Below are 65258 nucleotides of genomic sequence, written 5' to 3' on the forward strand. Positions count from 1 at the left end.
GCTGAGCCTGCGCGTCCGGAGCCTGTGCTCCGCAACGGGAGAGGCCGCAGCAGAGGGAGGCCCGCATACCACAAAAAAAAAAAAAAAAAAAATCAGTGTGTTTGTGCGTGTGTAGTGTTGGGAGGTGAGGATTAAACAGGATACACCGACGGATACACCGACGGCAGAGAAGAAAACTAGCAAGAAGGAGACAGACGATGGAGCCCTTCAGTTATCGTTAATGGTGGCCTTCACTGGGTGTCTGCTCTGCGCCAGCATCACCAAACAACACTTCTTGGGTACATAGTCCTTTAATCCTCACAACTACTTTGTGGAGGGACAAACCCATCTTAACAGAGGAAACTGGCCAGGGGAGGTCAATGCCAAGGCCATGCCAATTGTAAAACGTGGAGCCGGAACGTAAACCCACGTTATGTTTGACAGAAAAGCCACGCAAGCACTTAACTTTACTATCAGTGAAGCCCCCAACTCAGCTGAAGCCGGGACTCAGTACAGAGGGGGCTGTTCCCCAATTCTCTGTACTTTACTTAGTTTTAATAATAAAAGACAAAAGCACATTTGTGGAAACCTCTGGGATGGAGCATGTGTTTGTGCAGAGGTTGTTGAGGTGAGGGGCGCTGAACATGTATAGCCAGTGAGAAAAGGCTAAGTACAGAAAAATGTAAATGGGTGAGCATGTATCAGTTTATCTACAGAATACGGCATCGCTGCTCAGAAAGTGAAACTGCAAGTTCTTAAGGCTGAGATAACCAAGTTATCACATAGGACAGTTCACATACAGTCAACAGTCCAGTGGTTCTTCAGTTTATACATTACACTCACCTGGGAAGCTTTCCTGATGCCCAGGTCCCATCAGGATCGGGGGGGGGGTGGGGGTGGTATTTTTTTAAAAGCCCCTGAGAAATGCTAAAATGCAGCCAGTGTTGTGAATCATTGTTTCTAATCCAGCGCTCAAAGAGAAGCCAAGCTTGTTTCTTATTTTTTAAATGAACAATTGCAACTGTCTAACGAAAGCATCAAGAAATAATACCTCACCTGCTTCTGATGCACTGTTTTACTCTCTTTCTGTTTTTAAAGAAAAATAGTGGTCTTGACCAGGTTTGAAAACACTGGATTAAGAATCCGTATTTGGTAAAGAAAAGCTTTGGTGTTTCGTATAAGCATGGGGGTTAGAAAACTGGTTACAGCCTGGTGAAAACACCCCAAATCCTACCAGGATGGAACTTTATGGATAATTTCAGAGAACAGATTTTGAGTCCTCCCATTAAGAGTTTTCAGTGAGGATGAAAGTGTATTTTGACAGTGCTGATCAACTTCTACTTACCCATGCCTGGGCAAGCGCATGCTGTGGTCACTTTACTACCACAGGGGGAACACGGGCTTTGGAGTCCGATCGAAGTTCTGATTAACCTTTTAACTTGGTCAGATGGTCTTTCACCTCATCTTGCCATCTATAAAACAGTGAGGGGATTATTGTGAGCCTAAGAGCACAGAGCACAGCCAAGCTCACTAGAAGGCATTCAGTTAAGCGCCGGTTTAACTTCTCTCTCTTTGAAGTTCAAAGTCACTTTTCCTACAGCAGAAGTCCTCAAGGGGCAGGGCTCATTTCTGGTTGTCACAACAAGGCCTTCCAGTGGGTAGAGGTCAGGGATGCTGGTAAACATTCTTCAGTGTACAGGGTGGTCCACCACAATTACCCAGCCCAAACTACTATGTATAAAATAAATAAGCCACAAGGATACCTTGTACAGCACAGGGAATACAGCCAAAATGTTAAAATAACTTTAAATGGAGTATAAGCTATAAAATTTTTGAATCACTATGTTGTACACCTGAAACTAATATAATATTGTAATCAACTATACTTTAATTAAAAAATTCAAGTAGGGACTTCCCTGGCGGTCCAGCGGTCGGGACTCTGCGCTTCCACTGCAGGCGGCACAGGTTTGATTCCTGGTCGGGGAACTAAGATCGGCATGGCATGTCGCACAGACAAAAAAAAAAATTCAAGTAAAAAATCCATGATGAACAAAATATCCAATTTTTACATAGAAACAATCTGTGTTAAATTAAAAAAAAAGTATCCAGCCCCAAATGTCAATAGAACTAAGGTTGAGAAACCCTGCCTTAGAGGAATCCACAACATCGGAGACAGACTCGGTCAGTTATGTTCTATAGATTTGGACAAGGAAATGGAGATTAGAAAAGTTAGGTGATGAGCCTAAAAACCACAGTGCTGGGGCGGAGTGGCGGGGCGCACAGTTTGGACCCTTGGGTAAGAAACCAGATCTTTTCCTACCCCAAAATGTGCTCTTTCCACTATACCGTACTGCCACCGGTCCTTAAGCAGAACAATTCTGGGAAAGTAAAACCGCTAGTTACTAGAAAAGCTAAATTTATCCTAAAGTTTTCAGTTATGCTACACATGCTTATATTGTTTAAAAACTATATGCAAATAGACTCAAAAATAACTAATTTTGACTGGTTGTCTTTCAGGAAGTACCCAGAGCTAGCCAAGTTAGACCACTACCACAGAACCATCGCACATCTGCCGCAGCCCAAGTAGCAACAGCATAGGGAAACTTCCTCATCTTCCTGCCCACCAGGAGAGCTTAACCAAACCAAACCTACTCAACACTTTGAGAAAAGGAATCTTTCTCCAAATATCAAGACTCAGTCTCCCCCATAAAAGTATGACACAACTGTTCTGAGGGAAAGGGTGAGGGAGAAACAGAGGAAGATGCGACCACAAGCCCAGGAATGCCTGGAGCTACCAGGAGCTGGAAGAGGCAAGGGAGGATTCTCCCTGAGAGCCCTCAGAGGGGGCCCGGCCCTGCCAACAACTTGATTTCAGACTTTTGGCCTCCAGACCTATAAGAGAATAAATTTCTGTTGTTTTAAGCCCCCCAGTTTATGTTTACTAGTTACACCAGCCTCAGGAAATGAATACAGACACTATGGTTTCTAGAATGGGGCATGGTTTTCCTTCTCAAGAATGTGGGATCTGGGACTTCCCTGGTGGTCCAGTGGGTAAGACTCCGGTCTCCCAATGCAGGGGGCCTGGGTTGGGGCCCGGGTTTGATCCCTGGTCGGGGAACTAGAACCCGCATGCCACAACTAAAGATCCCATGTGCCACAACTAAGACCGGGGCAGCCTAAATAAATAATAAATAAATAAACAGATGTTTTTAATTAAAAAGAAAAAAGAAAGTGGGATCTGGCCAGCAACTGTCCATTAATTATTTCATTTATTCATTTAGTTAACATTTCATCTATGTATCAGACTCTACGCTAAGCTCTGGGGACACAGATGGGATTAAGAAACTGATACTGTCCTCAAGGAGTACACAGTCCAGTGGGAGAAAGAAATATAAAGAGATCACTATAAATGCTTTAAATACCACAGGAGAGACAAAAAGGGAGCTCCCCAGGGGGAGCTAATGGATGTTGTCAGGAAGTTTGGCCAAGATTCCTGGGGAGGCCTGGGCAGGGAAAATACAGGGCAGGGCCATGGAGGCGCGGCGGGCAGTGGTGGTGGTGTGGGGGGCGGTGGTGGCGGTGGCGGTGGTGGTGGTGTTGTGTGTGTGTGTGTGTGTGTGTGTGTGTGTACTCTTCTGGGAGCTGCAGGCCCCTGTTCTGAGAAATGCCCCTCCCTCCACTCTACCCATGGCTTGAATGGAAGTGGCCAAGCTCTTCCAGAGCTCACTCCTGGGCATATTTTTGTCCCTAGGAGGGCACCCATCACAAGTTTTCTCCGGACTCTTTGACACAGGGAGATGTGTGTCAGCACATCTGCTGGGGGCTTCCCGCCCTGCCCAGGAAGCAAGACGTCAGCAAGGACGGTGGGGAAGGGCATGGGGCTTTGTGTTCTGTGTCCTGCCAACTCTTTAATCACACGCCATCAACTGGGAGGCCTGGTTAGTGCTGTGAAGCCGTTGCTCCCTCCTGAGGACCCAGGGCTGCTGCACAGAGGAATTCCAGCCAGACAACCACTCCTGGTGGGCGTGACCGGAACTCATCAGCTGTGTGTGGAAAGCGTACAGACCAATTATGTGCAGGACACACACTTACGTTCCATTAAAACAGAGCAACTGTAAAGTGGGGATCTCCTAATCTAGTTTTTTTTAAATAATTAAAAAAATTTTTCATTTTATATTGGAGTATAGTTGATCAACAATGTTGTGTTAGTTTCAGGTGTACAGCAAGAGATTCAGTTATACGTATGCATGTATCTATTCTTTTTCAAATTCTTTTCCCATGTAGGTTATTACAGAAAATTGAGCAGAGTTCCCTGTGCTGTACAGTAAGTCCTTGTCGGTCTAGATTTTATTTTCGTGGCTGTTAAGCACAGGGACTGCTTACGCCTGGACGTGTGTTGCATACAAATGGAAGAAAGTTTATGACTCTATCACTAGATCACTGCAGTAGCTTTTATAAAGATGTAGTTTAATAAGTACATTCTACAAAATTTATATAAACCTTTTGGCTGACGAGCCACATTTAATGCTGCTTTGTGTGTGTGTGTAAGTGGACACAAGTACACTGTCTAACAAAAATTACTTGGCTGCCAAGGAGCCATCTTCCAATTCCTCTAAAAAAGCTATCCTTTAGGCAAAACGCTTATGTATAGTATTGCTGTAAAGTGCCCAAAATTCTCAAACAAAACTTGTACCATTTAAAAAGTGTTGGGCATATTATGACAACCAAATGAAGCAAATAATCCTTGATTGTATCTTGAATCCGAAGAATAGCCGTAAAGGGCATTTGGGGGACATTGGACCTGATAATACTATCGTGCCCACGGGAGGGTTCTTGGATGTGATGACGGACTTCCCGCTGGGAAGAGGAGGTCCCTGTGCTGAGAAGCCTCGTGGTGAAGATGTAGGGGGTGAGTGTTGCAGCGATTGGTCCTGTGTTCATTGCACTATGCTTTCAACTTTTCTAAATTAAAAGGAGGGGCATTAAAAAAAAAAAAAAAAAGAACGCTACTCCGGGATTGTTGTCGTTTGAAGGGAAAAGGGTATTATTAAAACGACTCTTGCAGAGAGGCTTTCTACGTTAGTAAACAAGACAATTCACCAATTCTGACAATCACCACATCTTTGGAACTGGGAAGATAGTGTTCTCTGCTTATGAAAAAAAAAAAAAAAAGAACGCTACTCCGGGATTGTTGTCGTTTGAAGGGAAAAGGGTATTATTAAAACGACTCTTGCAGAGAGGCTTTCTACGTTAGTAAACAAGACAATTCACCAATTCTGACAATCACCACATCTTTGGAACTGGGAAGATAGTGTTCTCTGCTTATGGACTGTCAAGTCAAGATTCTCCAGAGATGTTTCTGGCCCCATCTGGCTTTCAGAACATTCCCCGGCCTGGAAGTGGTTAGCAAAGAGGTAGCCCTGGGCAATAAAAGCAGACGCTGAGTTTCCACTAAACCCATAGTGGCTGGTGCATTCACCGAGCTGGAAGAAAGGCATGATCTGACTTCCTGTGTCTATTTAAAAAGCCACACTTTGCACAGAAAACATGAAAGGGAAGACATTTTTTTTAAAAATCAGTGTGTTGGGGCTTCCCTGGTGGCGCAGTGGTTGCGCGTCCGCCTGCCGATGCAGGGGAACCGGGTTCGCGCCCCGGTCCGGGAGGATCCCACATGCCGCGGAGCGGCTGGGCCCGTGAGCCGTGGCCGCTGAGCCTGCGCGTCCGGAGCCTGTGCTCCGCAACGGGAGAGGCCGCAGCAGAGGGAGGCCCGCATACCACAAAAAAAAAAAAAAAAAAAAAAAAAAAAAAATCAGTGTGTTTGTGCGTGTGTAGTGTTGGGAGGTGAGGATTAAACAGGATACACCGACGGATACACCGACGGCAGAGAAGAAAACTAGCAAGAAGGAGACAGACGATGGAGCCCTTCAGTTATCGTTAATGGTGGCCTTCACTGGGTGTCTGCTCTGCGCCAGCATCACCAAACAACACTTCTTGGGTACATAGTCCTTTAATCCTCACAACTACTTTGTGGAGGGACAAACCCATCTTAACAGAGGAAACTGGCCAGGGGAGGTCAATGCCAAGGCCATGCCAATTGTAAAACGTGGAGCCGGAACGTAAACCCACGTTATGTTTGACAGAAAAGCCACGCAAGCACTTAACTTTACTATCAGTGAAGCCCCCAACTCAGCTGAAGCCGGGACTCAGTACAGAGGGGGCTGTTCCCCAATTCTCTGTACTTTACTTAGTTTTAATAATAAAAGACAAAAGCACATTTGTGGAAACCTCTGGGATGGAGCATGTGTTTGTGCAGAGGTTGTTGAGGTGAGGGGCGCTGAACATGTATAGCCAGTGAGAAAAGGCTAAGTACAGAAAAATGTAAATGGGTGAGCATGTATCAGTTTATCTACAGAATACGGCATCGCTGCTCAGAAAGTGAAACTGCAAGTTCTTAAGGCTGAGATAACCAAGTTATCACATAGGACAGTTCACATACAGTCAACAGTCCAGTGGTTCTTCAGTTTATACATTACACTCACCTGGGAAGCTTTCCTGATGCCCAGGTCCCATCAGGATCGGGGGGGGGGTGGGGGTGGTATTTTTTTAAAAGCCCCTGAGAAATGCTAAAATGCAGCCAGTGTTGTGAATCATTGTTTCTAATCCAGCGCTCAAAGAGAAGCCAAGCTTGTTTCTTATTTTTTAAATGAACAATTGCAACTGTCTAACGAAAGCATCAAGAAATAATACCTCACCTGCTTCTGATGCACTGTTTTACTCTCTTTCTGTTTTTAAAGAAAAATAGTGGTCTTGACCAGGTTTGAAAACACTGGATTAAGAATCCGTATTTGGTAAAGAAAAGCTTTGGTGTTTCGTATAAGCATGGGGGTTAGAAAACTGGTTACAGCCTGGTGAAAACACCCCAAATCCTACCAGGATGGAACTTTATGGATAATTTCAGAGAACAGATTTTGAGTCCTCCCATTAAGAGTTTTCAGTGAGGATGAAAGTGTATTTTGACAGTGCTGATCAACTTCTACTTACCCATGCCTGGGCAAGCGCATGCTGTGGTCACTTTACTACCACAGGGGGAACACGGGCTTTGGAGTCCGATCGAAGTTCTGATTAACCTTTTAACTTGGTCAGATGGTCTTTCACCTCATCTTGCCATCTATAAAACAGTGAGGGGATTATTGTGAGCCTAAGAGCACAGAGCACAGCCAAGCTCACTAGAAGGCATTCAGTTAAGCGCCGGTTTAACTTCTCTCTCTTTGAAGTTCAAAGTCACTTTTCCTACAGCAGAAGTCCTCAAGGGGCAGGGCTCATTTCTGGTTGTCACAACAAGGCCTTCCAGTGGGTAGAGGTCAGGGATGCTGGTAAACATTCTTCAGTGTACAGGGTGGTCCACCACAATTACCCAGCCCAAACTACTATGTATAAAATAAATAAGCCACAAGGATACCTTGTACAGCACAGGGAATACAGCCAAAATGTTAAAATAACTTTAAATGGAGTATAAGCTATAAAATTTTTGAATCACTATGTTGTACACCTGAAACTAATATAATATTGTAATCAACTATACTTTAATTAAAAAATTCAAGTAGGGACTTCCCTGGCGGTCCAGCGGTCGGGACTCTGCGCTTCCACTGCAGGCGGCACAGGTTTGATTCCTGGTCGGGGAACTAAGATCGGCATGGCATGTCGCACAGACAAAAAAAAAAATTCAAGTAAAAAATCCATGATGAACAAAATATCCAATTTTTACATAGAAACAATCTGTGTTAAATTAAAAAAAAAGTATCCAGCCCCAAATGTCAATAGAACTAAGGTTGAGAAACCCTGCCTTAGAGGAATCCACAACATCGGAGACAGACTCGGTCAGTTATGTTCTATAGATTTGGACAAGGAAATGGAGATTAGAAAAGTTAGGTGATGAGCCTAAAAACCACAGTGCTGGGGCGGAGTGGCGGGGCGCACAGTTTGGACCCTTGGGTAAGAAACCAGATCTTTTCCTACCCCAAAATGTGCTCTTTCCACTATACCGTACTGCCACCGGTCCTTAAGCAGAACAATTCTGGGAAAGTAAAACCGCTAGTTACTAGAAAAGCTAAATTTATCCTAAAGTTTTCAGTTATGCTACACATGCTTATATTGTTTAAAAACTATATGCAAATAGACTCAAAAATAACTAATTTTGACTGGTTGTCTTTCAGGAAGTACCCAGAGCTAGCCAAGTTAGACCACTACCACAGAACCATCGCACATCTGCCGCAGCCCAAGTAGCAACAGCATAGGGAAACTTCCTCATCTTCCTGCCCACCAGGAGAGCTTAACCAAACCAAACCTACTCAACACTTTGAGAAAAGGAATCTTTCTCCAAATATCAAGACTCAGTCTCCCCCATAAAAGTATGACACAACTGTTCTGTGCTATGGCTACAGACAGTGAGACATTCCTCCACAGCAAATACCACAGGCAAGACAGAAGTCTGGATATACATAAATTGACAAGTGGTAACAGGGGAAAATACCTTGAAAGCTGCTGATAAAAGTGTGTGGTCATTGGTCACATTAACTGAATGTGAAGTTTATTTTTTGGCCTTTCAGAAAGTTAACTCTCCATAGGTTATTTTGGAGACGGGCATATTACACTGCTTTCTGATGAGGAATCAAGGACAAAGAGAAATCAAGTCAACTTTGGGGATTTTACCCAAGAAATTAACTGTTGCTCAGGCTTTACCAATGTTCATGATGAACTAGAATAAAGGTTTAATTTTCAATTACTAAAATGACTAGACATTTTTGGAAATATTGTCATAACGTGACAATCTAAGGGAAAATTACATACAAAATTCAGTCTTTTGTGAAACAGCATTTATCCAAACCGGTCCATGTCCTGAGGATTCTACGTGATTACTAGGCATGATATTAAAACGTATTATAGAACAGTCAACATGACAATGTGTTCTCCCATATCCAAAATGCAATTCTGAGGGCTGCAAACTATAGTCAGTTGAGCCATTTTTTGAAATTCTACTTCACCTTTACAGAAAAGTGATGCTATCGAAAATTTCTAACCCTGAAGAGGAAACAAACTGATTTAGGCCAGATTGATACTTCCCCCATTATCATCAGGTGCTATTTTGGGGTAGAAGTAAAAAAAAATTTTTTCCCATTCATTAATTTTTAAAAATCTTTGGGTTTTATGAGCTTCCTGATTGTAAACGGAACACTGTCTTCTCCTCTCTATGGGTAAACGTATACCCATTGAATATAGTGTGCATTGAGAACATAAGAAAAACCATAAAAACCCAGAGATAGATTACATTTAAATGTAAGGCTTCCAGATGGCAGAAGGTCAAAGATATTACAAAGTGGGAAAATGCTGACCACCTGGCAAATGGTTAAGGTCCTTATAAGAACGTTTTACACAAAAACCAGTATTCAAACATTACAAACGAGAATTAATAAAATACTCAATTCATGAAACACTAACAGGCAAATTTAAAGTGTTGAAGTACGCACCACACAAATGAAGACACGTTACCGAACGCAGAACGGCTGTCTGGACTGTGGGCTTTACACGCTGAGTGACTGGAGCGCGCAGGTTTGCTCCCAACTGATACATTCCTGTGCGATCTTGTAGATTACTTAACCTCGTGGGTGGTTTTGAGAATCAAACTATGTGAAGTACCTGGTACAGAGTAGCTCAACAGTAGTTATTATAATAGACTGGCAACAGGGAAAAGATGAACCCCCCCCCACCGCTGGTGAGGGAGACAACTGCTGCACATTGGTGGGTAGTAACTGTTCCTCATTACCCACCCTACGTATGCAGGCCTTCTCCCCAACACTGCTTCAGTTTTGTCCCGAGACAAGATTCATTGCAGCATTATTTAGAATATGAGAAACACCTAAAGCCCACCAACGTTGGGACTGGCTAAAGTATTTTTATGTATTAATATGTATGTCTTTATAATGGGACTCAGTACAGCAGTGAAGTTATAAAACCTGATCATATTTACTGATTTCCCTGATACACAGAGCTTTCATAAACAGCCTACACTGGACTAACACACACCCCCGTGCTGACACACACACACCACCTTCAGGAGAGAAAGGTTGGAAGAGTTGTTTTTTTCTGGGTGGTAGATAAGTTACATTTAACTTTGTAGTTTTAAAAAATTGTAATGTAATCAACATATGCTACTCTTCTACCAGGAGAAAGTCATTCTCATTTAGAACAGTGACAGCATATATAAGAAACAGCAAAGAAGGAAAGTCGGATTTTCACACTTTACACCATGCTGCTCCAATACCATTTTTTAAATTAGTGACAAAAGTGTTTAGAAATGACACCATAAGCTGAACTTTATTTTAAAGCTCATAAGAGGCTTCACAATGTCAGTTACAAACAGAATCAACGTTTCTTCCATATTACACCTTCACATGACAATGCACTGTATGAGAGAGAAATTTTTAAAGGTTTTGTTCTGCATGCTGCTAACACATTTCACTAGCTTTTGCTTTTAGTCACTGGATTTTTAATAATATCAAAGCAAAAAGTGATATCCTATTGGACAGAATTTTAGAAAGCCCTTATGAAATCAGACTGAGTCTTGTTTATAAACATCCACACCCACACGCATGCTGAAACGGAGAGCAAAATGCAAGAAAACTACCTTGGCAGGAACAAATGCTTAAAGAGTTTAATCACAGCCCTCTTGAATACACTTTATTTTCTCCAAAGACAAAAGTCAGTTTCATCCTCAGTGATGCAAATGGTAATACTGCACAGAAGCTTAGTATGAATTCACAATTCCACAGGAATCTGAAGTTACCAAGGCAATTTTCCCTTTTAGGATCATAAAGACTACAGACGGAAGCTTTTTCTTTTTCCATATAATACACAAAATTTCTAAACATCCTTAAAAAAGAAAATATAAATAGTCTCAGTATGTCATGTAGCATCACATACTATGGCAAAAATATTTTATTCATCGAAGGACTAAGCCAGTTTAATGCCATCTAGTCCAGGTCCATATTAATGGAACTCTTCTCATTAGGGTAACACTCTCCATTCTGGTGTGGAGGCCCAGCACTGAAATTGTTTTTGCCTTCTAAGTCCTCTTCCTTTTTATCCCTACTCGGCCCGTCTGGAGTTCTTTCCAGTTTGGGTGATTCAATTTTTGGTTTGGGTTGTGTTACAACAGGTTCACAAGTGTTATTCAACTCCTAAGAAAGGAAAACAAAACTAATAATCAGACTAACTCCAGTTCATTTTCAATCACTTTCCTACATACCCGAAGCAGTATTTTTCTACCAACTCCAATTATACACAGCTCAAAGAACTCCACTTGCTCAACACATCCGCCCCAAACTGCAGCTTGAAGCCTGATCACGAGAGACGTGAATATTCTTCTTCGGTAACGCCAGGGACTTTCTAACTACTCACATATCATTAACCCGTTTAACCTCACAGCCATTATTAAAAGGAAGGACTTACCATCCCCGCCTGTGGAGGAGAGGTTAAGTAACTTAACCTCAGGAACAGAAAACGTAGTGAGCAAAGAGCTGGAATTCAAGCTTATAGCCCATGACCTCAAAGGCTCATGCTAACCTTCACTGAGTTTGAATATTCTTCCAGGCAGAAAGCAGTTCCTTGGTTTTCTTCCCAACTTCCTTCAAGCCTCATGCCCTCAGCAAGGCCTTCCCTGATAAATACTGACCCGAGTCCCTCTCCACCGCCCCAAGTTTCCTAATCCCTTTTGACTATTTTCCCCTCGGCACTTAACACAATCTGATAGCCTTCCGTGCTTGTTTATCATCAAGCCCTCCTCACACCGGCAGGTGACTCCCACAGGGGCGGTGACTTTCTTTGTACACTGACAGTTTAACTCCTAGAACAGTAACTGGCACATGGTAGGGGCTCAACAAATGTATGTGTTGAACTAAATGAACAAATGAAGAAATATAAATTTAACAAACTTACAAGGTATTCCACGTTTTGTAATATCAATAACAAACTCAGAATCTGGTCTTGGGATGAGGCAAAAAGATTTAAGCAAAAATGGCTGTGTTCAAGGTTCAAAGGATGGCAACCAGAATCCCTACGAAAACACAGCAGTCCACACTAGACAATGACACTCACCTTAATTTTCGCCCTAATTTCCTGAGCACGTACGACGGGATCCTGATCAAGACTCTTTTTAGCCTGAGCATTCATGAGATTATTCATCCACTCCATCACTTCATTAACAGACTTCTCAACCTTTTTCATTTCAGACTCATCAATATGGTTATATTTCTCATCCTAAATGGAAAAACTTGGTCATTCTGTAGAACTAAGTGTATTTAACAGTAACATCTAACTTGACCCAATTTTCCATGAAGTTCACGTGTACCTCTGGTCTCACACACCAAAACCCAATTTCTCATTTAGGAACGAACATTTGTTCACAATGAAGGTTCCTCAACTTGAATACGAGCTTATAAATCTAGGGTAGCTTCCTCGCTCTTTACAGACTTACATTATTCCTAAAGTCAGCTGCTATCTTGGCATAGTGCTGCAGCCTCTGTCCTAGTTCTTCAAACACTTTTGGCCGTTCTTCAGCTTCTTGAAACCGGACTTTAATTGGAGTGCCAATTTTCTAAAACCGAATGTAATAAATTAGTATTTGTCATCATTATATTTTAAAAGTCTATCATCTAACAAACACAAGTACTGCTTTCTAGGGGGAGAGAAGGGCCTACCATTAATTCCTCCAACTTGTCAACATACGCCTGCTTAGCCTGGTCCTCTCCTTCTTCATAGAGCCAGTTCTCAGTCTCTGTGAGCAGCCTCAAAAAATTTTGATGATCCTACATACAGAACGCAAGAATCAGTATTAGTGGCAATCTTACTTTAAAACAGTCAAAACAGTCGTCCTCAGAAGTGTTAAACATCAAGTAGCTCATTTCATTTCTAGGAAGGCACTGATTAGCTGGATTCTCTTCACTGAAAAATATCGGGGAGGAACAAACACTCCACTATTAGCGCCACACAATATTTTCCAAGAGGGACTGACAGTTATTCTTAGGCTATTCTCTCTTTTACACAGGGATATTTGAAACTTTGTGGTAAAATGCTCTTATTGACTTATAATATTGTATTTCAGTAGTCCGATTTTGGACAATTTATACACTGAAATGTGGTTATAGAATCACGGGGACTTCCCTGGTGGTCCAGCGGTTAAGACTCCACGCCTCCACTGCAGGGGGCGTGGGTTCCATCCCTGGTCAGGGAACTAAGATGCCACGGGCCTCGCAGTGCAGCCAAAAAGTTAAAAAAAAAAAAAAAAAAAAAAGAATCATCTTCCTACTCTCCAAAACAATTAGGTCTCAATTAGTAACTTTCTACTCACTTCCACAACTACCAAATACTGAAAGGAAAACTAAACAAGTTGACAATTCAATCACTGAACACACAAAAAAGCCATTCCTAACAAACTCACATAAAGTATGCAGTTATACTCTAGCTTTAGGAGATCTAGCTGGTTTGGGTCATCTCTACTTCAGAATCCCAACCATAAGAAATCCAGCTTCAGAGCTGAGAAAGAAATATATTACAAAGTAGCCTCAGGATCTTAGGACTAAAATAGACTCCCGAGTTTAAATTCTCTTAAGTTCAGAATTAATTCCAAAACCACTCGAGATTTCTAACTAGCCAATTTTTCTCCAAGGCCCATCTTTCACAAAGGAGCTTCAGGGATCTGCTTAGAGCCATACTGCTTCCGGGAGCTGACAAAAGCCTAAGGGGAATACCGGTGCCTGGTAAACTTTGGAATGACTGGATGAACAAGCCTTATGGGATAAAGCAATGACAGAGAGCAACCAAGGCACCAGAGTCATAAAAAAAAGTCTGAGGCTTTTGAAAGCAAGGATTTTCTCTCACTTATGTTTCTAGGCCACAGTAACTGTGATGTCACAGACTATGAATAAAAGTGCCGACGGGTTCTTTCTTTGATGGTAAAAACTCAACTCATTGGGATAAACTAGAATAAAATGGCACATCACTAGTGAGCCTCTCCCTCCATGACTTTGTTTATACAACTTCTATTTCAAGCTGTTTTGTTTTCAAAAAGTTCAAGCTACATAATCTAGTAGAGGTTTAAACACTTCATAATGAGATTATCTGAATAAAAACAGAGCCCTAAACATACCTGCTCACATATAAACTTTTCATACGGTCCACACAGCTTGTCCCTGAACTCATACACATATTCCTCCACTGCATTTTTAGCATCATTTCTCTCCTTTTCCAATTTATCCTGCATTATCATCTTACCCTGTCAGGAAACAGAAAAGGTTAATTCCAATCTTCTGCTACCTGTAACTATATTTTAACTATTTAGATTCTGGAGTTAACAAAATCAAGGATTATATCAAAAAAAAAAAATCAGTCTTAACAGTTCTAATTTATACCTTATAAAATTCTTCCAACAATTCCTACAAAGTTCTTCATTTTCTAAATACACAGAATGAGTTTTTTTTTTAAACATTATATAATAAATTACGTAACTTTCACATTTCAGATTTAATACTAAGGAAAAAACCAATCTGTTGCTTTTATACAATTTTGTTTTCTTTTATGTAGTTACCTGGTTGTCTCCTACTGGGATTAATACTGACCAATGTATATAACAGCCACAATTCTGCCACCACATTTCAAAATCCAGGATAAATAAATGTACTTAGAGTCTATTTATTTACCAAATATAATATAAACAGAATAGAAATTATTATTAAATTTCTAAATACAATGTTCCCATCTCAGTAAAGAAAAAATGAATCTCAATTATTTCATATATGTAGACTACAAAGAATCATAATGTATTTTAACAGAAACATTTAGTGTGGCCTGAGATACCAGTTGTATTGCTCTCTGGGCTAGAAGATATCAGCACCCGATTTCTTCACAAGAACGTGGGCTATCAATTCTATACCAAGCAGGATGATCTAAGGTACAGATTTCTTTAATAAGGTTACACAAATATAAACAAAACTTGCTAAAAAAAAATTTAACTGAAAAAACCATTAGTTTTGGCTTCATCCTATCCCTAAAAATTGTATAAACTTATGAGATATGAGAAGGAATCATAGCCATTTATCTATTAGAAATATGTGTAAAAGGGCCAAACAAAACACATTCCAAAATAAAAATACGTAAATGAAGTACTTACCTCTGTTTCAATATACATGTTAAGAAGGTCTTTCCCTAACTGCCAGACCAAGTTGGCTTCAATTGGCAGCTCAACATTCACCACCTTTATTTTGGGTTTTTTAGCTTCTGGAGGCTGGTCAACTTTCTTTTCATTAGCCTTGGGAAAAGGGGTTAAATAAAAAAAATAAAAATAAAAAAAAAAAAGGAGAAATTCTTAAATAGTCCTTGAATAACAAAAATCTCCCTATCATGCTTACTGAGGACTCAGGAAAAATTAAAATCCCTAAAATCATAAAGTTGGAAGAATGTATAAGAGATCATCTAATTTTCCACCCACGCATTTTAAATCAGGGCTGCAATTACACTTAAACATGCCACACTTCCCTTCGAGAATTCACCAGGATATTTTTCATTCCATATTAAATTTAATCTCTCCTGCTAAAGCTTTCCTTCATCAGTCCTTGCTTTCTAATCCCTTTAAGCAATGTTTGCGACTCCAAAAAGGCAAAAATATTATTATTAAATGACCACATCTTTAAATTATAGCCTACAATCTAATGGTAACACCAGATGGACTTTGACCAACCGCTAAGCATGTCAGGATCAACTCTATTCCTGTAATATATATATCTGAGGCCCTATATCCCAGCATTAAATGTGCTTTAATTACAATTATCTCTACACTGATGAGTGCCTTTTAGAGTTTCCTGAACTTGGAAATGAGGTACACACACCGGGTGTCTGTGTATTTCTCCCTATTTCTACTACCTGCCCTTGAGTCCTACCGCTCCTCATTAGCAACTCTGCAAGGTCAAAAGGTTTTTAAAAGTCTTAAAGTGGAAGCAAATGGAATGATGTAGCAAATGCTAAGTTTATTGTAAGTTTTTCCAAAATACGTAAATACAGGGCTAAAGAAGTATCTCCTATGGCCTTTAATTTTCCAAGCCTTTCATGGTATTTTCATTTCTGCAGGTTCCTATAAGCGCAAATGACAAAGAACGCAATTTAGGAAACTCAGCTGTAGGACAGATTAGAAGATAACCGAGGGTTATGTAACACGTACCCTGATTGGCTGAGACGGTAAAACAGGGACAAGCCCACGAGGCGCAACAAGCACCGACACTGGGGAATTTCGGGGAGTTATGAAGGATGTTACAATTCTAGGCTCTTTATATAAGAAACTGGGACTTGAAAGAGGTTCAATGGCTTGGCTAAAATTATAAGGACAGAGACGGGACTAGACCGCGTGTTCCCCAGACTTCTGTTTCAGCGTTCCTTAGAAATCACACGTCTGTGAAGTGCTGTGAGCTGCATCCCTAGCAATGATCTGGTCAGTCAGCCTGCAATGTCCATGTCTTCTTCTGCCCTCTAGTGCAGGAGAACCCCCCAATATTTTGTGCATGCTCTGGGGGCATGAAACACAGAAAGAAAAATGACACCTACACCTGGCAAAACACAGGAGTGCAACAGATATTTGGGAATCAAACGGATGACAGTCACATGTATGCAGGTTAAGTCAGGATAAGACTATCTAGCCGAACAAAATTAAACCAACTACTGACAAAACCAACGTATCACAAAACGGCATTCGACGTGGCATGGACGAGGAATCCTCCAAGGGGGTCTGTGGTAATGTTCCAAAGGGTTTGACACTAGTGGCCCCACTGACAACTAAGAACATAAGATGCTACCCAGTGTCATGTTCTAGACAGGTACTGAGACCACTGGCCTAAGTCAGTTAACGCTCAACACTAAGTGGTGAAGGGGAGGGATGCTGAAATTAAGGAGCCAATCATTGCAAAGAAAGCAACGCTGCTACACCATCAACACACACCTCTTTAACAGGAGAAAAAGAAGGTTTCCAGAAATCAGAATCAGGACCTGCAGCTCCTATCAGGGCCCCCAAAGGATCAATCAGGGCATGGGAGATTAAAAACCAGAACCTTGTACCAAGTGCAACATGCATCTGGACCCCAAGGGACAATTCTGTAATTCATGTGAGGGTAAAGAATTCTGTCCTCAGAATGAGAGAAAACCAAACTACTAATGAAAGTTAACGATTTACATCCAACCTGCACAAAGAATGAAGTTCTGCAAAGTGCCGATCTGGGATAACAATGGAAACTTATTACCAGATCATCATAATTAATTTATATAAATTTGACAGGTAATTTGAGAGGAGAAAAAAGTTTACTAGACTACTACAGCCGCGTATTTATCATTGGATGGATTCAAGTGAAAACTAACCACACAGCACCAGGATGTATCTGTTTCAGGTGCTCGCAATTGCAGATACCTCTAGCGCTAGAGAAAAGACAACAAAAGGTATGCATTCACCTCCCGTTGCTTGGAGTGGCAGTTATTGAAGAGAAGCTTTCAGGTCTAAAAAGCAGGATACTCAATTCCCTCATTTGAGCTGGAGTACCTCTAACTGGTTTTAGTTGGAAAATATAGAAAATTATCAGGAGAAAAACCCTACACGGAACATGATAACTTGGCGCTTGCTCTTGAAACTGCGGATTGAATGATACCATTAATGATCACATGTTGCAACACTGTCTGATGGAATGAACTGGAAGAGTCACTCACTTTGTCAGCATCTGGGGTTTTGTTTTCTTCTGAGGGAAGTTCAGGTGAAGGGGGAGACTGTGAGGTCTGACGACCATCAGTTTGTACCTGGGGCTGTGTTCCAGCTTCACTGTTGTCTTGCTGGATATTTTTCTGAAATGAAAGCCCAGGCACAAAGGATGTAGAAAGCAGGTGTACTTGTATAAATTTAAAAGGTTATAGGGCACCAAAGACAGTACACTCAATTTCTGAAATCTTAATAGCTGGGGGGAAAAGATACTGATAAAAGCATACAAACACAAAAGTATTTGAAAACCTCTTAGATACTGGAAACCTGTAAGAAATTCTTTGAATGGTAACAGTTAATGTAGTTAAACAACACAAGTAGTAAGCCTTTTGATTGATGTGATGACAATCAAGAACTCTCCTTCAAGAAGCTTCCATCTAGCCTTGTACAGATATTAACTCTCAAAAGCATAGGAAGCAGATTTACTGTAGGCCTCTCTCCCAGTAACAAGCTCCCCAAAACCTAATTTCACAGCAGCCATCACACATCTCAACACATCTCCATTTCAGTGAACTGAACAATTACATAAAACAGCCAACGATCAGTTACCTGGGGGTTCATCACCTCAGTTTAGAGAGACGCAAGACCCTCTCTGTCCCCACTTTCTTTTTCGTGATCCAACTATTTACACCTCAAAAACTCCCAGCATAAAGAACAAATGCTACATGTTAATAGACACCTCAATCCCCAGTAAATCAGTGCTTGCTATGATCTTTTCCCATCTTTGGGAGAAGCCTGAAACATTCGAATTTAACTACTTGCTGCCCACCTGGAAGTCTCTCATATTTTTCTTTCAGAGCTTTAAGATCCTAAGGCAGACACTGAAGTATCCAGAAGCAAGGCACTCCTGGTGTATACACAGCCGAAAGGTACTAAGAGATTGGATACAACAGGCATTAGAATAACGGTGTCTGTAGCCTAATGAGAAAGTATGTGGCCCTGGTCATTTAATTCATTACACTGAAGTTCTTCTTGATGAGAACAAAGCAAAGGCTCAAATGCTAATGTTCCTTAAATGTTCTAGGAACGATCATAGTTATAATACCTTCTTCACACCTGAACTGAAACACTGTAACTGCCTACACCTCTTCATTTAAACTATTTCTGATTATTACCCAGAAGTGAACTATAACAGCTCATCTACTTGAAAGTTTCCTAGAATTCTTCTGTAGACCACGTAAAAGCAGCACTCACGCTAACGCAGTCTACATTAACATCGTGGACAGTAACAACTTCTGTACTCCAGGCGGACACTTCACCTCCTCCCTCCCTAACACAGCAAACCGTGTAAATAAAAGCAAGTAGGTTCTAGAACGCCAAAGCCAAATTTTGCCATACGATCAAAAAATAAAACCAAAAAACCACAGCATTAATATTTGCTATGTATTTCACTAAATAGTTCTTGTATTTAGTCTTTTTTTTTTTAATCATCAGTCGGCATTTGATTTCTCAAACGGCCTATGTCTTTAAAAAAAACAATTCAGAGAAACTTTACCCACTCTAAATTATCACATGCCAGTTCAAATAAAGCTACACAGAATTTAGTCACAGTTCAAACTCCACGCTGTGTGTTACTGTCATCTAGCAACCGCTTGTCATCATTAACCAAAATTTTCATCACAATTAAGAAAAATCTATTTTAACCCTTCCCTACCCTCTCTTAGGGCTTAGAATTAAGTCAACTATATATTCAAACTCAAAGGCTTACCCACAAACTTACCTCGGCGTCTGGGTTTTCTGATGGCCTCTGATTCTGACACTCCATGTCTGCTTCGACAGAAGACACTTCGTTCTCCTCGGCTGGGATTTTCTCCACCATAGACGCCGTAGATATGGTGAAAATGCCGTGCGTATTGACTCGCACTTTGACTTTCACTCTAGATTTTTCTCCATCCTTCTGTGCCGAAACATTCTGAACTATGAAGCGGCCTAGAACAAAAAAATTGACAATTTCAGAACTGAATCTAAATCTATCAAGCAAAGGCTAAGAAGTATTGCTATTCCAAAATCTCCATTTTCTCTACCAACTGAGTTACATTTAAGCCCTTTAACGTATACTATAAACATAACCTCTTAAAATAGACTCATAAGTACACAGTCTATTTATCATGCTTGGGATCAGTCTTAATACGTCATAAAACCTTCAAAGGCAAGGGCACTCTTGTGACTTTCTGCGGAACACTCCGACACAGACACTGTGTGAAGGCTGATGACAAGCTGTCCCCACTGCCTCCTGCCCTATTTGTCCAGGGGAGCGAAATCTCAAGTGTAAGGCAGATGACACCAAGCGCTTCCCGCATTTTGATTCTGTAGGGTCTTTCCCAGGAACACTGTTTTTCTGACTGAATGATCTAAACATTTTCCTATGTTTCAAATAGGAGGGGTGAGCTAAAACCTGTATCAAAGCCTGAAATTATCATGCATTATAGAGCAGTTCCAGAGCATTCCTGAGTAGGGGTTCAGAGTGCTGAGTCTGACCCAGACTCTCTGGGCTTGAATCCTGGCCGTGTGACCTGCCGTAAGCTACTTTATCTGTGCTTTTGTAGTTTGAGTTGACAAGTGTTTTACACTGAGCACTTAAAACTATGGAACCAAGGGCTAAGTGTTAGTTATCACCTCCACCAATAGTACTGTGACTACAGAAACTGGTAAACAAAATTAAGTAGTTTGAACCTGGTATGTGCAGAGCATTATATGGGATTTAATAGCCTTGTAGTTAAAGTGCTGTCTACACAAACACACAGAAAGTTAGATTTATTTAGGAGGTTGGTGAAATATGTTGGAATAGGCCTTCACTAATAATCAAATCACTAGGTTCAGGAAATAATTGCCATAAGATCCAGTTAAAGAAACAGCATTTACTAAAGGGTATCCAAGAAGTCTCACAGGAGAGAGATGCAAGATGGCTCTTTAAGTCTGTGCAAGCTTCTCAGTTTTGGTGATAAAGCGAAAAATCTGATGCCATGCTAAAGAGCTCAGATTTTATCCTCTGCACAATGGGGACTAGAATCCAGCCCGTCAAAATTTTAGTCTATAGTCAATGATTTCCTTAAATTATCTATAAATAAATTCAGAAGAGCTGTTTTAAAAAATAAAAACTCCCCTGTGTCAGAACACTTTTAGTTTTAAGTAGTAAGAAAGAAAACACAACTGGTCAGGTTAGACTCCTGCAAACAACTTCATTATGAAATGGTGTGGGGCAAAGGCGAGCCCTGAAGCGATCTAGCAATATTGGCAAATTTTACCAGTAGCCTGGGAGAGAGACACGGCCATTGAAGAAGACGCCTGTAGCTCTCCCAGATTTTCAGAGTTAACTATGGGTCAAAATAGATGGATAGTGTCAAACCTCTCCAGGAAAAATGTAGCAATAAAGATGTATTTTTATTAGAAAGATTACAGTACAAAGGTACATTTGAGAAGTAGCTTCAATGGTTTCCAAGCCAGGTTTTAAGCAATATTCTGCAAGTAACATTTCACTCAGAGAAAAGGTTAATAGTAAAAGTAGGTGATAATCCTTTCAGTATAGACTGTATCAGAAAAGGAAAAATACTCAAATGCTCCTATATATACACACTTGGAAGCAATAGCAACACCAGCAAGTCATTGCATCTCTACAGGCCAGTTTATTTACCAATAAAACAAAGAGATTTCCCCATCACCATTATTCCAAAAGGAAAATGTCTTCTTCACAGGGCATCGTTCCACTCAACAATGCTAAGAACAGAAAAAATGTTTAAGTTTGCACACTGACTAAGTCAAGTCTTCAAAAGAGTAATTACAATGAATTGCTTACCTATTTTTGCTTCTGGATATGGAACTCCTTGAGGATCAGAATAGAAAGCTTCCAGCTCAAAAGGCCCACTTCTCAGGAAGGTGAGAACTTTGGAGAAAGGAGCAGCATGGTTTCTGCTGAACACTTCATGGACGCTAAGAGGAAACGAAGGCATTCAGCTCAAGTGTTCAAGCTCACTGTGCTATGCGAACAGAATAAACACATTCTAAGAGCTATATCAATCCCATCTCACCATTCGTAACTCAAAATGAGAGAAATATTTTGGTAAGTCTGGCTGTTGAAAGAGCCCAGTTAATCAAATACTCTACCATGAAACTCATCTGTTAATTTTTCTTTATATTAAAATAAAGTATCTGAAAGTTATTTTCTCCTACATACCCTTCGGCATCTTCTGAATCGTGACTCCAGACCAGAGATATTGGAAAAGGAACCGCATCAGTGACGGAAAATTCTCTAACTTTAAATGCTGGGGAAAGGATTGCACACTTCAAAAAAAAAAAAAGAAGATAGAAAAAAATTATCATGAGCACATGAAAAATTTCACTCAGCTTTTAATATAAAAATCAATTCAAGCCCGCCTGTCACAACTAAGGAGCTGGCGAGGCACAACTAAGGAGCCCGCCAGCCGCGACCAACACCCGGCGCGACCAAATAAATAGATAAATATTAAAAAAGAAAAAAATTAATTCAAACAGAACGGGTAGGTTTAAATTCAAATTCGAAATTGCTTACAGTGTATGTGTCTTAAGCATAAGTGATTTATCATCTAAATACTATGGAAATCACTAGATATAAAGATAAACAGTACAATGAATCTTAGGCTAGCAACTGTTCATTAGTAACAAGTTTCACAGGGGCTGAGGAAAAACAACGGTCTTTCCAGAAATGCCCTGTTGATAGCAATTTTAATTACAAGCTGTATCACTTTTGAATGTGTATATACATCCAAACAGCTCTGTCCACATTGCCTTTCAAATGTCTAAGACTGAAAAAGGGTAAAACCAAAATGTTCCTATTTTCAAGTAACTTTAGGAATGAAGGAAGCGATGGTCAATTCAAATTTAGGGTAGACAACACCCAACAGACCAACCGGTGGATTCAGACTTGTCACATAAAAATGACTAAATAGATGACTAAACTAAAAGTCAATAAGTCTCTGACTCTGTCAATGGCACAGGATTCTTCACGAGAGAAGCCAAGATAAGCTCTACTTCTAACGAAACTATAAACTTCCAAAGCTCTGGGGAATTAGAGTTAGTGAAGGAGGCACACTCCATGGTCAAGGAAGAAGCAAAAAACAAAACCCCCACAAAACATGAAGAATCTTGATGATGCAATGGATTACAGGCCAGTCAGCATCTGTATGTTCTTTTCTAAAAGTTTTACACCATAGTCAGTCTAAATACTTTTCTGTAAAGAATCTACTGCTTTATATTTTAAAAAAAACTGTGCTAACTAGATCAAATTTACACAAATTAACTTAAAACTTTAGTTAAAACCACTCCGAATTGACTATAATATCCTAAGTATAAACCAATACTAATTTTTTTTTATGAGTAACTTCTAGATTTTGTGCTTTTACTTTGCCAAACTTCATGCCTCTGAGCTGCCTCCCTATTTGATAAGCTACAATCAGTCTGGAGGGGGAACAGCTATTTCATCAAACCACCTGTTAGCTAACACTCTTAACCCCGCGCCAGACTGCCGTTCAACCTTCCCTGCTCGGTGCCCTGCAACACCGTCCCCACCACACAGCTGCTCTGCGCTCTGCGGCTGTGTTTTCGACGATCCCCTCAGAATCATGCCCGGCCCTAATCCCCGGCTTGAGAAACACTAGCTCTGTGGTTCTTTCAATCTTAAACTTCGTAAACCTTCCAATACTTGAAGCAGATCCTGTGTCCCCACGGCCTCACCGATTTATGGAAATGTAAGCAACCCCCTTGTGGTGTCTAGCTGGGCACTGGGCTCTGCCTTCTCTGTGACCCCACCTCGATGAAGTAAAGCAGAAACGGTTCAAGGAACGAGCCCCCAGAGGCAGAAGGGCTGAGACGGCAGTACCTGCAGCGCACACCCTCTGGCCACTGCTTCATCCGCGTTGAGCGTCGTGCTCGTATCTTTTCCAAAGAATTTGGCAATTTTTTCTTTCACGGCTGGGATTCGTGTAGTGCCTCCAACTACCTCCACAGCGCTCACGTCTTCTACCTTGAGCTGAGTTTGTTCCAGCAATGAATAAAGGGGAACTTCTATCTTTTGCAGGAGCTCAGCACAGAGCTCTTCAAACTGTGCCCTTGGCAATTAAGAGGACAACTTTAGAAATCTTTAGAAAACTTATCTTAAGGCCAATATCCTGTCCCATTTTTTAAAAAATAAGTCTTATCGACCCAACATTTTTTTTTCCCTCAGACACCCTGAATTCCACATGGGCCAAGTTCAACCCTACTGTAATTTGTAACTCTTCTTTTTCCAAAAAAATACAAAACAGATGCAGAAAGGGCATAAGGAGAAAATCAATTCGACAGGTATTACTAGAAGAAATCACTTCTATATTAAGATTTCCCTTTTATTCCTTAATGTTTTAGGTGCTCCTGTTTTCATTACTTTGAATATTTCCATTCTCTTCAAAATATTTCTGCAAAATATTCTGTGAAACCATTATTGAATTACTGGCCCAGAAATACTAAAAAGTGAAAAATACCCAAAAGACTTCACTACGAGGGCAATGAGCACAGATCTTCCTAAAAACTCTCTTTGCAGAAACAACCCTAGTTCTGATGACGGTGACGGTCTTTCCAGCAGGTACGGTACAATCCTGAAATGTGGGCCAAGCCTCACAACACCACAGCTAGAACTGACACGTGGACTACAGTTTCAGCAAGAAGTTCCTTCTTTAATCTGTCAGAATTCAAGACACACCTGTTCATCTTTCCTGAAACATCTTTGTCATTCATAAAGCACTCGATATTCAGTGGTAGGTCCGTGCTGTTAGAGCTCATTAGCTTTTTCAATTTTTCACACTCCTGATACAGACGAAGGAGTGCTCGAATTTTGGATTTTGCGTCCAACTTGTACTTAGTTTTAAATTCTGCACAAAAATGTTCCACTAACTTTGCATCAAAGTTTTTTCCTCCTAAGAAAGGATCAAAAGCTGTTCCCAGCACCTAATTTAGTTAAAACAACAAATAATCTGGTTATTTCAATCATATTTGCAACTAGAATCTTAAATATCGCTATTCAAACAACCAAAGACTCCTAGGCTCAAAATTTCTATTTAAACTACAACATGAAATCCAAGTCAGTAAGGAGACATGTAACTACAAAATCCAAACGAAATGCTAAGTCTCTAAGATATCTTTAATTTTAATGATTACATAGAAGATAACCTTAAAAAGCTTTTCTTTCCTAAGCAAGAAGAATTAAAGAGTACGCTAAAATGATTACATCATCTTTATGGAGGATCAACCTTAGGAACAACTCTTAGTTCATGTCTTTACCCAAAACTCTTCATTACCTAGAAGAGCACAATCAAGAAGCTCAGTAGGCTAAAGTAATGACAATTGTCACACATTTAATATTTGGGTCACTTAGTTCTGATTTATGACTTTACCTTCAATTTTCCCTTGTTAAAGGCACAGGCAGATACTTGAAAAGCTGAATGTCCCATATCAACAAAAACCACTACTCGAGGTTTCTCATCCAGGCCTGGGAGATCCTGCTTATAAATTCCATAATTCAAAGCAACTAAAAAAAAATTAGTATGTTTCAATTGTTTGGTTCACATTTTCTTAGGCATTTCATTGTTACCAATATAATCACACATGCAGGAAACCTGACTGTACTTCCATTAATTAAAGGTGAACGTATTTCTTTTATATCTGATTTCATACTTTGTCCCTTTCTGATTTTAGAACAATGTTCTATCACTTTTAAATATATGGAGAGATGTGACAGAGAAGACATACGTAATGCAAAAACAATGGCATGTAAACCACATGTAACCACACACAAACAATATCAGACTCATTACACAATACTTACATTTTAACCACAACCTGCTAGGAGACTGCTTATCCAAAAAAATTAAGAATTTAATATAAAACTACAGCAACTGCAGTTCCTACCAATTAGATTCAAGGCAAATAACTGATCTATCTTAAGTAGTCTGTGTTAGCTTTTTCTGAATTTTGAAACCACTGTATTTCTAAATATGTATACTTAAGAACACACCTTTATCAATACTTTAAGAGTTCTTAAAACATCTATTAAAAACATACTAAACAAAGTCTTATTTGCTTTGCCTGAATATACTACATTGTAACTGACTTTGAGTCCATCTGTAATCACAAGAAACTGATACAAGGTCTAAGAGGAGATAAGTGAGTGCTTTGCTCCCCACTATATCCATTCCTACCAAGGTGCCTGGCAAATCGTACAGCTTAAATCAATATCTGATATAAGATGAATGATCAACTCCTAACCACATACAATCGGAAGCATATGAGGGAAAAAAAAATTTAAGCTAAATCAATAGTCAAGGTAGTTGTAAAAGCCAAAATCATGAGGTTTTAAGAAAACTTGTTTCTTAACTATAAAAACAATGTAAGGAAATAAAAAACTAAATCCAATACAACTAATTTAAAGGAGTAAAAAATTTATATACAAGAATTTCCTAATGAAAACAGATTCCTATATTTGACAAAGTGCCAACTTCTCATTAAAACAAGCATCTGAAAGGCTGGAATTTTTGCTTTCAAATCTAACACGTTTTTTAATAGGCTGTGTTTCTACACCTACATGAAAGTGTTTGATAACAGGACCTGGTGTGTCTTCACTTTAGTTTCGAAAGTATATTAACGGCTACACAAAAACAGTTTTTTTCTTACCAGCTGTCATGTCATTCATGAGTCTCAAGCAGTTTAAGCCAACAATTTGTGCAGCATCTAAGACAGATCGCCTCTCAGCATCTGTGAAGAAAGAGGGGACCTGCAAACAAGAAGGGAGAGAATTTTAACTTACCTAGAACACACAAAATAAAACATACAAACCCCTCACAACCATCTGTAATCAATTCACAACAGGCCAGCTAAATAAGTGCCTAGCCAAGTCACAAAACAGGAAAAGAATGGCAAGTTCCTTAACTTTCAGAAACAGTAACTACTTTTGAAAAGATTGCCCTAAAATTATAAGTATCAAATTTATTATAAACCAAATTTTAACCTGAAACAAAAACTAATCAGGAGTATTCATAAGACATTAACAGTTACTTAAATCTAACAAAAAGCTTTAAATTTAAGAGGATGAAATACTATTTCCAAATGAGTCTTAAATTTCTACTGACATTTGGAAATTGTTCTGCTATGTCAACATTAAATGTAATTAAACTATAAAGACTATAGGAACTTAAAGATAATACAGCTAATTCTAGCCTCTGCCCTTTAGTTTGCCGTTCGTTGGTTTTAAGCATTAATCATTGGGATACCTTCTAATTCAGTAAACCTGTTAAGATTACAAAAACGAAACTTTTTTGTCAAAGCCTGTTGATTTTTCTAAGCGGAAGAAGAACAAAATCAGCTCAAGGGATAAAGTTTCTTACGGTGTTGTCTTCCAGCTAGATGAATTCTTTTGATTGCTTTCTAGGACAGCACTTTAACTAGCACATTCTTCCAGAAGAGCATCTAACAATACATTCATATAATCACTTAACTGGAAAGTACCTAAGAGAAAACTTGGTACAGTGGCTTTCGCATTTTCTCCCCAAGTTACCTATAAATGCTTCAGAAAGAGTTACAAGAGCAAAGGTGGGTCTCTGCTCACCTTTCAAATCAGAATGCTTTCAGTTTTCCATATTAGGTTATTTAAAGAGGGGGTGGGAGAGGAAGGAAGGACCGCTGACTTATAACTTAATTCTTTAACTTTACCAGAGATGAACAGCATTTCTCCAAGCAATACCCAGACATTCCTTTAGTAGAACACCTTCTGTCTTGCAAGAGAAATGTCAGCCTTTCTGCCTCTCTTCTTGCATATCCCAGGATGCACTGCCATAAAGGCTTCTGACAGGTCTGGACAGGCCACCCTGCCAAATAAAAGATGACTTTTCCCCATAGCACAAATTCTCCACAGAGACAATAATAACGTTGTAGAGGGTGAAAATTGGTACATAAGGACAAAAAAATATTTAGCTAGTTACAATGGCTTGTGGCTGTCTAAAGGGCCACAGTACAGAAACAGATATACGCTAAATCCGTACTACTAAACTTTCATGTGGGAGAGGTGATTAGGTATAAAATGTACGTAAAGGATCCTTGGGGCAGGGGAAGTGACACCCTGTCCTACACAGTCAGTATAGCCTGGCTGCAATCTCCAGCTCACGTTAACAGCTGTTCTGAGACATGGGCTAGGTAGAAAAGAGATAGTGGGAGAGATTAGAGTAGCTCTCTTAATTAACTTTAACTACTTAGAAGAGAAAAAAAGAGAACTAAGTCTTCAAAAGAAGAAGGAAGGCCTCTCTTTTTCCTTGTTTCTCTAACATCAATAACACACACCTAATCTTAGTTTAATATATACACTTTCCCCCAGATCAAATCTTTACCTATAAATCAATTAACATCATATTTCCTAACCCCTTACATAAACGAGGGAGTGTTAATAAACGTTAATGTCAAAAAAAAAAAAAAAAATGACTTTTGTCCATTGCAAATACTCCTTAATAACCTAATTATCAACTGTCCATTGAAAGTAGCGGCCTTGCCAATGCTAAAAAAAAAACCTAGGTTTTGTCACTACTGGTAGGTTACATTTTAAAACTACTTAACACCAAGAACCAACTCACTGGTTCTCATGTGTGGATAAAGTTCTGAAAAGCTCTTGTGTAAGTATACAACTGTCTCTCAATACATCAACTAACTTTAGAATATCCTCCAATTCGACCAATCAGTCTGTATTTTCAAAAAGCCTGACAGGAGATATTGACTTGTAACAGCACTCAAAAACCTTTGCAACTTCTGGCTAAAATTACCACTCAAACCTACTATGCAATGCTGCTGAACACTATGGTAGAGAGGGCAGCAGAATTCTGATCTCTAGTAGTACGACAGCTTTCACACATTCAATACTAAAAAGTAACATGAAAAAGGCAAATTAAAATAAAACACATTGCCTTGCTGAACTCTACTTACTGAAATAACACAATCTGTTACTGGCTTCTTGAGGTTGTTTTCAGCGGTTTCCTTTAACTTAGTCAACAGCATGGCTGTTATCTGTTCCACACTAAACAGATGTTCTTCATCCATGTACATTACCTGTATTGAGGAAAGAAAATGCTTCAAATACTGTAGTCCTAAAAGTTACATGCCAATAATATTAACTTACAAACATTATTACACATTCTCTTCCAGAAAACCTTTACTGTTATAACTGTTTAGAAAAGAAGAAGGAAAGGAAAGGTAAAAGGAAGAGAAAAAGGGAAAGGAAAGCAAAGCAAAGAAAAAAAGGAAGAAAGATTCTTCCCCAGAGATGAAGAGAAAAAAAGCTGGGGCAGATTTTTCCCCTATCCAAAGTACTAGTCAAAGTATTATAGAAGATAGTAAATTTCCACTCTAACTGAAGAGATGAATCACTGGGATAAATATTATTTTGTGTAGATCATAAGACAGGAATGCCTCTGTAGTTTAAAAACAGATTTCTGGTTGTATTACACTATAGCTCTCCAAACAACTGCAAATGAGCTGCATTGGAACAGACTTTTGTTTGATATGACAACACAATTTAGATTTCTTTAAACACCACGAATTCTAAATTTTATAATTGTCAAGACGTTATGAGAAACACAAATTAAGTTACAGCAGTATATACCATTTGAATAATTTTCAAGGATGATTTAAACATAAACCTATAGTTTAAGAGAGACTAGATAAAAAAATAAAAGACCACCTTGTCCAAATAAGGAAACTGAGTTACATATTTATTAAGAATTAAGTACTTTTCTCTGTAGATGAATTAAACAGTTTCCTAGTAAGGAATCTAAGATTACTCGATTATATTACCTTTATTCCAACTCCACCATTTTTCATTGGAACCAGATCATAACTTAAGTTTTCTTTCTCCTTTTGAATGAAGGGGTCATTGAATGCTCGGCCATGAAACCTCTTGAAATTAGACACTGTATTGTTTGCATGAGTGATTTGCTGCAAAAAAAAAAAAAAAAAAAACACTGAGATTTAAATTTTTTTTCTAATTTCAACACCTATTAGTACTTACAGCAATTAAAAAGAAAGTCACTTGTACAACTCAAACCACAGGGATATAAGTAACGTTCCCCAGAGCCCTGACTTTCTCCATCAATGAATGGACTTTATTCTTTTTCCTTTTCCTATAGAAATTCCAGGAGGGAGGCAGTGAGAGGGATACACACAGGCTTCAAAGTCTGCAAGATAAACTCAGATAGTGAAACTATCCCTGGAGCTCTGAACAAACCCCAAGGACTGGATGTATCACTTTATTTCATTCCTTTTCTCCCACTACAGTTGTTTTATACCTAATGAATAAATGAAAAAGGATATCTAGAAGCACTATAGTCTGGTCACATTTTTTTTTAAAGGAGTTAATTATTACAGTAGTCTATTTGTTGAGTCGCTAAGTGGCCAGGATAAGTACTTTGTGCCACAAAGATTGCTACTTTTCCTATCAATAGCATGGAATATTAATTATCTATACCAAAAAGCAGAAAAAGCAAGGATAATTCAAAAAGTTTCTATGAGGTAATGCTTTCAACTGCACGTACATATTTTTGATGATTAGGCTCTGGATATACAAGTCCCACTTCATAGCATATTTCACTCAAAGATGTCAGCAGTGGGAACCTTATTTAAAACACAAAAATAATTAAAAGATGGAAAACAAAGGCTTCTAAAGTTATTAGTTTGAAAATACCAAAACAGTTTGCTGTTTACTTCTCTCTCTGATCTACTTCTTTTAAAGAGAAAAATATAGCTTGGCAACACTAGTTTTCAAATAATATGGAATATGGAGTATTTCAAACAATGTTTAAGTACTAAAATTCCTTGCGATTCTAAAACCGAGATGACGTATGTCTAGTAATCTACAGGCTAGATCTAAGCCTCAATAGATTTTCCTCACATAACCACAAAAATGCAGTGGGATCTCAGGTCCGGGACATCAGTCTTCTCAACGCCACGTTTGGGGAGGTTGTTACTTCACTAGTGTCTCTCCCCTATGAGTAGGTTACTTTGAGCGGGCATGCCCATTTCTCCTCCCTGCTTTGTTTTTTTGCTCTTTTGTTCCTCTCTTCCAACTAGCCATAATATAGTAAGTACTCCAAGGTTTAGTTTTCTTTTTTTAGCAATACTATTTTCTGTATTAAGAGAATTTTTTCAACTTTTTTTTAAACTAAATAAATCAACATGTAACATTGTGTAAGTTGAATGTGTACAGTGTATGTTACTTTGATAAGTTTACATATTGTAACAGGCCTGCTTTCAGTCCCTTTCTTAAAAGCCTCTCACAAAAGGGATTTTCATATTTCATATTTATTCTTTTTCTCCCCAATCCCCAAAGTTCAAGTTATAATGTGAGCCCTAAAGGGAGCCACATAGGTAAATTTTCAAGTCCCATTAATATGTAAAATTAACTCCAATAACTTATTTAGCCTAATTCATCTAAAATATTGTCATTTCAACATGTACTTGATGTAAAAAATTGATGAGATCGTTTATTTCATTTTAAGCCTTCAAAATCACAAATATTTTATACTTCACATTTTAATTCAGATTAGGCACATTTTATAAAAGGAATCTTTAACTCTTAACTGAGTAGCATGAGAAACTTCACATGAAAGAACTTCATGTGTCTTGTTTTTAAGTTTTAAAAATTAGATACATTAGAAAGTAGGAAAGTTATTAAAAATTAAGGTTGGAAAATTAGAAAGTCAAAGATCTTATTCAATAAAACAAAAGGAAGAGAACAGAAAAAAAAATAAGTATCTAAGGGCTCATAAGGAATATCTGCATTACAATTCTAAAACTCAAAAATAGATAAGCTTAGGTATTTCATATTTTTGTATGTCTCTGAGGTTTTACTTTGAAAACTTCTCTCTTAAAAAATGATCAGACTCTCTTAAAGAACGTACCTGATTTTTGGCTGCAACTCCAATTGTTCTGTTTTTTGATCCAAATGATATGACTGATCTAGAAGAAATTTTAAAAAACATGTTTTACAAATGTTAAAAAGCATAAATGTGGAGGTATTTAACTGACAAGAGGAAAATTCTAACATAAATTTCCTACCCCAAAAAAGGAAAAAAATATCCTACCCATTCTGGGGGAAGGGGGCACAGTAGAGCACAATTTTGGACTCCAAAGCGTCGGTCAGCTGCTTAACTGCTCCTCTGAGAATCCAATCTAGGTGGCAGCTGCACCCCACCCTGGCCCCCACTCCCGTCAGCTCAAGGCTCAGAGGACATTCTCCAGTACTGCAAGCACCAGCATAATTCTCCAGGCCCCAATTAATAGCAAGTGGACATTAACTCTGAAAATGCTTTGAATAGTTAGAGTATTATTAACTTGGTCCTAGCCACGATTAACAAAATATGGTGTAACTACTTTGCAGTTACCAACTCCATAGAAATCTAAACGTCACTATCATACCTATTGCTGTCCTGATATACCATCTGACTCTTTACGATCAAAGGTTTTTAGATAAACGGAAACAAGTGGGCCTAAGTTATGCTTCCGGAGTCTAAAAGCACAAAAGAGGGTCCTATACAGAAGACTCCACTTGAGGAAGCCAAGTAAAAATGATGCCGAGCAAGTACCACAACAGAACCAAGTATAAATGCTGAGCGAAAGGACTGAATAATCAACTACATTTTAAGTCAGCTCTGAAGAGATGAAGTGACTTGTAACTGTTAAACAGCCTTCTGAGCAATGGAAATAGAACGGTAGCACAGAGCAGAGAGAAGCACAATAAAGTCTTGTCAGAAGGATGGAAATGCATTAGGTTTTAGATTACGGGGCAGGTAGGAATAATGGTGTGATATGAGCAAAATGGGAATGCACTGAAGGCATTAAATATCAAGCTGAATCAAATTTAAACTTGCTATAACAGAGACATCTTAGACCTGGATTATCTGAGCAGGTACTAAATAGCATCTTAACAGCCAGAGAACTGTCGGAGCAAAGGCTAGAGCTTTAAAATACCTTCCGAAAAGAGTATCACTCCGAGCTTAGAGTAAATATACAGTTATGGAACGAATTTACTCATTTTCCAAGAAGAGAATCAAATTAATTATACTAAACAGAAATTAATAGTAGCCAATGCAGCTGAGTCAAACATCTATTATATAAAAAATATTAAGGGAAACCCCAGTACTGCCCTTGGTTTACATTTTTGAGACACACCTGTCATCTTTAGTTTCACAGTGGTCACTATAGCCACATACATAATTTTTCTCTACTCTCCCTTGAACAACTCTTCTTCCTTTTACTGGACCAAAGAGAACAAAGATGTAAACTGCACCTAAGCATGAAAACCTGAGATACTATCTTCTTTCTTACTATACTCCGATCAGAGCCCTTTACACAGCTAAACTAAAAGACTGTAGCTTTATAAAGAGGTTGACGCACGAGATGCTCAGTGACTAGCAGTCTTCCCAATGCTACCGATACTGCCAATGTCTGGTTATTTTCTCACTTCCGTTCACTTTCATAAATGTTCATCTGCACTCAAATAGTGATATAAGTCCAGTCATTTCACCTTTGGGCTCGATGTTTCATTCTATGATTTTTATCTTGGGATTAAGGCACTTAAAAATAAATACCTACACCATTTTCCCTGAGAAGCAAGCAGTTGTTTTTATCAATGTACATGCAGGCATGTTTGCATACAATACATTCAGAAATTAAGACTCCCTCCAAAAAAGTTGCTTTTTAAAATGTTACCCTTTGCCCACCCCATGCTGCTGCAGAATATGCCATTTAATTCAGTGACAGCATCCATCCTCTAGAGGAGTTCCAGCACCAAAGTGTGCAATTTTTCTTTCCTCTCCTTATTTAAACCGTTCAAAATTAAAGAAATTAGAACGCGATTTAGGATTCCTCTTTAACGGCTTTCATAAAACGAGAAAAAAGGCCGTTTACATATTTCACAAATGATCCAACAGTGAGCAAGAAAAGGTAGATTTATCATCAAAGGAGTGATTCTGTGGTCGCTAACAACAATCCGCCCGCTCCCTGCACAAGAAGCAGCATACGAGCTCTGGAAGCTTCCAGCTCACTTCGAGATTCACAATGCGGAAGAAAAAGCTCGGCAGCCCAAGCTCTGCGGTGCGCATAGACAAGCTCGGAGGAAAGGGGACAAGCTGGGGGCGGCTCGGCCAGCTCAGAGAAGCCGAGTGGGGAAACGGGGGCGGCCGCGCAAGGAGCTGGCTGAAGCTTCTTGCCAAGAAAAGGGAGCGAAGTCTCGGGCTTGGCCGCAGACCGGCCCCCAGGAGGGAGCCCGCCAGAAGAGACGACCCCGGGGGACTCGACTCCCGGGCTTCTCTTGGCCCCTCGAATCCCGGAGACCCCCTCTATACGATTCGTGGCCGCAAGCCCCCTCCCCTACCCGGCGGCCGGGGCGCCGGCATCCCGACCCCACGGAGGCGCACCGCTCCCCACATCGCCCTTCCTTCGCCCCGGCGCTCCGCGCCAGCCGCAAGCCTGGGGTCCCCGGGATCCGCAGCCCCCGCCGGCTTGCTGCCCTCGCTCCCAGAACCTCCCCCCAGCGCCCCCGCAGGCTCCCACTTACGGGGTGCACCGGTCGCTGAACTCGTTGGCGATGGTCTCGATACCCCCGGCCCGGGCCACCGCGATGTAGCAGCTCTGCGAGCCCACGTCCAGCCCCACCACCGACATGGCCAGCTCTCGGTCCGCCTCCGCTTCGGGTCGGTCTGTGTCCTCCGGCCGCCGCTTCCTGCCCCGGCCGCGCGCGGCTCCTGCGGGGTCCGGTCCTGTCACGCGGACGGACACACGGACGGTCTGCCGGTCTGGCGCCGCCGGATTCCCGGGGACAGTGGCGGCTCGCAGAGGAGTAACCACGGGATAAAGCTGCGCTCGGTCTCCGCAGGTCGTTCTGCAGTTCGGGCTGCCTGCCTGGATCTTGAGCCACTCGCTCACCAGCGCGCCGCTGAACTACCGACCCGAAAGAGAAGGTCCCAGCGTCTCTGCCTTATGTATCGTACTGATCGGAACTTTCCAGAATCTGCGGCATTTACTCACCGGCGCCTCCACCGGCCCCTCCACGTGCCACTTCCGCTTCCTTCTTCTCGAGCCTTCTCGAAAGATTCCACCCAATGGGTGGAGGGTCCTTTGGGGAAGGCCGCCGTTGCCATGGCAGCAGGACAGCCCTTCCGACGCTATTGGCTCAAGCTGGCCAAGCTGACCCGCCTACGCCCCGCCCACCCTAGCCTGAGGCTCTTTGCTGTCTTAATAAAACGGGCAAGGAAGAATAACTCGAAAAATCGTAGTCTTCTTTATTTACTAGTGGGCGACGGTATCTGACCCTTAGACTCGAAGGAGAAGCTGTGCGGGCGGAGACACACCCCACTCCTGCAGAGACCCGAGATCCCCCGGACGCCAGAGAGGTCGGCCCGCGGTCAGGAGAGCGTGTCGGGAACCGTAGTTCGGCTGGGAGACCGTGTCGCCTTGCATGCTGGGATGTGTAGTCCCGGTCGCAGTGCGGGCTGGGAGCCGGCTTTGTCTTGGGGGACTCGCGGCAGAGGGGGACCGTCCCTTTATCGCTTTTCGCTCGTTTTCCAGCCACAGCGTTATTTTGTTTGCCTGCTTGTTCGGTATTCGCTTCTATTATTGTCTAGATTACCCCACGGCTGGTGAATTATGAATTAGAAAAAGGAATTTACGTTTCAACTTCTAGTGACAAGCGTAACGGTGTGTGTTAAATATTCTTGTATTCATCAGCGGCAGGATATTCTTTTGTGGAATAAGATGTTAGGGTTCTGTGGGTTTTGGTTTTTTTAAGCGAATTTTAGGTGTGGCATAATTTGGAAAGCTCTCTGTGGTATCACTTTCTGTTTATTTTTGATACAGCTGACTTGAACGGACCTTGTTCTGCCCTGCCACTCCCGAGTCATAAATTCTAAGTTTTGCATCTTGCTTGATCAGAATCAGCTTTTGTTTCTTTCCCTGAAAAGCGATATCCCTATTAACTTATTTTCAGCAATGAGACGAGCATGAAAAGAAAAAAAAAGGTGGGGGGGGGAACTGCTGGTATTGTCAGGTCTTTTCTACCCTTCAGTGTCCCTTTAAGTTTGCCCCTTGCTGGAGCTCCCTCAGGGACGTAGGAATACATATGAAATCCGTAGGAATTTCGACCTGAAGTTAGAAAAATTAAGAGTATGGCAGTCTTTAGGAGGTTAAATCAGAGACAAGGCTAAAAGGCCAGGTTTATGTTGCATACAAAATCAATTGTATGTTTGACCCGGCAGTTAGACAAAAGGTACTTAATCCTTACATGCTCCAGTTAACTCACCTTTAAGGTGGAGAGAATTTAATAAAATAGCCTCTAAAGGTGACTGTATTCATAAATTTGAAAATATAGTTAGCTATAATTATTTTTGGTTTGCTTTACAAAAACTTCTTGACTCCCTGCCCTCTTTTTTTTTTTTTTTTTGGAATATGAAAACCTTATACTAAAATCCATGGAATCATAGCATTTTTGAACAGAAATAGAACTTTGAGATTTTTTGGTCTGCTTCCCACATTTTTATAGGAAGCTTGTGCAGAAAGGAGAAAGGAACAGTTCTAGGTCTTTGGAGCCAGACAGATTTGGATCAGATTCAAATCCTGGGGCAATACTGATATGCTTTATAGTACAGCTTGTGAGAGCCCCTGGAGTTAGACTTCATGGGCTTGAATCTTGGCTATGTATACTTCTTATTAACTGGCCAGCTCTGTGACCTTGAGATAATTACCAAGCCTTCCTGTGCGCCACCTCACAGGATATGTGTAATGACTGAAAGGCTATGTAAAGCACTAAACATGCGTCATTACTATCTGATATCCATTTAATATTCTTTGAATTCTTCCTGGGGCTTCAGTTTCAACATGGGTAAAATGGACATATACCTATCTTGTTGGGAGTTTGGAAGGATTAGATATAAATAAAACATCTAGTTTGGTAATAGATATTCAGTAAGTTGTAGTAATAGTAGTAGTAATACTATTCAAGAAAAGCCAGTACCAGAACTTTTAGCTCAACTTGTACTGTTGTGGATGCCGATTTTGTGTAGCCCCCTTTTATATTTAATCAGTCCACTTTATTTATTTACTGGAACAGGTGAATGAGTAGGGGCCATATGAACTACCACATTTATTATCTAATAATGCATTTATGATGTTCTTAGAATCCTTGTCATTTTTATTACTTTATTACATTTTATTTCACATTTATTATCTAATAATGCATTTATGATGTTCTTAGAATCCTTGTCATTTTTATTACTTTATTACATTTTATTTATTTTGATTTATTATGTTTTTAATATATACACAATTTCTCATACTATTTCTACCATAGTGTCAGAAATTTTAGAATAAAACCAGATAAAAGTATTCCCAACAAATTGCTATCTTGTTGTAGATCCAGAAGTAAACAGGGAATTAAGGTGACTTTATCCGAAGTCTGCCAGCAGCTACCATTGCAGTTACTGGGTTTTTTCCCCGTATTTGTCTTAGAGAACAAAGAGGGTTCTCAAACCAGGAAGCAGAGACAGCTCCCGAAGAACAACAACAAAAAGACAAAATATTGCAAATGTAAAACAAAAGAGCTCAAATAAAAATGCCTCTTAAAGAGAGAACGTGCAGTAGATGTGAAGAGCTGTGACAGGCGCTTCCTTGAAAGGAAGGAAGAGATGGGCAAAGAGTGGATATACAGATAGACTAATATACATGAAAGGGCTTATTACCTGCAACTTCTGGTGTGAGTCAGTATTCTTTTGGTATCCTCTGTATTCAGCATGGTGCCGGGTGCTGGAGGTTACAGAAGCAGTTCAAACTTGTTCTAAATCAGGGTGCCTTTTGTACAGCTTGTCTGTAATGCCAGTACGTCTGAATGCCCAGATATCTGAAATCTTGTCCATTGCAGCCTCTTTCAGGGTTTTCTTTCTAAAGGTTTTTTTTTCCTTCTCATATGTTAACTTAAAATTTAATCTTTAAAAATTAATTGGTACTGGGACTTCCCTGGTGGTCCAGTGGGTAAGGCTCTGAGCTCCCAGTGCAGGGGCTCCGGGTTTGATCGCTGGTCAGGGAACTAGGTCCTGCACGCATGCCGCAACTAAGACCCGGCGCAGCCAAAATCGATCAATCAGTAAATATTTTTTAAAAAAATTTAATTGGTACCCATAAAATCTATTTTGTCTTGTTTTTAAGTTATATGAGAAAGAATGATCACCTAAAAATAGTAATCCATGGAAAAATCCTGAAGGAAACAAAGACTATATGCTTTTTTTTCTTTTAACCTACAAAGGATCATAATATTTTACAGCAAATGTGGTTAACAAAAACTCAAATTATAGGATTAATGTTCATATCTGCCCCTCCAAGCTCACTGAGAACTACTTTCCCCCTGGAGCACCATGGCCTTTTATCCTACCTCAAGGCTTCTGTGCTTGTCTGGCCTGTCTAGAAAGCTCTTCCTCAGGCTCTTGGCTGGGGCAGCTCCTTCTCATCCTTCAAGGCTCAGTGTAAATCTCGTCTCCCACAGAGGAAGTTTGTGAATGCCAACCAATAAGCACATCGCCCTTCCTGAAGGAATAGCCAGTGTTTGTTTAGTTATTAAGGTGGACCTGGCGCCAAGGGCGGTCACTGATGGGCTTGAGCCAGTCAGCACGTTCATTTCCCTGGACCACAGTCGTTGGTTCAGGGGCGGGCCCGGGACCTACTCAGTCCAACCAGGGGACTCAGAGTACCATCACGTAGAAAGCGGGGATGGGAGCCTCACCTCTCTACCCCTCTCCATCTCCACGCCCTCCACCTCCTCCTGTTTCCTCCAGGCAAGGTCTTTTGAGGTTATGACTATCACAACGCCCTTACTGCGGACCTGAAAAGGCAGCTGGCGTACGGAGTTGGACAGAAGTAGGGGCCAGTGGCATAAGCCAACCCTGAAACCCACCCTACCTCTGGCTTTAAATTATGTGAACCGTACTTTCCTTCCTGCTTAGGCCAGCCTGAGTTGGGAGTTTGTTAGTTGCTGACAAAAACGTCCTAATTTCCTCCGCAAGGTAGGTCTTCCTTGGCTCTATTATCCGAAGCATCTCCTGGTTACCCAGTTACCCTGTATCGTTAATCCGTTTATTTGTTTCCAATATATACCACAGACTGCAGGTATTTATTTATTTATTTATGCATTAACTTATTTTTTCTCTTTCAGTTGTATGGTTCAGGAAGGCAGTGACCTTGTTTCTCTTATAAACTTATTAGGAAAAAGGGACGTGTATCAGCTTTCCTCTAATACAGCGTTTTTCAACCGTTGACATATTAGGGCAGGTAGTTCTTGGTTGTGTGGGGACTGTCCTGTGCGTTGTAGGATGTTTAGCGGCACCCCAGGCCTCTACCCACTAGATACCAGTAGCAGTACCCCTCGCCCCCAAAGTTGTCCCCGGTTGAGAACCACAGCTGTAAGATTTTATTTAAGCTTCACTGGCACCAAAAAGGTATAGTCTTAGGATATGTTTTTGAGAGAAAAAGTATGTTTGATGTCTGAATCACAGAGACTAAGATGGGAAGAACCATGGCCTCATTATGAATGAGTCAGGCAATGCCAGCCTGTATTTGGTCCAGTAGGTGTGGAGGGGTAGGACGCCTCCCGTGGAGCTACAGGACATGCTTGTTGTGAACGTGTGCCCTCCCCATTCCAAGGAGTTCATTGTGACTGTGGTTGAGAAGTATTTTTGTGATTATAAACTATTTCCCTCAGACAAGTACGCATAACTCACCACTTTTCTTGGGCTTAGTTTTCTTGCTTGTGAAATAATAATTTGAATGCCTGCACAGTTACTGAAAATTATTAAATAATTCTTACATTTATGGTTACCTTAACCATTCTGTTTTAGTAGAAAAAAGAAAGAAATTTAGTGTTTGGATAACCAGCATCATTGCTGCCTTACATACCGTTCTGATTTTTCACCCTGAAGACTAAATTCACATGTGCTATAAATAGATCCCTCTTTTCCTCTTTGTTTCTTCAGCACATGGGAGGAAAAGCAAAGGGAGAAAGAGGACCCTGTGTCTTCTCTATTCTGAACTATAATGGGGGTAAATTCAAAGTTCTTACACTTAAAGATGAGTCATTTCAGTACAGACTATTTGGATTTGCCCTGATGAAAGGAAGCATCTTCCTTTCAGAGAGGAAATAACCACCAAAGTGTTGGTTTTTTGTGTGTGTGAACCAGATAGACTCTGAAACCAGGACGTGTCTGAGCTCCAGAGATGTTAGCATTTATGATGGATGCCGTTGGTGGGTGGCACGTCAAGTTCTCGGAACTGAGGGTGTATTCAGTTCCTCCAACAAATTAATAATCCACTCAGGAGGGTGGGAGTGGTAGAATGAATAACATTTTCAGGCTGTGTTTTTATTGGACAAGTGGGACTGTTCTTACGTCATTTGTGCCAAGTGAAATGAAATCCCTTCTTCGACACTTGGGGAGAGCTGGCTACCTGATTGCAAAGTGAAGTCTTGGCAAGGATGGATAGAATCACAAAGAATCAGTTGTCTCGTGGTGGACAACTAGAATAATGTGGAAAAGAGAGACGTGAGAACTGAGAGTCATGCAAATTAAAGTTACTTTAATTCCCCAACACAAAGGAGAAACAGCAAAAAGGGTATTTCTTGCCAATTCTGAAAGACAAGGCACTCCAAAATAATTGCACATGACTTCCAACTGCTTTCTACATCAGCAAGCATAAGGCTTAAGGTATGTTCGAAGGAATGAGTAAAGCATTGAAGAAGATTTATCCCTCTAACCTCCTAGAGAGGGGAGAACACAGTTACTGTTGGGAAGCTGATATTGCTGACTAACGACCCTGAAACCAGATATTTAAATTCTGAAATGTTAATTCTTTTTCCTGAGGAAGTTTGTAAACTGTTATTTTTCTTTCTTTCGTTCTTTTTCTTTTTTCTTTTTTTGGTCATGCTGCATGGCTTGAGGGATTTCAGTTCCCTGACCGGGGATTGAACCCCTGCCCTCAGCACTGAAAGCACTGAGTCCTAACCACTGGACCGCCAGGGAACTCCCTGTAAATTGTTATTTTTCATTTTAAAGAAAGTACCCTCCACAAATATGTTATTGCACTTTATTTTATGCTTGCAAAGCCTCTCTTCTGAGGAGTTCACAATTTATCAACTCTTTTCATTTTTTGACTATATAAATTCTTCCCCTTCACCAACTAAAGAATGTCAGTCGCCATCCAGCTCTACAAGGATTAAGTCATTAGCCGCTGCTGTCACTGACCTTCAACACACCTTGAAAGCAGTTGGGGACAGAGATCAGGATGAGGCACTCTGTACTCTGGGAGAACTGGCAGACAGGCCTTTAGAAAGATATTTTCAGGAGAAAATTTTATGAACCCAATTTCTTACATCTTACCATACTTAGAAAACACTGAAAGCATTCAGATTTTTGTGACTTGTGACCAGCAGTAACTTGTACCAAGGTGTGTGATTGATTGCACCTGTCCCTTCTCCTAAACCACAGGAGCAGGACCCCATGTCCTCCCCACCTCCCCCCATGTCCTTTGCCTGCCTTTCGTCTGTGGAAAATCTTTAGCCAAAGAATAAGTTTAATCAGAGAAGTGAGAAAGTGCAGAAACAAAGGAAAACAGTCCAACAAGACTAAATAATAATTGTTTAGTCATTAAGCATAGTCTAGGACCTTTAGTTCCTCTTCAAGGGCTATAGATCTGAGCCATATCTTGCGAGCTGTCTCATAGATACTGAAACCCCCAGGTGGAAGAAGTTAACTACCTGATAACCAGGCTGTAGCCATGACGTAAGCTGCCACAATTGTGAGGACTGGCCTCAAAGAAATGGGAACAAACTGACCCTGGAACTAAAGACTAACTGCATTTAAAACAATCGAGATGAGGCTGGTCAGACCACTGCATGACTGATTTCAAGATGCCTGTCAGAGCTGACTGTGACTGTGCTGTTTCTGCAGGTAGCCCCCTCCCTCCTTGTATAAAGCTCTTGTCCCCTGATTGTCTGTGAGGGGAATTGGCCTTTGGATAGGAGTCCGCCCTCCCTTCTGCCCCACCCCAGTCTGGGTTGCTGACCTCCAAAATAAAGCAAACTCCCTCTCCACCAACCTTGCCTCTTTATTGGCTTTTGAGCAGCACTCAGCCAGAACCGCATGCTGACCTCCTCCCTTACCTCTCGGGAGCCGTTCCTCAGAGCTCTCTGAAAGACCGTCTCCCCGGCTATTGTCCTCAGTAAGTTCCCAAATAAAACAAGCTCACAGCTGTCAGGTTGTGCATTTTTATTTAAGTTGACACCTTTGTCTCTGAAGGGAGGAAACAGGGTCAGCCCAAGGCAAAAAGTCAGGAAAGTCTGTCTTTAGCTCCTGACACCTGCCTCTCTATACCTGTCTCCAGCCTCCTCATGTACTATCAGTTGTGTCTCCTAACTGTCCCGGAATGTAGATCCCTGATCACCCACTGCCAAGGTTCTTAAGCATGCATGTTCTGTTCCTGTCCGGTTTCTTCTTGGCCTTCCAAGGGCTGAGGGGCCTAACGAGCAAAAGGCAACCCCAGTCCTGTCTTACATCATCAACCATAAAAAAGTGCCTTTCTCTCCTGGAACAAACCACAACAGACCATTTTTCCCTCTGTCCCTGCGCTGGCCTTGCTTGGTCTTCCAATGGTGAGGACACGTCCTAAGGAGGACCAGAACCAATCTAGTCTTATTACCACTGGGGCAGCGATGAAAGAAAAGGACTTTTTTGTTTCCTGAGAGTACGGAAGCCCCACTTTCACTACTGTGACCTATGACATGTCCTTGAGGATAGCATTTGTCCTTGAACAGAATCAGAACTCTTCCCTGGGCAGAGTAAAGTGTGTCTGTTTGCAAGGGAATGACGGGGTGCTTGGCAGGAAGGGGGGAGGGGGGACCCCAGTACTGAACCCTTCCAGGAACGGTTCCAAGTACCTCGTTGACTTTTTTCAATAGCGGTGGGGCTCCAGGAAATTAATCATGCATGATACAATAAAACCAATACGGCCAGACCTTTGTGCTTTTAAATATGTCCTTACAGATTACATAATGAAAATGCCTGTTAGCCTTTAGCTTGACGTGTTTTTTCCTAATTAGTCAACTCTGCACGCTTGGCTTCACCTACAATGGATGAGCGCCTTCCGCGTGCAGGGCCTTCGCTTTGACTCCAGACGTGGTGAGGAACGGCCCGAGGCCCTGCCCTCAGGAAGCTGAAGGGGAAGCAGCTCTTAGGACAAGGTTCAGGGCCTGCCTGGCTGGGCTGTGGATTCGGTGTTACAGTGAGAGTTTCAAGACGGCACGCTACGCTCCGTGTCTAGGGTCAGATGGATCTGGGTGTAAGTCCTGGCATGTACAACCTCTCGTGGGCATGTTTCTTAACCTCTGTGAAATCGTACCTGTAATGTGGATAGGAAACCTACCACATTGTGGCTTTGTGGAGACCAATTAAATAATACAGCATAAGCAAGGTGCCTACCACAAAGAGGGAGCGGATGTACAGCAACTGCGGTGGTTATTGCCTGAGGACTTGACCTCCTGCTCACCAAGGACACCTCCACACTTCCTTCCCCTCATAATCCTCTCCCAGCACGACAACACGCAACTGCTTACCCCTCCTCATCTTTCACAGGGTGCCGCTCCTGTGGCATCGCTGCTCAGACAATCGACGGTCACAGATTTCAAAAAGTTCGGTAGATCTGTGCTAATATCTTCGCTGAGAATTCAAAATCAGAGAATCACATTTTAGCAGGGAGATTTAAATGCCTCCTTTCTGCTGTGAGAGAGTCTTGAGAATATTCTGAATGCCATAGATTTTAACTTTGTCAGTGTCCTGGAAAGATTAACTTCATTTTTTTTCAAACCTTTATTTCTATTGCATGGTCCTTAAAGCACTTTCCCCAGTGTTATTTTATAACACATTACATTTCTGCTTAACAGATCACTATAGTGATACTAGTACATTTTCTAAAGGAATGTTACAATACCATGCACTGAGTCAGCCACCCTTGTTCAGCACGGGAAGTTTCCCCAACTCTAGCCATTCATCCATTCATCCAACAGATATTTGTGGAATTCCTTCCATAAAAAGCCATTATGTAAGAATGTTACAGTTGATTCAAAGATTCATTATCAACAAAAAATGTTTGCCTACCTGCTGGGGTGAGGGATGCAGGGAGATGTAAGTGAAAGGCTACAGGGAGGTGTGGGTGAAACCAAGGACTTAGGGACCAGAGAGAGCTATGCCCAAACCTCACTCTCTAACTGTGTGACTCTAGGAAGCAGCTTAAGCTCTCTGAGCCTCAGCATCTTCGTTTTCAGAATGTGGATCCACCATCATTCATTCAACGAACATGTCCACTGTGTGTGCTAGGTACGTCTCCTTATTAAATTCATTTACTTATGCTCTCCTGTTAAATACCAGTGCTCTAAGACATCTAGGCAGTAGATCCTCAACAAATGCTATTTTATGTTCTCCTGTCCTTCTAACTTATATATTCATTTAATAAACTTTGGGGACTTCCCTGGTGGTCCAGGGGCTAAGACTCCGGGCTCCCAATGCAGGGGGCCTGGGTTCAATCCCTGGTCAGGGAACTAGATCCCACATGCCACAATTAAGAGTTCTCATGCTGCAACTAAAAAAAATCCTGCGTGCCACAACTAAGACCAAGCACAGCCAAATGAATAAATATTTTAAAAAGTAAATGAATAAATAAGTAAGTTTTGAACCAAGCCCAGTGCTAGGAAGCAAAAAGAGATAAAGACCACACCTCAAGCTTCCCAACTGAGTTGGGGACACAACCCCTAAACAGATAATTATCCAGGAATCATTGTAATGACAGCGCTGTGCATGGAACATTATTGGAACGTTAGTGTTGGAACAATAATTGGAAAAGAAGTGAGAGCCTAGCCCAGCCTGGGGCAAGGGTGTGGGAGGGGGAATGAGTTGTTGACCCCTGAGCTGAGGTGAGCTTCTCGAGGAAGGGTCCCCCATCTCAGGTCCAAATGTGCAAATGCACAGGAGGTGCTGATAGCTGTGAGGACGAGCAGGTTTCTGAAATCAGGAACGGACAGCAATGATGTAAAAATGTAAGCACATCAGAGTGAACTCATACTGTGTGTTTCCAGACTGCCTCTGAGTATGAAACTGTAAGCGTTCCAAGTCATAGCACTGGCTCTCCAGGAAATTGATTTACACGAGTGAAACCCATATGCCCAAATCTTTGTGTTTTTATTTTTAATTTTTTAATTAATTAATTAATTTTTTGGCCACACTGCGTGGCATGTGGGATCTTAGTTCCCCAGCCGGGGACGGAACCTGCACCCACTGCAATGGAAGCGTGGACTGCCAGGGAAGTCCCTTTGTGTTTTTACTATGTCTTCACAAATTACATAATGGAAATACCTATCCGCTTGACTTTTTTTTTTTTTTTTTTTTTCAATTCTGCACTTTCCTCATTTGGAGTAATCTGGATGAACCCAGTTCACCTGACTGGGACTTTTAAAAGAGCGTGATGGAGTCACGTGGTTGGTGAAACCTTCTAATAATATCAAGACGGTGCTTCGTGTCCTGACTGGAGGAGGGTGACCCGCTGCCCTCCTGGCTCGAGCCACTCACTATATCCCTGACCCAAACCCAGTGGCCACCCCAAACAGGACCAGTGAGGGGATTCGGTGGGCTTACCGCAGACACGGCGTGACCACAGCCAGGAGAGCAGGTGAGCCATGGGGAAAAAAAATCTCTGTTAAAACACTTGTGGGTTAAGAGCAAACCCGAGTGTATCTGAGACCAGAGGAGTCGAAGTGTAAATAAATTGTAGAAATGAGGATGCTTATGCAGAGAGTAGGAATCCTAGAAATGTGAATTTATTCTCTTTGCCACCCAGGGGAGCCAGAGATTCATGAATATCTTATACAAAGCTGCCTAAGTTAAGAGCCAGGGACTAGAAATGTAGTATTTCAGTTTGGGCTTTTGCAACTTCAGGCAACAAGAAGACAACCAACAAAAAAGAACAAAAAAGGAGAATGTATCGATTCACATAACTTGAAAGTTTTGAGGTGCATCTGATTTGGGCTCAGCCATAGCCAGGGGCCCAGGTGGGCTCATCATGACTTGCCGCATCTTTCTTTATCCACCTCTCATGTGAGCTTTGCCCCGCGATGCTTTCCTTCCATCGCGGGCCTTGCTCACGTGGGGACAAAGCCGGGCCCAGCTCCAGCTTGACGTAGTACTTACCCCTGGGAGGAGGAGAGGAGGTGGGCGTCAGGCACGTTTTCCAGAGAACCTCCAAGGTCTCGCCGAGCTGGGTGCTTTGTATTTCATCCTCGTTTTACAAATAAGACTCAGCTGGATTAAGTGATTCCCCGAAGCGTGAGGTGGTTGAGTGGTGGAGCCGGAACACCCAAGCCTGTGCTTGCTCAGTAGCGGAGAGGAGTGATGGGGACGGTCGTGGAGGCTTAGGGTGGAGGGTGAGAGGGGGGGACATGGGTGCAGGTGGGTGTGAGGAAACAGATCGTGCTTTTAGGTAATTCTTCCCTTTCTTCAAGCACAGCCTAAGTCATAACATCCCAGCAGGTGAGTCCCAAAGACTGGGACAGAACTTTCACTCCATTAGGGGCGCAGGGCAATCTGCGGGGATGGAGTGAGGGAGGCTTCAGGAGTGTTGGCGGGTACAGTACTCCTGTGTGAGCCCGCACGGAGCGGAGCCCAGCCCTCCCCGGGGGAAGGGGCACGGAGGGTCCGCGGCTGCTCTCAGGCGGTGAGGCTGGCCCAGGAGGTCCCCTTACCATCTGGAGCCCCGCAGCCTCGAGGCTCCCATTTCCCTCTTAGTTGGGACCGAGCTGCTAAGTCTGGTCTGTGTGGAGGGGGGCGCTGCCTTGAGTCCAGAGGGGTGGGAACAGCCCACAGAGATGATGCTCGAGGCCAGTGGGAGCAGAGCAGGGGGCCAAATGGAAGGACTGGGATTAACTGTGCATAAAGTGACTACACTGTGATCTAGAGGTCTCTAGAAAACAAGGGTTTCTCAGCAAGAAAAGCTGACGCTCCAGCTTCTCCCTGAATGGTCGAGAATGTTCAGGACAACGCTAGGTAATGGGAAATGAGGTAATGTCCAGAGCACGGATGACCTGGAGACAGATGAAAGCCGAAGCCCGAGGAAGCCAGGCCTCGCTCTTGAAAATTTAATCCACCTGTGACTTGACTCTAGTTATTGTAAGAGCACAGCCCAAGCCTTACAGTAACTGGTTTTATGCTCTTTGGATTTCTTTGCTTTCTTTTGATTTCACCTAAGAATTTAAAAATATTATATTTTGTTTTAGTTGGGAGGAAGGAAGGAAGGAAGAAAGAAACAAGAAAGAAAAAGAGAAAACAATCACACACACACACACACACGACTTTTGTGAGCTGTGTTAGGGTCGATGATATTTGGATGGCACCCAGGTCCCATCTTGCCGTAGTCACCTCCTTAGTTTCTGTAGAGACAAGATCAGGCAAAGGGGACCCCACTGCTGTGAGGCTTTTGCTTCAGACCCCAGTGTAGAAATCGATTGGTAGTGAAGGAGATCCTCTTGCTTCGGCTACCAGCAGACCCGAGGGGCAGCCTGGGCTTTTCCCCACCCCCGGATCCACACATATTTACTGCTCTGATAACCATTCAACAAACATTCACTGAGTGTCTACTACATGCCAGGTACTGTTCTAGGCACTTAGTCTTTAGCAGTAAAGAACACACAGAAATCCTTAGCCTCATGTAGCTTACATTCTAAGATGGGGAGACTGACAGAAGAAGGACAGCTGTGGTAAGCACCATGAAGAAAACTAAAGCAGAGTAAGGAGGGAACGGGTAGTACAGGGTAATGTGTGTGTGTGTGTGTGTGTGTGTGTGTGTGTGTGTGTGTGCGCGCGCGCGCGCGCATGTGTATGCACTCCTACTTTAAATAGGATGGGAACAACTGAGCAGAGACCTGAAGGAAAGAGGGCGTGTGACATACAAATATCTGGGGAAGGGATTCTGAGCAGAGGGAACAACACATGCAAAGGCCCTGGGGTAGAAGCCTCGTTGGCAGGTTCAGTGAGTAGCAAGGAGGCCAGTGTGCCCTGAATGGAGTGGCAGAGGCAAGAGTGACAGGCAAGGGGGTTGGAGAGGTATTTGGGATCATCCACGACCATCGGAGGCCTCACAGGCCAAAGTAAGATCTTTTATTTGCCCCTGAATGACGTGTGAAGCCATTGGAGAGTTTGAGTAGAGACGTGACATGAGACTCGTGGCTCTCAAAGGATCACTCGAGGTGCTGCGTGGAGTCCAGAGCAACGTTGTTCAATAGAAATATAACATGAGCCACAGATGCAAGCCGTATACATAATTAAAATTGTTTTTCTAGTAGCCATGTTAACAAGTAAAAAGAAACAGGTGGAAATATTTTAATAAATAAATTTTTTAATTAAAATAAATATTTAATATATTTAATCTAATATATCTAAATTATTAAGAGCACAACCTGTGATCAATATAAAATTATTGAGCTCATTAATACATTTTTCATAGACTAAATCTTCAAAACCTGTTGTATATTTCACTCCTACAGCATCTCTTACTTTAGAAGAGTCACATTTCAAGTGCTTAATAGCCCTTCCTGGCTTGTGGTTATCATCCTGGGTAGCACAGGTCTACACCGTAGGGGGCAAGGGTGGAAACAGGGTCACCAGGTCGGAGGTTCTTGCGATGGTGCAGGTGAGAGAGAATGGTGAGGAAAGAGGAGGCTGGGGGCAAATCACCCCAGGGGTGTGCAATCCAGAGGAATAATAGCCGCTCCCTGAGGCAGAGGGTAGAACTCGCTGCTCGCTGTAGGGAGAAGGAGGAACTGTGCTGGGAACACCTCCAGGCCTGACACAGGGCCTCACGCTGGAGGAGGAGACTCCAAAAGGAGGCTTTCGGCTCTGGCTGAGCATTGTAATCCCGTTCTCGTGACACTCCAGCACCGGGAAAGCCCCACCGTCTCTAGATCCCCAGGGTATTATGGAGACTTGACCCGTCTTATCAGCCCTCTTCCACACAGCGTGCCCTGGGGTGGGGAGTGGGCGGAAACCCTAGTTTCCCTTTGAGGCCTGAATTTCCCGATTTGTGTTCTCGGCTTGTTAATCTCAAATGCATTCGATAGTCAGGTTGGGTCAACCATATTTCTTTCTTTTTTTTCCCGTTCAGAATGTGTATTTATTTATTTATTTTTCTTCTTTTTTTAAGTAATTTTTATTAGAGTACAGTTGATTTACAATGTTCTGTTAGTTTCAGGTGTACAGCAAAGTGAATCAGTTATACATATACATATATCCGCTCTTTTTTAGATCCTTTTCCCATATAGGCCATTACAGAGTATGGAGTAGAGTTCCCCATGTTATATAGTAGGTCCTTATTAGTTATCTATTTTATATATAGTAGTGTGTATATGTCAGTCCCAGTCTCCCTGTTATTTCCGCTCTCCCCTTACCTCCCTGTAACAAGTTTGCTTTCCACATCGGTAACTCTGTCTCTGTTTCGTAGATAAGTTAATTTGTACCCTTTTTTAAGATTCCACATATAAACAATATCATATAATATTTGTCTTTCTCAACTTATTTCACTCTGTATGACAATCTCTGGGTCCATCCATGTTGCCGCAAATGGCATTATTGTGTTCTTTTTTATGACTAATATTCCATTCTATATATGTACCACATCTTTATGCATTCCTCGGTTGATGGACATTTAGGTTGCTTCCACGTCTTGGTTATTGTAAATAGTGCTGCAATGAACATTGGGGTGCCTGTATCTTTTCAAATTATGTTGTTTTCCAGATATATGCCCAGGAGTGGGATTGCTGGATCATATGGTAGCTAACCATATTTCTATTGCTTTCCAGAGAGGAGGTTAGGGGACAATCCTGGGTGCCCCTTCTAGCACCAAATTATGACTTTCATGGGTCTTAGGCACTTTTATCTTCATGAGCCCTTTTTCCCATAAAAAATAAAAACTATATTTTACTAACCCATTGGTAATAAGATGAATCTCTTAATATTATATATTAAAACATTTTCTTTGACCTAAAGTTATTTTTTTCTTCTGATTTCAAAAGAACATAAAACATTGTCCTGGGCCCCTAAAAGAACTGTGGGCCCCAGACACCGTGCCTCTGTGCCCAGTGGGGGAGTTGACCCTGGGCCCTTCACAGAATTATCCTCCCCATCCTCCTCCCCCTTCCCTCCCACAGGAATCGATAAGGGCATTTGAGTCCCCCAAGACCTTTACGATGCGGCCTCTAAGCTGGCTCAAGGCAAGGCATTCGTTGCTATACCCGGGGTCTTACTCAACGACAGGCTGAGAACTCATCAATGATTGATTTCCACGCCCAACTGGGTTTCCCTCAGTTTTACATAGTGAGGCATCAGGTGTGAACCCAGCCTAGATAACTCAGGGCTAGTATCCAAAATAACGCAAATTTTGCATCAACATATAACACTTTAACCCCTTCATTTTTTTTTCCCACAGAGAAATTAAAGTTGAAGGGACAAATAAAAGATGTATTTTGTTTTCTTTTTCCCCTATTCTTCAAAATCTGGCCAGAGCAGTCACAGGTGCTTGGTGGATTCTGGATTCTTTATTCAATTGCTCAGCCTTGGCCACCTTCCGCTGATGTAACCTCTTCAGTACCTCCCATGGGTGTCACTGGGGGGTGGTCACCTGTAGTTTGGTTCTCCTCCTTCCAGGTACCTTGTGGGATAATACTTTCCCTTTAAATTTGGACATGGCCACGTGACCTACTTTGGTCAACAGAATGGGAGCAGGAGTGTCGTGTGTTACTTCTTGGTGAAAGGCTTTAAGACAGTGTGTGTACGTGACCATGTTCTCTTTCCCTGCCCTGGGTCCACCGTGTGGCAGAGATGGGGTGAAGACTTGTGTCTCTGCGTGAGGACACCAGAGAGCGGAACGCCCTGATATGGACATGTGTTGTGCACAAAAATAGGCCTATATTTGTTTCTTGTGTTTTTTTTTTTTTATTTGACAGTGAAGCAAATCTGAGGCTAGAACACTTCCATAGCTGTATTTCTCCATTTCCAGGTCTCTTTTGTGTCTCTCTTTTCTAAAGTTCTCTGAGGTCAGTATAAAACGTTAAGAATGTAACATCCTGGTTACACGCTGTAATATGGTTCAACCACGTTCAGTGTTCTGCTTGTGGTAACCTTTCCTAGAAAGGTTGACACCTCCCCTCCCTCATGTGTGGCTTCGCAACTTACTTTGCCCAAAGAGATGTGAACAAAAATGATGTGTAGTTTGTTGTATTTTTTTCCCCTTTTGGTATAACTGCCAAGGTCCCAGGCATAGGCTGCCCTGTCATCTTGGGTCCTAGAATCAGATGTGGAGTAGAACACCAGCTGACCCTTGATGGACACTTAGTATGAGAGAAAAATAAATCTTTATTATGTAAGTCTCTGAGAGTTTGGGGGTCATTTGTTACTTCAGTATAGCACAGCCTAACCTGACAGATACATAACCTCAAAGCCGTGAAATTTCAAAAACACCAGTAAATCACAGAACTGAATATTACCATTATTGGAGAAGAGGAATTTTCAGACCTTCTCATCATTTTCAGCCTCCCTCCCCGTAGTGGATGGAATACGTTAACCCATATTTATCCTTATTCTCAAGCACTGTAGTGCTTCTGCAGAAGGAGAACTTGATGCTCTGAATGATTAGAATTCAAGACATTCCCTGGCCTGGGTTTTGCTAGTGAGCTGTGTTGTTGGTCTTCAAAGTCAAGACTGACAAGACCTACTCCTTTTTATTATGTTCTGCCTCCTCAGGGCCCTGCTTGTCATTTCTCACCATTTGATTGACTGGGCAAGTGGATTTGCTCTGCTCTACCGACCCAGGCACCTTAGACTTGGAAGGGAAGGGTTGAGAGCAAAAGGCTTCTCTTAGCCTCCTGGCCTCAACCGTACTCAGCCATATGCACCCAGCCTAACTCCAGCTGAGCAGTAGAGGTTGTTGTTCTAGCAGTTCTTCGGTTACTGTTCCTTGGGTGTAAGACACTTAGGAATAAATCCCAAGGGGGTAGTACGAATGAGTGGTCTATTACCCTAAATGCCACCTCAAACCCTAAGCAGCTCCTTTAATAACATATACAATCTACTGTTAATTTCCTTATCTGTAGGGTTTCCCAAACAAAAGCAGCATTCCTGATAGCTCACCCATATTATTGTTTCCAAATACCCCTTAACAGAAATGTAATGTTGCTTGAGGGAGAAGTAAACAGAGAACAAAATAAAGAATAAGTGCTCAGTTAAGACTCTTTATGGACCTATTTCAAGTTAGCTTTTTCTAAAAAAAAAAAAAAAAAAAAAAAAATTAAAGGGTATGTTTTGGAGGTTTATTTGCAGGTGCTGGGAAATGATGCTGTAGAACCTCATGCAGAATCAACACTCACCAGGTACCTCCCCTCCAGGCAGGTGCACTCAGGCTCTCCTCAGAGAACTCACACAATTATTAACACGTTAATACATTGTTGCCTGACTGGCTTGGCCATCAGCAGTATAATTTACACAACTAGAATGAACGTCATGAAGGACCACAACATAAGAGTATTTTTTAAAGATTCTCTTTTTTAACAAGTGTTCACTCTCAGATAATTCTCATAAGAAAAAGCACTGAGGGACTTCTCTGGTGGTCCAGTGGGTAAGACTCCATGCTTCTCATGCAGGCAGCCTGGGTTCAGTCCCTGGCGGGGAACTTGATCCTGCATACCACAGCTAAGAAGTCCAAATGCCACAACTAAAAGATCCCGCATGCTGCAACGAGGATCCCAAATGCCGAAACTAAGAGCCGGTGCAGCCAAAATAAATAAATAAATAAATAAATATTAAAGGAAAAAAAAAAGAAGAAAAGTTTGAGCCTTGAATGCCCGAACTGAATAGAATTTTCCAAAATGGGAATTGTGACTATTTCAAGTATATGCCTAGTGTTTGTTGTTGTTGTTTGTTTTTTCTCCGACTCAAAACTTGTGTGAATAACTGGGCTTTTGGCTTGTTTGGGGAGAATTTCACATTTGCAAATTAATGACCCAGTCCTAGCTGAGATGGTAATATTAGTCCAGATACTTCATTTCAAAACAAACTGAGATCTAGAATTTTTAACAGCTAGCCCAGGCCTGGGATTGGAGTGTGTTCATTTGTGCCTAAGGCATACATCCAAGACTGACAGGAGAAAACCCAACTGAGCACAAGCGTTAGGACAGTTTGAATGAAGGAGAGCAATTTGCTTGAGTTTTAAACTGCATTTTTTCCGTAAGTCATTTAATGCACCAACTTCCACAATCAGCCATTACTGAGAAATTATGGGAACCTTGAAGTATTTATAAAAATGGATTTCTCATGTTATATAAGTTAATTCAACAGATATTTATAAGCACCTACTTTGTGTCAGGCACTGTGGATACACGGGCACATTAGACAGGGTATTGAAACAGAATTATAATAGGATGTGAGAGATGATATGAATATGATAGAATTATTCCCAAAGGGTGTGGTCCCAGGGATGGGGCTGGAGAGGGACAGGCAAAAAAATATTAGAACTTGTCTGCATATTTTTTATCTCACACTTTAAATTTTTCTATTTTTGTATTTTTTAGATAGACATCATTGGTCCAGTGACACACATGTAATTTATAAACAGACATAGGTAGCTATGGTGTATAATTGGTTGTTTAGAGAACCCTGCTAAATGAGACCAGAAACAGGAATTGATTGAGGTGTGATCTGAGGTGTGAAGGACTCAGAATAACATCCCCTAATAAGCAATATTTGATCTGAATGCCCCAGGAAGCCTGTGATTTTGCCAGGCAGAAAAGTGGAGGGGAGCATGTTAGTCAGAAGAAAAATATCGCAGTGTTTTTCACATGTGGGAAAGAATATGACACTTTTACCAAATGTGGGGAGGCTGCAGGGAGCCCTGCATCCGTGTTGGGATTGGTAAGGGGCAGGAGAGGCGGACCAGGTGGTGGAAAGGTCGAGAGCAGGGTGCGAAGGACTTTGTTTGCCAAGTTCTTGGCCTTGTGTTTTACCCCGTGTGAAGGACTGGAGGGGAGGAAGGAGAAGGACGGCTGATCAGACCTTCCTACTGGACCCACTGGACCAGTCTGTGGGATCCTCTTCCTAGTTGTGATGCTGAGTGGGTCTATCTCTGCAGGAGGAAGAAGGATTGAGAATCAAACAATTCTCCTGCCTCACCGAACCTCTACAATGTAGCCCCGAGCAGGAGAGGGCCTCAGATTTTTAACTCCTGGACCATAAGCGTCCTCCAGCAGTCTACAGCCAAATCCATACTGCTGGTGAGCACAGTGTTGATCTCAGACGTGGGGTTAGATAAGCATTATCTTTGTACTCACTGTCTTTTCCACTCCTAATAACGTTATTCCTATTACTAGATACCTGTCTAAAATCACAAATAACCAAACTGTGAAACCAAATGCCCTCTTGAACAGTCTGCGGCACTTAATATTGTTGGCAACATTTTTGTACTAGTTCTGGGTCTTAGTTGCAAGTAGCAGAAATTGCTCAGGCTGATTTAAGGAGAAAAGGAACAGAAAGGTACTGGGTAGCTCAAATAATCTGGGGGGACTGGGGAGTGGACATGGCAGAGGGGCAGGGAACCAGGCTTGAAGGCCAGGAAACCAAGAAGAAGTCCCTAAATCCTGCTGGAGATTGATCCATGCACTCTGCCATTGGCCCTGGGCATTGCTGCTTACACTGTTGGTGGCCCCAACACTGGATGACCTGTTGCTGCTGCCACCTTTCACTGCAGTGTCCCCTGCAGCATCCCTAGCCACTTGTTCAGAGCCTGGGACATGAGTGTCTCATCAGCAGGGTCAAGGTTATGCCCCCACTTCCTCCCTAGCTGCAAGGGAGGCTGGGAAAGTGATTAGGCTTTGCTAAGTAAAGTGAGGAATTCCCTCAATGTAGCAAAGGGCTGAGATGCTGGAGAGTCAAAAGGAATTCCCCGGTGGTCCAGTGGTTAGGACTCCACGCTCTCATTGCTGAGGGCCCGGGTTCAATCCCCGGTCAGGGAACTAAGATCCAATAAGCTGCAAGGTGCAGCCAAAACAAAAACAGGAAAGCTCCACATTCACTTTCTACCTCCTGCTGAAATGCCTGGTCTGGCTCCCCCCAACCTGTCTGAGTGCTTTGTCACTCGATTCTCTTCCTTCCCTTGACCCTTAAATGAGGACAGCCTCTGTGATATCATGAAAACGTATTTGGTCTTTTCTTTGGCTCCTGGCACAGAGCTCCTGAAACCCTTAGAACTTCCTAAGTGATAAGGGTGATAGGAGCTTCTTTCGTTCTAATGAAGTGACTCTCGGTCGGCCCCTAGATACTTCAGGGTGGGGCTGGTTGCCAGAAAGACCAAGCCTTGATCAGAAGCTTGGAGCTTTCAGCTCCCCTCACCCCATCACTCCCAACTTCCAGGGAAGAAAGAGATTGAGGTTAGAGGCTGGAGATTGAGTTAATCACCAATGACCAATTCTTTAATCAATCATGCCTATGTAATGAAACCTCCATAAAAACCCGTAAATGATGGCATTCGGAGTGCTTTCATGTTGGCCAGTACTTCCATATGCCTGGAGGGTGGTGCAACCCAATTCACTGGGGGCAGAAGCTCCTGTGCTTGGGACCCTTTGGGATGTTGCCCAAAGTACCTCTCCATCTGGTTGTTCATACACATCTTTTGTAATAAACTGATAAACCTAAGGTGACTTCCTCAGTTCTATGAGCTGTTCTAGGAAATCACTGAACCTGAAGAGAAGGTTGTGGGAACCCTACATTTTTAGCCCCTCGGTCAGAAGTATGGGTGATGTGGGCTTGCAGCTGACATCTGAAATGGGGCAGTCTGTGGGACTGAGGCTTCTAACTTGTGGGATCTGACAGTAAGTCCAGGTAGATAGTGTCAGAATTGAATCGTTGGACACCCAGCTGGTGTCAGAGAGTTGGAGATGGGGTTTTGGAAAAGTATTTGGTGTCAAGAGGAAAACACCTAACAGCCCTCAGGATGGTGCCCCTAACTTGGTGTTCTGCCATTTCCCACTCTCTTTGCTCTTAATGACTCCTGTGAACATTTTTTCCAATTCTTTTGTGGGTCACTTGGAATCCATACCATACTTCAGTCACTGACCCTTTTCTTCGTTTCATTCTTCGTGTCCATCTGCCTACTGAATGTTTCTATTTAGCTGGCTCACCTTCACCTCGAATGCCGTTTGTCTAATACAGAAAACAGAAACACTTAACATGCCCTTTTCCCTCACTTCTCTGACCATGGTACTTGGCCGCTCAGATTCCAAATTCAGAATCACGCTTGATTCCTTGGGGTTAATCCTCAGTCTTTTCGATTTATCCTTCACGATGACTCCTACATTCCCCTTCTTTTCCTAATTCTGCAGCCACGGATCTAGTTCAGCTCCTGTCAACTTATGCCTGGACCATCACAACAGTCTTCAAGCCATCTCACTGTCGTCTGTCTACACTCTGGTGCATCCAGATTCGCCCTCCAGAGACTTCTTTGGTGAGAGTCAGTCTCTCAGCAACACAAAGGGTCACTACTGACCGTCAGAGAAAGCACAGCTTTGTCAGCTTGCCATTCAAGGCCTCAGCCATCTTGCCTCAACTTCCTTCCTCCGTGCTAGCTTCATATATTCTGTGATTTAACCTCAAACATTTCAGCAGACTGAGGGATGCTACCTTGAAGGGATCATAGAAAGAAGAATATGTTGATTGCAAACAATGAGAGGGCCTTTATTTATTTTAATTTTAATTTTATTTATTTATTTTTGCGGTACGCGGGCCTCTCAGTGTCGTGGCCTCTCCCGTTGCGGAGCACAGGCTCCGGACGCGCAGGCTCAGAGGCCATGGCTCACGGGCCCAGCCGCTCCGCGGCACGTGGGATCCTCTCGGACCGGGGCACGAACCCGGGTCCCCTGCATCGGCAGGCGGACTCTCAACCACTGCGCCACCAGGGAAGCCCTGGTGGGGTATTTTTGAGCCATAAAAAAGAACGGAATCTTTCCATTTGTGCCAACGTGGATAAACCTCGAGAGCGTTATGCTAAGTGAACTCAGACGGAGGAAGAGAGATGCTGTATGATCTCCCTTACACGTGGGAGTTAATATATACACACACCAAGCTCATTGGTGGTTACCGGAGGTAGGGGGGTAGAGGATGAGAGAAATGGATGAATTTTTTAAAGTTTAAATAAATTGAATTTTAAAAATGGATCATAGAGGGGAAATAAAATATACTTAAATTGCACACACAAAAAAGTTAGATGCAGACACTTCCTAGTGCTCGTGTTGATAAGCCTATTAGGAGCGATTCCTGATCTTTACTGAGAACGGCGGCTATGTGATTCTAGAAAGGAGAACAAAAGAGCCAAGTGGCTAATCTGTTTCTGATCAGAAGTTTCTAGGAGATAGCTTTTCTTGGTAGAGAAGACTTTACACCGTTTTCTGTCTTAAAAAAAACGCAGAAAAACAGGATGGCAACAGCGTCAGATTTCTGGGCTTGTCCTGGGGGCCTGCCGAGATGGTAACCTCTGTTGTATTTCCTGGATCTTGGTTCAGGGCTGACAGTCTGCAGGAACCCCACGGTTAAGCCTCTTACGGTAAAAATTGTGGTTTCGCTTATAATCTTGGAATAGCTTTGGAAGCAAAGGGAGACAAGCTCCTCCAGGGCGTGGGAGAGACCCCCCCTATTTAATTGTCATCAGAGTGTTCCTCTGAGCGCCTGCTGCAGAAGAGGCTGTGGCCAGTGGGTCTACTCCAAGCCATGCAGGTTTTTGCTGTCTCTTCTCCCATAGGGGATAAAGATTCCCTTGCTTCCCTAAAGGTTAAAGCCTCAGGTGAAGTGACTTGGTTTCTCGCCCATGACCAGGTGTGCACCGACTCTGGGGGTGTGGGGCATGGTTAGCAGATGGTTAAATCATGGGTCTGATTATCACAAAGACCCAGTTTTAGACATTCTACCCCACTGTCAGACGCCAGGCCAGATTTTAGGTTTGGAAAATAACCCCCAAGGGCACTCATAGAGTTCATAAGGCCACTTTTCAGTGTGCAAAGAGAATGGCCTTCCTGACGCCATGTAAGAGGGCCCTGAGAATGGAGGGTTGGAATCTGTCCCTTGGTCTTTGCTGATTCAGGACAGGATGCCCAGCATGGGACAAAGGCAGCCAGCTGGGCGGGGCTGGGCAAGAAGCCTGTGCCCTTCTTGCCATTCCCCAACCCACCAGACAAATTTGAGTTTTGCTTTGTGCATGTGTGCCTCTGCCTGGGATGCCTTTCCTCTTTTTCTCAGCCTGGGAACCTCCTATTTCCCCTTTAAGACCCTGCCCTAAAGTCACTTCTGCTTTTCTGACCAAATCCCAAGGCGCTGATAGATTCTGGTTTTGCCTCTGTATGTTCCAGAGTGTTTCCACCTGTGCTACAGCATAACGTTGCCGCAGGAACCTTACTTGTGAACGTTTCTATCTCCCTCACTGGACTGAGTTCTTGTGCCCAGGGCTACGCTTTATGCTGCTTTGTATCTGCCCCAGAGATATATTTCTGCATATATCTTTATGTTCTCCTTTAGTATTTAGAAAATTCTTTTAAAAATTACCGGTCTGTTGTTTTTTTTTTTTTTTTTTTTTTGTCTGCGCTGCGAGGCATGTGGGATCTCAGTTCCCTGACCAGGCATCAGACCCGTGCCCCCCCAAAATTACCAGTCTGTTTTAATCATGATGCAATAGGGTGCCCCCAAAAGAGGTGACACCCTGTTCTACCCCTGCACAGGGGAAGGGCATACTTTTGAGGGCCCGTGTGGGGATGGCATCTGGAATTCAGGTGAGTGAAACCCACGAAGGCAGAGCTGTGACCTGCCCTTTTTTCATATCACAGTCTTACAGTGCATGAGAGTAATTGTTCTCTGTTGAAAGGTGTCACCTTACAGTTGGTGTTTCAGGTGCTGAGGCAGGCCATGCATCACCAGGAATGTTAGTGTGCCCGCGAGCACGTTTGGTTCCAGGAAACTCTCAACCTGTGATCGGGAGGGAGCACTCCCAGCAAGTCCATTTATCACATGATTAGAGTAAGTGAAAGGTAATCCTTTTTAAATTGTGAGTTATGGAGCTTTGTGATGTGCCGTTTATCTGTGTCTGCTGTGGGAAGGAAGAACACTGGGGCAAGTTTATGACTTAGACGGTGCTCTTGGCTGTATTTAGGGCTGTGGCCCACACCTTTACTCCACATGATGAATTTGGATGAAAATTTCGGTTAAGCGCCTAGAGTTGCTTGTTACCAAACATGGAGTAGGTATGTGAACACATACCCAGTAAGTAAGCTGCTTAATTTCTAGGCTTCTGTGTCTGTTTAAACACCTTGGTTTAATGTTTAATATCTAATATACGTGAGGAATATCTTCTTGGAAGAAAGCTAAACAGCTTTGGAAATTGGAAAACTTCTAGAACTCTAAACCAGGCAGGTGGGTTTTAGAGAAGGATAGAAGGGATCAATGCAGTCCACCAAAAATTTGCAAACCTTCACTAAAAAAGGCAAGGAAGCAGTCTTAACATTTCTTTTCCCTCCCAGATAAAGGGTGCTCACGTGGAGCCACAAACCTTGGTTGAATGGAACAAATAGCACTCTTTGCATTCACATAAAATGGAAAACACACAAAATATTCAGTTCCCAGTTTTAAGATGGCAACATAAACCAGAGAGAGAAAACCCTTTGTCTCCAGACTTCCTTTTAAAAAACTTGTAGCAGCTGTTGTAAGGACAGATGACCATACTGGCCTCGTGTATTCAAGGTTAAACGTCCCAGTGAGCATTCTTGTTTATTAGTCTCAAGACAGCAAACATTCATTCAGCACCTGCTTCTCTATATTCCCCACATCTTACTGGTATCCCTAGGGCCTGGCACTGGTCTTCATGCAATGTTTAGCAAGTGGGTGAACGTTGCATGTCCATGTAGAAGATGCTGGTGTTCATGGGGTGCCTGGTACACTCCCGGGCACAGAGTGGGCACCCAGAACATATGACGAAGTATGAATGAAAACACTGATGTGACCTTCAGGAGGTCACGGTCTAAACTCAGGTGAGCATTAGCACTTGGTCCTGCCTCCTTCCTGGGAGAAAGAAGTGAGTCAAGGCTTGGGGGAGGCAGGGCGGGTGCAGGACCCTCAGAAGGGGCTGCAATTCTTCCTCTGTAATTGCTTCCTTTTAGGCCACCATCTTCCCGGCTGGGGAGGGACAGTCACCTGGGGACAAGAGGGACTCTCCAAAGGAGGTTTCTGCGGCCCCTCCACTCTTCTGCATTCGAATGTAATTTATTTTTTATCAGACTTTTGAATAAAAGTCCCTGGTTCTCCTGCATTGGCAGGCGGACGCGCAACCACTGCGCCACCAGTGAAGCCCTGTAATTTATTTTTTATCAGACTTTTGAATAGAAGTCCCTCCCTCTTCCATTATGGTGAACACTTAAAATTACATTTATACAGAATTACGTTTACACAAATTTCTATTAAAAACCAAATTCCAGGCCTAAGCTATTGGCCAAATTCCACTAAAAAAAGAATATGAAGTAAATTAGTTGAGCTGATTAAAACACCTTCATCAAAGTAGAACATTGGTGCCAACGATGTTGAGTTGAATTATTGATTTTTTTTATATAGCAGATGCAGGGAAGAAAAGTGATTCTCCTTCCAGCCAAAGGATGGGGCCTAGGTGAGGGAGAGGAAGGAAAAGGAGGGGTGGAGACCGCAGGGAGCAGAGGTCAGATGCCTGGAAGGAGGGCGCTGTTCCCGCGGAGGAGCGGCCAACTCTACCCGCACCCCGGCCGCGAGCCAGGTGGGCGCTCCCGATACCGGCCGCCAGAGGGCGCTTCCGGAGCCGGCGCGGAGCTGGGGGAGGGAAGAGGCGAGTCGGCGGAGGAGGGTCAGCCGCGGCGGCAGCGGCGGCGGCAGCGGTAGCGGCGCAGCTCCGTTCCCCGCGCGTCTCGCGTCCCCGCGTCCGGACAGGGCGCGCAGCCCCGCCGCCGGGATGCGGCCGCCTACCTGCCGCGGCCGCCGCCTGGCGCTCGCAGCACTGCTCTCGCTGCTCACCTGCTCCCTGGGTAAGTAGCGGGCGGCCCGGGCGCTCACGGGAGAGGCGCGGGCTCCCCGGGAGCAGCCGCCCGCGCCCCGCGTCCGCGCCGAGGGAGACGTCGGGCGGCCCAGTCCTGCCCCGCGGGCGCCCGCGCCCACGGCAGCGCCCTCTCGCGGCTCCCCGGCCGGACTCGGCTCCCCCGGACCCTGGGACCCCGGGGCGCGCCTTCCCGGCCCCTTTCGGCTTGCGGGGTCCCGCCGCCGCCGCGGCCCGGCTCGCGTCTTCCCGCTTCCTTCCGCTGCGAGCCGGCGGCCGGCCGGCCCGAGAGGGCGCGGCGCCCACCCACACAGGAAGCGCGGAGTGAACGCAACTGCGAGAAACTTTGGATGGAGGGAAGCTGCGGCCGCGGGCCCGCCCCCTTGCCTTCCGCCCGCGCCCCGCCGGCCCCCACGCGCCCCGCCGGCCCCCCGCGCGCCCGGCGCTGGCGGCAGAGGCTGGAGGCGGGCGGGCTCCGTGGCCCGGGCCCCCGCGCGCTGCGCTCCTCTCCGCCCCGGCCCGCGAGGGCGACCAGCGGTGCCCCCGGCGCTTCCTGAGCGGTCTCGCGGACCTGCCCTGGCCCCCTAGGCTGGGATGCCCACCGGGCACCAGCCCCTTCTACGGATTCCTTGACCAGGAAGGGAGGACCGGGTGTCCGGCTGGGCCTCCGTGTATCGGTCGTGCCTCTGGGGAGGCCGTGGGGAAGCCTTCCCGAATCTTGGGTCTTCATGGGAGAAAATTAGAGAAGACTTCTGCAAACAGTGCTTGTCTGCTGCTGCTTTAATGCCCCTTCCCTTTTTTCTTCCATGCTCCTCACAAGAGCGTGCTCCCCCCTTTATCATAAAATAATATGATGAAAGTTTTTTAAAAAAATCATTGCAGTTGACTTTCATGATGAGATGTGTTCAAGCTTGGAGGAAAAATTATTGCTTTTCAGTGTTCTCAGGGTTGTCTTCTATCCCAGACTTTTGTGTCTCCAGCCTGTTAAGGGGCAGTAATTTCAGATTTTTAGAAATGGCAGACTGGTGCAATTTAGGAAAAGACATAGCGTCATTGTACACTGCTGTTTTGGTAGCCCACCGGACAGCCGTTTTGATTTGGACTTAAATTCTCCGAATAAGGACCTTAATCTGTGTACCCCTGGCATGTCTATAGGAGCTCACTAAGGGTGGGAAAATCGAGTGAGGTTAATTGGTAATTGTTCAGATGCGTGATTAAGTAAGTAACAATGTAATTAAAAATGTTTGGGCACCTTGGGCAGAGAAGCAACTGAACTTGGCGGGGATCTGCTTTAGTGGAAGAAAGAGTGCATTGCTTGGGAGGGGGGCAGGCAGCCCTGGGAGAAGGGGAGGCTGGAGGGGTGAGACCGGGGCTAGGGGACTGCTGGCTGCATCAGTTGGTCTGCTGCCTAGACGTTTTGCAATTCACCAAATGGGGTAGGTGGTAACTGAAATTGGCATTCTATTTATACCCCTGCACTTTGTAAGATGTACTGGGGATATAATATATGTATATAATATATTCACTATACAGGCTGAAGTGCACACTTGTGTTGCTCTCTGTATCTATCTTTCACTGCATGTAAGGGAATATCTGCACTGTCCACACATGGTATAAGGGAGAATCTGCACTTTCCACACTTGGTAATACATTAAAGGATGTAAAGAATGAACTAAAATGTCCACATATTTTTAGAGATGTCTATTAGCCTTGTGAAGTTGTCAGATAAGCACAATAAGTAAAACATAAAACCTATTAAGAGTTCCCCGGGAGACATTTGGCTTTGTGAACTAGCTTTCATGGGTTGGTACAGAGAGGAAACTGTATTCTTCCAGTCCTGAAGTAAATCTTGAGTTCCTTTTATTGAGCTCTGCTTTGACGTAGTGGAGGGGCACCAAGAAATAAAAAACTGTGGTACCCACTCTTTGTATATCTTGAAGTCAGGGTTCTTGGACTCTTGGTGAAATAGAGAACATGATAGGAGTTCCAAGGCATGTGAACAATCCAGACAGAGTAAAGATACCTTAAAAATTCCCTTATAAGGGCAGGTTGGGGGCTGACTGTATATAGTTTAGTTTTCCCACAAATTGTAGTATATTCATTTGAGCTTTTAGAGAAAAGTCAATATAGAACATTTATTTTAAACCCATACGGTTATACAGACAAAATCCACTGCAACTTCAGTTCTGAAGTCCAAAGCTAGTGCTAGACTCAGAAGATTTATTCATGCCTCTAGGTCAGCCACTGTGTGGCTTCTCGTTGCCTTGTGTCTCAGTTTTCTCATGTAAAACAGGAGGCATAGACTAGATAAAATACTAGAACTTTGCCATCTCTTACAGTTTTAACTGATTCTGTTGTAGCAGAATCTGCTATCTGCTACTCCAAAACCCTTAGTTCCTTCTTTTCCTGGTTGAAAAACCTCTTAGATAATCAGCTCTGTTACGGACTGAGTTGTGTCCTTCAAATGCCTATGTTGAAGCCTTGATCCTCAGTACGACTGTATTTGGAGAGGCGCCTTTAAGGAGGTAATTAAGGTTAAAAGAGGCCCTAAGGGTGGGGCCCTAATCCAATAGGACTGGTGTCCTTATAAGAAGAGGAAGAGATGCCAGACAGGCTCAGAGGAAAAAGGCTGTATGAGGACACAGTGAGAAGACATCCGTCTAAAAGCCAAGGAGAGAGGTCTCAGCAGAAACCAACCCTGCTGGCACCTTGATCTTGGACTTCTAGCCTCCAGAACTGTGAGAAATGAATTTCTGTTGTTTAAGCCCCCCAGCCTATGGTTTCTGTTATGGCAGCCCTAGCCAACTAATGATACAGGGGGAAGGGGAAGGGTGTAGGAGTGGTAGTGGTGGTGGTGGTGGCAGTGTGTCTAGTGGACAACATTTTTCATTGGCCCTTGCAAACAGCGGTAGCCAGTGAGCTACCTGTAGAGCTCTTTGGGTTCGTCTCTTGGTAAAGCTTATTAAAGGTGGCTGACCCAGCTGATATGCAGGTCCTCTGCCGTTGTTTCCTCCTCCTTCCCGTGGCCTATTATGTGAATCTAATGGCTGGAGCTACAGTGGCCATCTTGTGACCATGAGGTGACCTTGAAGACAGAAACCAGTAGTAAGGATGGTAGAGCAGAAAGGATGGCACCACCTGGCTGCGAGGTGGATGTGGAGCACTGTGCTAGGCCAGCATTGCCTATTTCCATACTTGTATTGCATGAAAGAAAAAAATCTGCCTTGTTTAAGCCTCAGTTGCTGTTGGTGGGGGGGGGCGGTTATTACATGCAGCCAAACCTAATTCTAATTGATACATCTGTGAAGAAGCTTATTTGAACCAGTGGTAAAATAATAGATGTTAACGTTTATCTTTCGCATCCCTGTTTCTACTCTGAATCAGGATTATATTTCTTAGTGCCTGCCAAAATTAGGGATGATTTTTCATTCTGAGCCAGGTCTTGCTCCGATTCTTTTCATTGCAGTACGTCAGACATTTTAGGACCCCAAGAGTCGCACCTGGCTCCAGGTTGGTTTGTGTTTTTTTATTTTGGATTTTTAAGCCCTCCGTTTATTTCCTCAGCAGTACTCAGATATTACTGGCACAGATTTTAACCGTCTGGATGGATTCTCTGTTGCCCAGGTAGTCCAGGCCCCTCAAGCTGGCATGGCCCCCTTGCTCATGGACTTGACCCAGGGGAGTTGGCCTGTGGCCAATAGTCAGGCTCTGGCGGGTGGGGGGGCGAGTGGTGGAAGGTGAGGGAGGAAGAGCAGCTGTTTCACATTGGGGGTGGGGGAGGGGAGATGTCCGGACCCTCTTGTTAACTTCTGATGAGGAAAACACTGTGCGCCCAGTACTTGAGCAAGTCGTAATTACTGATCTCATTTGGACCGTTAAGGGCCAGGTTTTTTGCTTTTCATTAGAAACATTATAAAGCAAGCCTAATTTGCAAATGTTACACGTTTTGCTTCCTTGTAGCATTACAGGTAGTCCATCTTGGTGTTGAGCAGATTCTTGCTGAAGAACAATATACAGGAGTGCTAATTCCATCTTTCCAAATATAAAGGAAAAATGATGGTGGGTGTCGGGTTTATCAGACCTCTTATTGATTGAGAGTCTCTCTTTTTTTTTTTTTTTTTTTTTTTTTTGCATTACACGGGCCTCTCACTGTTGTGGCCTCTCCCGTTGCGGAGCACAGGCTCCGGACGCGCAGGCTCAGCGGCCATGGCTC

At 42.8% G+C, this 65258-nt stretch overlaps 2 protein-coding genes across 3 annotated transcripts in view; one reads left to right on the forward strand and one right to left on the reverse strand.

The window, feature by feature from the left end:
- Positions 1-10323: 10323 nt before the first annotated feature.
- HSPH1 (heat shock protein family H (Hsp110) member 1) lies at positions 10324-34856 on the reverse strand. Of its 2 annotated transcripts, none has more exons than XM_007109597.4 (18): positions 34407-34856; positions 31750-31807; positions 29648-29788; positions 28781-28903; positions 26489-26588; positions 25213-25346; positions 24522-24766; positions 23667-23895; positions 21987-22093; positions 21609-21742; positions 19536-19744; positions 17770-17901; positions 15200-15337; positions 14180-14305; positions 12732-12839; positions 12509-12628; positions 12130-12291; positions 10324-11213 (listed from the first exon to the last, which is right to left on the reverse strand). In XM_007109597.4, exons 1-18 carry the CDS (start codon positions 34511-34513, stop codon positions 11007-11009), a joined length of 2580 nt encoding a protein of 859 aa, XP_007109659.1. In that variant the 5' UTR covers positions 34514-34856; the 3' UTR covers positions 10324-11006. The 2 variants fall into 2 exon arrangements, with proteins under 2 accessions (XP_007109659.1, XP_007109658.1); XM_007109596.4 differs by lacking the exon at positions 34407-34856 and adding an exon at positions 30385-30463.
- Positions 34857-60669: 25813 nt separating this feature from the next.
- B3GLCT (beta 3-glucosyltransferase) overlaps positions 60670-65258 on the forward strand; it is a 107590-nt gene continuing 103001 nt past the window's right edge. The window contains exon 1 of the mRNA XM_024125824.3: positions 60670-61037. Within this exon, the coding sequence (XP_023981592.1) occupies positions 60965-61037 (73 nt within the window). The 5' untranslated portion in view covers positions 60670-60964. The remainder of the gene's footprint in view (positions 61038-65258) is intronic.

Source organism: Physeter macrocephalus, chromosome 13 (genome assembly GCF_002837175.3).
Source record: "Physeter macrocephalus isolate SW-GA chromosome 13, ASM283717v5, whole genome shotgun sequence".
Lineage (NCBI taxonomy): Eukaryota > Metazoa > Chordata > Mammalia > Artiodactyla > Physeteridae > Physeter > Physeter macrocephalus.

Bases quoted from the DNA above. Each gene is read 5' to 3' on its own strand.
- HSPH1 (XM_007109597.4), bottom strand. From the start codon at position 34,513: ATGTCGGTGGTGGGGCTGGACGTGGGCTCGCAGAGCTGCTACATCGCG. The intron at 23,896-24,521 runs GTGTGTCTTGAA...TTAATTGCCAAG, and splicing joins GTTTCAGGAAAGATGAACAG to GGCACAGTTTGAAGAGCTCT. The intron at 11,214-12,129 runs GTGAGTGTCATT...TTCCTTTCTTAG, and splicing joins AAATTAGGGCGAAAATTAAG to GAGTTGAATAACACTTGTGA.